Genomic DNA, 69335 nt, shown 5'->3' on the forward strand with positions numbered 1-69335 from the left:
AGCAAGGGAAAGTCCTTTCCACTTCACTTGTAGGGGCTCAGAGTCTCACTACGTGACGTAGACCCAGTTGCCAGGCAGGAATGGTGTCCAGTCCCACCAGTCAAGGTGTCACCATGAATCTCTGGAGTTTAGTAGATCCTAAAGCATACATTAGTTCATAATGGCTTAATTTGTCTCTTCTTCTAGGCTGAACCCAAATTCTCAGCAAGGCGACTGTTAGGGCCTACACCCCCGTCATTGAGGTTTTCTGACAGATTTTATTTATCTTGTTTGTCACTGCTGCAGTAAAATGTGATCCCCTTCCTGATAACATTCCTTGAAGAATTCTGAACCTGGGAATAATGTGCTTTAAGAGAACCTTCACTACTTCTCTTGAAAGGCCTTCTTTCTGAGGAATCTCAGAAAACTCTGTTTGCCAATAGTTTCCAGGAAGGTTTCCAGCTTTGGCGACTCATACAGTTCTTTTAAGTATTCCGTAATTGTAGGTGGGGCTATCACCTCCCCTAAAGGGGTAACAGCCCATCCTGTAGCTTGGAAGTTAGTCAGTTAACTGAAAGTTCCCTCCCCCCCCTTTTTTTTTTTTTCATTGTACTTTGGGGCAATTTTAAGTAACACTACCTCCTTTTCTGGGACTAAAGCCAGAATGTCTTTTTCTGCTGCCTCTTTTGCAGATTTGTCAGTGAAACGGTTTCCAGTTTCAGGGAAAGTTTGCAATGCCAAACATTTACTTTTTTTACTTGACTTAAGTCCAGAGCTCTTGTAAGAGCAATTAGTTCTGCTTTCTGAGCAGAGACAATAGATGGGAAGGAGGGTGATTCAATTACTTTGTCAGTGGTGATCACACCTTGTCATTTGTTTTCTCTCCTGAGCAAAGCTGCTTCCATCAGTGTACAATTCTCAGTCAGGATTTTCCAGAGGAACATCCTTTGGTTCCAGTTGGCTGGAGTAGGCTGTGGAACTTCACTGATCCCCTAAAAATTGTGCAAGCACTCCTAGGGCAACATTCTTCCTCTCATAGGCAAACAGTTCAAATGTTTTTGAGAGACCTGGCAGACCCAGAGCCAGGGCTCTCCTCAGGGAATGCTTTAGCCACTTGAAGGCTGCTCTTGCATAGTCTGTCCAAGTGAGGAAATTCTTATAGGCTGTTTTTAAAAGTTTCATATAATGGTCTTAGCACAAGTCTATAGTTAATAATCCAGAGTCAACACTATCCTACCATTCTCAGGAAGGCAGCTCATGAACTCTTTGTGGTTCAGGAAGGCGACAGGTGGCTTCTTTTCTTCCTTCCCAGTTTCTGGATTTTCTCATTCAAAACCAAAGATTTCTTGGGCTTTCCCTGTTCAAGGGAATGCAGAAAAAGGCATCTTTTAAATCTAAACCTGTAAACTAGTCTAGGTTATTATTTAAGGTAGTTCTCTCAGCTCCTGCATTAATCAATAATCCTTCTCATTTGCTTTCTTTGTGGATTCACATACTACTAGCAAACTGTTTAGCAAGTTTGTCTATTATTGGAACTGATCCAACTTGGCTTTCTAATTTTAAAGGACACTTTTTATACCTCACCAATATAGATCCTGGCTTAGCGGTAATTCTTGCAGGTTCTGCCCTTTTCCATTTTCCTGGAATTCCACTGGCCCACACAATAGGAACAACTGCATCTTCAACTTCAGTCGGGATGTTGCTGCTAACAGGAGTTACTTCCTGCACAAGAAAAGCTGCTGCTTCTACATATTCAGTTTCAGGAACTACGATTTCAATGTCCCCATTTTTAAATGTAATTTCTACCTCACGTTTTCCAATAAGTCTATTCCTAGCAAAGGTTTAGGGGAGTTTGGCAAACAGAGAAACTGATCAGTTACCCATTGTTTTCCCAATGTAACCCATCACACCAATAACCTTTTAAGTGCTGGTGATCATGGATCTTCTAACATGGCAGGGATATGTCTTTATGGAGAGGTAGATCTCCACAGCCCCTCACTAGTGCTGGCTGGAACAGTCTGAATGGTTAAGAGCAAAGGCAGGCTTGGGAGTGAAAGGTCTGGAAGATGGCTGAGGTTTGGGGGTCAGGATTTGGCTACAGCCCTAGAGGCTCTCCAGGCCCTGCAGTAAGGTTGGGATTTGTGGTGGTTTAAAGGGAGGGATTTTGAAAACATGTTTAAATTTTAAGTATGAATTCCAGAGTAACCCTGAAGACTTGGCAAGTCCTGTCTGTGAGGCAAAGACTTGAGCATTGCAAGTTCTTTTGGTTAAGAGCAAACACACCGATGAGATATGCCAGCAAGGCAGGCTGCTGACAGCCTGCTCTGTGCTTCATGAGCAGTTTAACAGGACCAGAATAAATACAGAAACTCAGCCCAGCAGTTGGATGTTACCAGTGCCTTGTGTGCTGCCAGAAGTGCCCTCTGTTGATGTTGGCTTCATTCCGGGTGTTGCTTTCTCTCTCCTTCTGCACCTTTGTTTAAACAGGTGCTTTTTTCTTCCCTTTATTCAATTTCCTCAGCAGTCCCTGAGCAATGCAGATTCCAACTCCGCAGAACAGGATTTTTACCAGACTACTACTTTCTCTGAAACTTTTTAAAAACAATTTGCAAATATTACAGCTTTCTTTCCAAATGTCTTATCTCTCCCTTGCCTTTACCTCTGGTGATATCGAAAAGCAGAACTGGAGCTAGTTAGGCCTGCATCTGGTACTGCTGCTTAGAGAGCGCCACGGGCTCTCGCAGAAAGGGGGAGACTCCACTTATCGCTGCCAGTGCCACCGTGTTGTTCTTATAATCTGTTTTGCAGGGCTTAGCAAAACACAGGTCTGGTAAAAGTCCCCAGAACAGAGGTTTATTGGGAAAACAACTGCTGTGGTGGTTACACACACACACACACATGAATTCAACCTTCTCCTTACTGACCCCCTGAGGGGTAGCTCTTGCATGAGCCCATTATTGCAGAGGGAGTTGACACACAACCCCTCTGTGTACACACACTCCGTGTAAAAGCTGCATGGGGTGACATTTTTCACCAATAGACATTGTTATTTCTATGCCTACTTTCTTAACATCTCTTCTGTGTCCTTCAAAATGGGTTTTTTTTTTTTTTTTTCCTGAGATTTAAACTGTAGTACCTGTGATGTCTGGCTACCAGAGAGCATTTGGAGGGAGGTGGCTGTCTTCCAAGAGAATTTAAAGACAGTGAAAATGCCACTTTTGTACACAACATATTGATTTCTCTCTGGCCTAAACTTCTCCTTCTCTGCTGAGAGCAGGAGATGTCAAACATCACACTCATTTTTTTATGCTTCACAAAATTGAGGGATTGTGGTGATTCAACCTGGAGTTTGTGTGTGTATGTGTGTGGTGTGCATGCTTCCATCTAGCTTTTTATCAGCTCCACTTGAGCACTGAGGACTGCTGGCCTCCAGGGACACAAATCCACCCTCAACTACTCATGTGCCTCTTCCCTGCCTCTGGGCCAAGTGATGAATGGTTCTGTCGACTGGGGAAGGATTTCAGTACAAGACAGCAGCCAGGCACTGTCACAAATTCCAGTGGGTGCAGAGCCCTGCTAAGAGATGCTCCCTTCCTGAGTGCCTCCTGGCCATCAGCATCTGGTCACCATGCCAGTAATAGGAGATGGAGATGGGGCTGAGTCAGATGAATCACACGCACACTGAGCCTGTGACTTTGTTTCTGCTGCTCCAACATTTATTTCATTCTGCTTCATTGTGTGGGGGTTAGACTGGATTGAGTGCTCAGAATGTAGGTTTCAAATCAGTGCTAAGTTATAACTTGTGAGGTGTTTACATGTCTGCTCTCACAAAACAGGTGCTGGACTCAGTAGGAGCCAGGACTCTCAATACCTTTGCCATTATGAGCTCCTGTGCTGTTATGAGGGTTCTCTCTGTCCCCTGAAGCTGCTGTGGATCTACTGTGAACAAACAAATGTCAGGTGGGATTGTTGAACAGGCATTGTCTGTACTTTTTGAGACATATGAAAAGAAATGAATGGCATCTTAGTGTCAGAGAATGATTTGCATTCTTGCTCCAGTTCCTGTTTGCATGTTTATCCAGATGCATTTACACAATTTTCTCAGCCATTGGCACCAGCCACTTGGAGCTGAGCAAAGCCCAGGGGAAGGGGGAAGGAGAGGGAGGATTTGTATCTGCCTACAAAGTGGTGGTGGTGGGGGGGGGAGAGTAAGAAAAAACAAGGGGAGTAAGAAAAAACCCTAGTTTCCTTGTTATGCATTAGTCTGTCCTAAAGCAAAGGAAAATATTACTAGGCCCTGCATATGTAAGAGTTCAGTTTGGTATTGAATTAGTGGAGCATTTTGGTATAAAATGGCCTTAATACTAAAATGGAAGAACTTCCTTATTTTGAGAATACATAGTTCCAATAATCAGATTTTCTTTTAATTTATGGTAAGATAAGGAAAAGTTCAGTATAATCACTAGGCTAACAGGTGTAAAATAAGCACAGGGAAAGAAGCTCCCAAACTAGATAACGTGTGTCACCTGGGGCTAGAGCCACAGCTTTCTGGTGGCTAAAGAAAACCCTGTAGGACTTAAACCAGGCAGCTTTTTACCTGCCTGTCCAATGTTCAACACTCATTTCCAGTGGTGAGTTTGTGTGTTTGAGTTGGCCCTGACCCGGACCGCAGAGGACCGTGTGATACAGCTGGGGTGAACCACAGGTGTCAGATTTTCTCCTCAAACTGGAAACACCTGTAGGGCAGAGATAAGGTGAGGACTACAGCTTTACCTGCTCCCTCTGCTTTCCTCATGGAGGACAGGAGCAGAGCACTGTGCATGTACACTGGTTTTGTACAAACCTGGTCTCCAAGATTGAACATTACCTTGGGCATTACAGCTTCAGAAAGCTTGGGGACAGCATGACCACAAGAGTTCACAGTGAGCTCCAGCTGAGTGCACATACCAGAGGTCACGGGACAATCCATCTGGAGGCAAAACAATGGCACTGGGGCTGCGACTGACACAGAGAGCAGGGGCAGTGCAGTGAACAGAAAACAGGGTTGGTTAGCAGAATAAAAGGCAATAATGCTGGTCCATGCACAGGGGCGTAGGAAGCAGTGAGGCTGGAGTCCAAAAGGACTTGGATTGGCTGGGGAACATCCTGCACGGTACAACCCTGTGCCTGCAACACTATAAACACAGGAATGAGCAGGAAGGAGGGAAACTTTGGGGCTTCTTGTCTGCTTCCTGGGAGAAAAGGCAATAACTGCAGGTGGCCTGGAGACTTCGGAAAGAGAGAAGCAGCACCCTACCTTCTTTCCTGACCAGCCCTCCAGAGGAATCCACCCCTCTGGGGGTCTCCCATAAAAATGTGGACTCCTTTCTTCCTGAGCTGCCTGCTCTACACCCTGGGGATAGTGGCACAACCGTAAGTGCTATTTAAAAATCTAGTGATGGAGAGTTGTGATACTGAGGGAGGGGCCCAGATAGCTGGGAGAGAGTGTGGGACCCTGAGAGTCACCTCCTGGAAGGGATAGACACGGAGTGGTATGCAGCACACCACGAGCTGTGTTATGAACACAGACCCTCCTGAAGGTGGGAACCTCTCCCTGGGATACTGCTGCAGTACAAGAACTAGGTGAGGACTGGTGGTGGGAACAAGAGTGAGGGACTGACACAGTCTGAGACATAATGAAGGGAAAGGTGTAGGATAAAGTGAAGCGCAAAAGAAAAGGGCTGCAGGGCTGGGGACGGTTAAGCAAGAACCAACCTGCTGTCAGGGTAGTTAATGAACTGTGTCAAAGCAAAAGGGGTGAATTCTGTTCTGTCACCTGAAAGTATTTCTCTTGTATTTATCTGAAATGAACTATATACCTTCCATCACTCCTGTGAGAGGTTCATATACTCACTTTTAATCTGTCCCCCTCACTGCAGCAAAGCAGCACCTCCTGCCCCCAGAGAGAGATGGTAAACTGTCCTGTTTCCTCAGAACAGAGTATTAGTGTCAAGTGTCAGTGAGACTGCTCCCAAGATTTGATGTCTTTTTTCCCCACTGCAGGAGGTACCTGATCATCATTCCAGCATCCCTGCCCTACCCCTCATTCCAAAGGGTGTGTTTGGACCTCCGTGGGGTGGAAAAGCCTATTCGTGTGGCCTTAACTCTTATGCATCCATCTGGCAACCTCAGTCTCTATCGCAAGGTCGTCCGGAACAACTGGATCTTTGAGTGCACCAGATTTCAGGTCGGAATCATTCTTGGCAGGGACCTCTAGCTGGCAGCTCCCAGTGCGCTCTTTTGGCTCATGATGCCTCTCACCAGAGAAATAGAAAATGAGGATGACAAGAGTAAGAGAGGGCATGGAAAGTAGTAAATGCAAAATCAGAGAGAGTGTTTAGTGGGAGCCTGCTGTCTGCTCCCTGGCTTTGTTTATCCACTTGGTACACTTCCTGTGGGGTATCTTATAATCCACCTTGGTGGTACACTGAGGAAAAGCTGCCTGGCCAGGCTCCAGAGGTCTGGGGAGGATGGAAGAGCACACAAATGGCAGCTGTGCAGCTAATTCTCTCCTCTGAGAAGGATGCACTGTCACATGATGTTTGAATCTGTGATCTAGAAAGTCAGACTTTTCATCTCAGACAGCTTCCCATCATGTCTGCTTCACTCCAAGCTTTTATTTAACAGCTTGACAATTTGCTAGGGAAGTGGGAAAGACATGGGAGGGTGCACACAATCTCAGCACAAATCTTTTAGATTTTCCAAACTCATGATCCTTGTTTTCTTTGTTTGTACTGATGAATAAGAGCAGATTTCAGTCTCTGTGACCCACACACTCTAGGAAACAGATTTCTCATCAGCATAGACATTTTCTTCCCTTGAGTTAAGTCTTCTCAATCTTGCTCCATGCAGAGCTTAACAGTGGCCCCTTGACAGGGTAAACACAATTTCTGTGCCAGAACTGACTCCCTTTTTTCTGTTGTCCAAGATCTGTCCCAACTGCTAAGCATTGTCCCCTGTGCTTCCATAGACATAGCTTTCAGTCACTGAGGGGACACCCTGTGCTGGCCTCTGGAGCAGAATGGGGAACAGGCTGGCCTTGCAGTGCAGCCAAAGCAAGAAGAGCACTGCTAAACTGGTGGCTTTCCTCTTGTGTCCCAGGTTCCCCAACCTGCAGGAAGCCAGGAGGTGGGCACAGTCCACCTGCGCATCTCCAATGACCAGTACTTCAGTGCAAATGAAGGGAAGCAAGTCCTGATCCGCAGGGCTGGGACAGGCATGTTTATTCAGATGGATAAACCCATCTATAACCCAGGACAGACAGGTGAGCATTGCAAGGAGCACCCTGACGGTGCCCCTGCCTTGGCCTGCCCAGACTTTGTTTCCAATTTCCCATGAGGGGTGTGCTGAGTGCTTTGTGCTATGTGGCCTCCATGGGGACAGAGGGGGAGTGCTGCCTTCTATAGTGATATATCCATGAACCACATTTTAGGGGCAGGAGGAGACTGGAAAGGTCAGTCTCACATGCTCTAGGAGCAGAGCTGGCTTGGAAGACGGAGTAAACCTGAACATGGTCTTCTGGGCCAGGGCCAGGTACATAGGACTGCTCTGTCTACACTACAGACAAGGAAATGTAAGGGTAATTTACATTTATTTGGATATAGGCCATGGGAAAATCCCTAAATTGTGGAGGTCACTGCTGTGCTGCTGCTGCAGGTTTCAGGGAAAAGGTGGTGAGCAGGGCTGAGCCAGGGGTTAGAGGGGCTGCAGTGGGGCTGTGTGGGGAGCTGTGATTTCAGGGTGAGAAAAACGCAGGGCAAGTCCATTTCCACATGCACTCTGTGTCCATGGTGTGGTCTAATCCATTTTCTCCCTGCAGTGAAATTCCGGATTGTGACGTTGACTGAAGATTTTGTTCCTGTTAACAGCAAGGTAAATCCTGTCTCAGTGGAGGCAAGGAAGTCTCCAGGTTCCCTCTGACGGTTCTGCCTCATTTACCAGCCCCATACTGGGGAGGCTGGGACAGTCCCACCACCCAGGGTGGCCAATGCCAACCCTCAAGCAAACCAAATTGTAACAACAATGCCTGCTTATCACTGATTCTGCTGTTGCCCTCACAGGACAGCTGCTGGCAGGTGGGAAGGTTGGTGCTGGTATTCGGGGAGTGTGCCAGTGCTCCCAGCTAGCTGAATTAGCTGCATGCACCTGCCCCCCTGCCAAAAAAGCAGGCAGGGCTCCTGGGGACATCCATGGGCTGCTGGCCACAGGCATAATTGTCAGACAAATTTGAGTGCAGACCTAGCCAGACCCAAGCTGCCAGAGCTGCCCTCCCACAGGTTTGGAAAGCTCAGTGATTTATAGTGTGTGTGGCACCTAAGGGTGGCAGGAGAGTCTGAAGCAAGCTGCAAAATTTAAAGAAAAATTAATTGATATGGGAAAGGACACACATGATCATTAAAAAAAAAAAAAAAAAGAGAGAGAGAGAAAACAGTATAATCAAATTATACAGACTTGCTGCTGGCAGCAGCTCATTCTGCCCATGTCCAGGGAGTGAGAAGATGCCAGAGACTGGCATATCTGCTGTCCAGGAAACTGCAAGGCCAGCATCTTTCTACGGAGAGCAATTATACCTGCAGCCAGCAGCTATAGATATTTCACACTCCTCTGTCCTCAAGCAATCTCAGGAGAGCCAACAGGAATTCATGCCATGACAATTAAATACTGAAGGGCACGCATGAGGAGAGTTGGATCAAATCCTTCTGGACTGAAATAAAGGAAGGGATCCTTCTGGCTTCTTTATTGCTGACTAAATTACCTCCATTTTGGGCTATTGGTGACGTCCTAGAATCACCCACTCCTTTCTTCTCCCGAAAGAAAAATCATATCTCTTCCATTAGTCAGATAATAGAGTAAGCAATACATTTCTTTCTGTGCCTGCAGTTGTTTCATGAAGATATTTGACCATAAATGATTGATGTCTATGTGCAAGTATAAGCCAATTAGCACTATAACTGTTAGTAATGCTGTGATGAAAATTCAGAAGATGTCAGGTTTAGCCAAAGCTGTTATAAGGTTTGAATGCACTATGCATTAAAGCTATAATACGTAGTTTTTAAATTAGATGAGTTGAAGACAACAAGGGTGCCGTTCACCAGCATGTTTTGTTTTAGCATTGACATTAGATTCAATCTATGAAAATAATTAACCTGAATTTATTTTTTATTGCAATGAAAACAGAGTTGCCTGTGATAACCTGTATTAAAGCTTAGAATGATGAATAATGTGACTTAAATGTCAATTACATGTTTACAGACTGGTTACTCCCCCTAGTCACTGTTCCTGCCTCCTTATGCCTTCTGCTTACAAATTATATGTTCTTCACCAGTACTGCCTCCTGGCTAGTAGATACAGTGATATAAGAACAAACAGAGAATTAATGGGCCTAGAAGGGCTGAAGTATGTCCTTCTTTGTCCCTCTCTGTTACTGCCAGCTGCAATCATCATTAATTCATATCTCCAAGCCTTACTTCCTCGGTCAGGCAGTGTAAAGGAAGATGTGAGGTGGATTCTTCTTATAGGTGTTGCAGTTTTGCTAATTTTTGAGATTTATGTTACAAAATTGAGGTCATTTAATATTTGTGAACTTGGAATGATGGTATTTCTGAGTATTCCTACTCTTCTCCTTTTAATTATAGCAAATTCTAGCTTTCACAGCTGTAGAGCATCTATCAAAGTGCATCTTAAAAATTCAGGGATCAAAAAGCAAATCTAAAGAATAGCACAGATTTTTATGGTATGTATTTTCTTCAGTATTTCAAAGCAAGTCTCCTGGTTTCAATAGGACCCAGATTCATGTATTACAGTGTTTGTCATGGTGCTTTTGATGGGTGGGTAAGATAAGTTTATACGCAAGTTGCTATGGCATGCCAGTTTCTGACATTGCTGTCTGTTTGCTTTACAGTATTCCATGGTGGAAATACAGGTGGGTGTTTCAGACTCCTCAGGTGTTATGAGGAAAGGTACTTCTGTACGGATAGAACCTAAGCTTCTGTCTTTCTGATTCAAGTTACTTTTCTTAGAGTACATTCTCTGTCCAAATACTTCCTGTTAACAAGCCTTATGTGTCCAAATGGTTCATTTCTGTCCATTTCTACATTCAGGAAAGTCTGCTACACTTAAGCTAAATCTTACAGACCTTTCATACCTTCTTTTACAATGAAAGTAGAGAGTAGAGTAGACCTGGGTGGATTGAGTTCACCTCTGTTGGTGCTTCAGTGCTCAGGTCACTTCACCACTGTCTGGGAAAAAAAAACATCAGGAACCTTTGAAAGCCTCCGAAATCTCTGAAATGCCTTTGAATCCAGTGGAATCTGGATAGCTGATGACTGCCTCTTCTCTCCTTCCCTTGCACCACAGGACCCGAACCAAAACCGCATTGGCCAGTGGCTGGATGTGAGACCAAAACAGGGCATTGCAGATCTCTCTTTCCAGTTAGCTGACAAACTCTCTCTGGGAAGTTACACCATCCGTGCCCAGTCCTCTAAGTCTAGTTCAGTCCAGTCCAGTACCTTTAAGGTGGAAGAACGTGGTAAGGAAAAGAAAGAATGGGATGGAAGAAGTTGCTTATTTGTTGCTTGCCTGCCTGTATAACAATGTAAAGCCAAATACTGTAAACTAACATGTTTTGTAAACTAACAAATATTGTAAAATAAGTCCTAGTCTGAGGGCTAAAACTGAACAGAAATCTATGGAGTATAAAATGTGCAATATCAGAAAGGAACGAAAGAGACATTGTGTTGGAGATTCCTCTAGAAGGTATCTGCTGACAACTAGGCTGGAACAGAGTGAGAATACACTGAAGACTTCTTCAAGACTGGTTTTTTGAGGCAAAAAAGGGGATTCTTTCTTTGGTTCCCCTGCTTTTAATTAATGCTTGCGTTTACCTCATTGATATGTTCCTTCATAGGACTCCTGCCTTACATGAACACACTCCTGCCTTTTTGTGATCCTGTGTCCGGGTAGTGTTATGCCTTTGATGAGGTAACTCTGAGGTTTTTGTTCCAGTGTTGCAAAAGTTTGATGTTTTCTTCGAGGGACCAGCTCAGATTTATGCTTCAGATAAAACCTTCCAGCTGCGTGTGTGTGGCAGGTAAGGAGAATGTTCAGGGGAAAGGAAAGAGTGCACCAAAACTGTGTCTCTCCTTCCATATATCTTCTAACTCTTGAATCCATCAAACAGAAGTGTCCCAAGGAGGGCCAAGCACAGCTGTTCCTTTTGAAGAATCCCAAACAGTGCAAGAGTCAAACTGTTTGGTTCTTCCTTGGGGAAGAGGTACATGAGCCACACTAGAGAGAGACCATCCAGCTGTAGGGAGACTTGTTCTGGGCAAGTGATAATCTGCTCTAGAAGTTGTGTGTGCCCAGCCTTGAAAGACCTTACGTGGGGAAAAACACTTATTTGATATGGGACAGATCTGCTAAGGTAAAGGAGCAGGAACAGGCATTTCTTTAGGGGTTTATGCTGTTCCTTCTCACTTGTATATTACTGAACTTGCTACCTTCTTAGAAGCAGCAGGTGTACTTCTCCAGTTATGTGATCATCAGCAAAAACTGAGCATCTGAGGATGAGAAGGAATGCAAGACTTCTGACAATATAAGCACAAAGGAGGAAGGGGAATTGTCTCAAAAGCACTTTGTAGACAGGTAGAGGGGGTGAACTCATTTGTATTTGGGACTGCATTGTCTGGAGATTTTTGGTGTCTCTTTTACCACTGGTCTGACATAATTTCTCATAAATTGGGACATTTACAATTAGGTCATATGAAACTGTAGTAGCAAATAGTACAGAACTCTGAATCTCCAGAATGGGTAATAAATGTCTTCTTTTTACTGATACTGTCAGGAGCATTGCTCCAAGGGAAAACCAGAGGGGAGTCAAAGCAAGGAAAGGCTGCAAAGCAGGCAGAGGGAATTTCTAAACTGACAAGGGCACACTTTGCTGTACGTTGCAAAAAACAGCAAAGCAGGTCTGATGGTGGAAACGAGAATCCAGATCATGAGATAAGCCCATAGTGAGGCAAGTCTGAGGTCACTCTGTAGCTCCCTTACTGCCACTTGCTGTTGCTCTCTGCAGGGACACTGGTTTCTGCTGCTTTCACACCTGAACTAATATCTTCACTGAATGCTGTTCTGTGCTGCATGGATAAGCTCTCTGTGTCTGCCCGCAATTCCAGGACAGCAAGCGCCCAGAAGTGGGAGAACCTCAGGGAGTGTGTGTCTGTTCCTGTCTGTGCTTTGTTCTTTGTTTCTGCATCTGTTGGATGCCAGACCATGCTACTGCACTCCCTGAATACTCAATGTGCTATATTTTAATTTATGCCTACCTGTTTGCCAGCTGCATTAAGACTTTCATCAGGAAGGGCACCTCTGTGGACCAATGTGCTCGACAGAACACAGATGTGCCTCTGCCTGGCAGCTCCTCTGGTGCTCTCCCCACAGGTACAGCTATGGGAAAGCAGTGAGAGGGACTGTGTGGGTGACTTTGTGCCAGAAGGCAAGGAGGAGGCCTCAAAATACCAGCAAGGACATCTGCAGGGAATACAGAGGTCCAGTGAGTAAAATCCTGGAAGATATATTGATAGTAAAGAAGTACCACACAGGGCTAAGTGTCAAGGGCTGAGTAAACAGAATGAACTGCTATGTAAGGAAGGTTTGCCAACCTCCATAATCATATGTAGACTAAAAAAATATGGTGTTATTCAATTAATACAATTATTGTTGCCTAGACCTGCTAAGAAGCCTTTACCCTCAGAAATTATTCTTTGTAACTTTGCTTATTAATTATAGGGTCTAGAAAAGAGGAATTTCACAGAAAGTTTTGGAGTTTCTTTTCTCTTCTGGAAAAAACTATAACTTGCCAGAAATTAGTGCAGTGTAAGAAACAACAACTAACAGAGTTTTCTGAGGTACAAAACTATACCATATTATTGTGAAGCTATCCCGGGGCTGCACAAAGATGGCAGAGGCATGGTTAATTCCATAGCCAAATCACACAGTGGCTTTCATACTTTGTTTTGCCTTTTTATTTGTTTACAGATTCCTTATTGTACATTTCCATTCCTAACAAAGTATTTCATGCCTATGCTCTTCCCTTGTACATGTACAGTTGAAAGCTTTTCATGCTTTCTGTTTTGTAATTATGACTTATTACAGTAGTTGTAATCTTCCAGCTCTGGAAATGATTTGTTACTTTGAATCTTCATTTGATTTTTCAATTCTTTTAGCTAGATCTATTAAAATACTGATGCATTTGCTCTGTGATTCATTTAGAGGAGTATTATGTTTCCTACTAAAGTTGGAAAGTTGACAACATTGTAGATTTGATAAAAGTGTAATGCATGTTTTGATTTATGCTTCTACAATATGAACTGCACATATTCATGCACATAGAATAGAAAATACAGAATTTAAAATATGAACCATATCTATCTATCACTGAATCATGGAACAGTTTGGGTTGGAAGGGACCTTTAAAGCTCATCTAGTCCAACTCCTGTGCAATGAACAGTGACATCTTCAACTGGGTCAGGTTGCTCAGAGCCTCGTCCATTCTGACCGTGAATGTTTCCAGAAATGGAGTATCCACCACCTCTCTGGACAACCTCTTCCAGTGTTTTACTGCATTATTATTTGTTGTTGTCAACAGTTATGACAGAATGACTCGTACTTTTGAGTGCTCCCATTCTCTCCAGCCCCAAATAATATCTACCACTGCCTATTGCAGACACAGAGCAATGGTTGTTTCACCTCTTCTGTGAGCACATCAGTCTTCAACCTGGCTCCCAGCGAGGAAGACAGCAAACTCTGTGCAGAAGCCTCTCTCCTGGAGACGGGCACAGGTACCCAGGCGCTCAGCAGGGAAGGCACAAGGGCAGGAGAAACCATTCTGTGGGTCTGATGGCCCCAGAGGGCACACCTGATCCTCTCCTCCTCCCTGCTGCTGGGACTGTCACAGGACACAGAATGGTGCTCTGCCAGCAGCAGGCGGACGAGGTGTGACTGACCGCGAGAGTGGTCTGTGAAGTGACAAAGAGCACTGGCAGACACCTTAACTAAAAAAGGAGCTGTCACATGAGCAGCCTCCAAAGCTTGAAGAATGCTGGTGTTGGGGTGGAAGTTTGAGATGCTCTGCTTAGAGGGGTTGGGAATAAAAAAGTGATATTAAAATAGGGTGGAGTAGTCATCTCCAATACTGATCCAGCTTCCCTTGCACTCTGCATTCCAACAGGGGTGCAGATCAACAGCTCCAGCCAAATCCTCATCTCCAGGACAGCTGCAAGGGCAGTGTTTGAGACACCCAATGAATATTACATCCCTGGAGTACCCTACAGGGGGAAGGTGATTTTCTTCCTTTGCTTTTTTGCTCCCCATCATTTGCCAAGGAATACAGCGTCTAGTAAATTTTGCTGACCCAAACTGTTTTCTGCTTCTCAGACAGAGTACTTTACCTTGCACTGTGTCACATTACCTGACAGTTTGGCTCCAGTTGCCACATTTCAGCTTCCCCGTTGAGTTTACACCCCCAGCTCCCGCTGAGAATGATGAGTGGTGCCTCAGCAGGGGTGCTGGGATGCAAGAATGCCTCAGCTGTTGGCTAGGAGATAGCTGCTCATGCTCTAGCCACACCCACCTTTTGGAGCAGACTGATTTTCATAATGCTCAGTTTAGCTTTAGAGATGAGGGAGATTTACAATTCTCCTGCCTTCTTGGGGCCAGACAGAAGTTAAGACCACCTACGAAGGAAGATCTATGCTTTTCAGAAAGAGGAAGGTTTTGGGTTATGACACTGAAAAAAATATCTAACTTTGCCTTTCTTGCCTCCCCCTGTTTTCATCAGATTAAGGTTCAGGATCACTATGGAACTGGTATGAAAAACAGAAAAGTTTATCTCGTGATAAGATTCATGAGGCGCCGGTTTATCAAAACGTACATCACAGATGGCAGTGGAATAGCATCGTTCAACCTGGACACAACTGCCTGGAACAGCTCGTCAGTCTCTTTGGAGGTAAATACCACCTCTGTATACAGCGAAGTGAGAATCCTTGAGCTCTGTCAGTGCTCCCCACTGTAGCCCCACTGCCAGCTCAGTCTTGGGCTCACCACACAGCTCTGCCTGTGTAGAGCCAGCAGGAAGGCACCGAGCCAACAGCCTTCCCCAAACCAAGCTGACGACATCCTAGTAAATTGCTGCAGCTTGACACTCTTGATTTCTATGTCTTCCATTTCAGGGAAGGTTCACACTGGAGGATCACATGCACACACCTCGAAAAACTGACTTCAGTTACACGAATGCGTATCATCACCTGCAGCCCTTCCATGTCACAACCAAGAGCTTCCTGGACATACACCCACCTACAGAAACACTGCCCTGTGGGCTGAAGCAGAATGTCCAGGTGACCTTCACACTCAGTCGGGATGACCTGGGAGAAGACACCAGCCGTATAGGTTTTGCATATTATGTGAGTAAGGGTAAAGGCTGGGGGAAAAGGCTGGACTGGTGGGACCAGACCCCAGTCAGAAGCTGAGGGTGTAATTTAGGCCACCCCTGGAGGGATGGCAGAAAACACTTGTTTTCAGAGAACTGTGTGAATGCTACACCCAGTAGGACTCAGCCTGGCAACACTATGATCTGGTGAGGCCCCAGTCACTTCCACGGATGGGAGGAGGCTTCTGCCTTTGTAGCCCATTACCCCCTTAGCCTCTGCTAAGGCTGCAGCTGGAAGTGTCTTGTGCAAAATCTGCTGTCAGAATTTTCTCCCTTTAAAACTGGATGGGGGATCACCTTTTCACTGTGGTTATCAAACAGGTGCTCAGTGAAAATGGATTTTTGTCCAGCCTGAGTCTGGTCTACTAGGGGGGAAATACCTTAGTTGTCACTTGCTAATCTCCAGTAAATCCATTACCCATCTGTTGTCCAAACTAGATAGATTAGGGCAGAATCTCATGCGTTAAAGCTTCTCCTCCCAACTGTGATGTCTGCAAATCCAATGGACCTGAAGTCTGGGATTGGATTTGACCCACAGTTCGTTTTGGAGGTTTTATTTTGCTTATGAGAGCAAGATGCACATAGGTAAGTATGGCTACACTCTGGTGGAAAACAGCAGTCTCTTCATCCCATTCATCCCATGTCCCTCTTCCTACAGGTCACTGGCAAGTCTGGAATTGTTGTCAGGGGCCAGAGGATTATCCAGGTCGGGAAACTGAACAGTAAGTCTGTGGCAGCCAGACAATGGGAAACAGTTGTTCCTAGTGGGTTTCTCTAGGTTGGACAGTGAGAGTTACCAGAGCTTCTCCCAAATTCACTCAATCTGTAGGTCTTGAGCAGTCAGCAAACAGGACAGAGGGGGGCAGAGGAAGCATTTGTGTCAGCTGGAAGAGGGCAAAAAGGGAAAGAGAGGAGAAGAAATAATGTTGGGAAGAGAGACTGGGAGGACCTAGGGAAGATGTAGTACACAGGGTCAGGAAATGGAGGGAGGGCAGACAGTGCAGCAGCAGAATTGGTTTGACATTGTGGGATTATGAAGCTGAAAAGGAAGAAGGGCAGAAGGCGGTCTCGGTAGGGCTGTGATAAAAACACTTTGCCTTTCCTTCCTCAGTGTTGAAGGGCTCCTTCTCCATCCCTTTGACCTTCACTGCTGACTTCTCCCCATCACCTTCCTTAGTGGTGTATGCCATCTTCCCCAATGGAGGGGTAACAGCTGACAGCATCCGTTTTGATGTTGCCTTGTGCTTCCAAAACCAGGTGAGGCTCACTTCTGTGTCTCGGGAGAGATGACAAACAACAGTTAGGAGACCTGAGGGAAGGAGACCCTCAGATCCTCTGAAGAGAGAGAACTGAAGAGAGAAAGGGAGTATCTTCAGCACAGTGCCCAGGGGCCAGGACAGCCTCAGCAGTGACTTGCATTCACAGCAGTGGCTGAGCAGGGGAGATTCCAGTTGGTCTCCCTCTTTCTGTCAGCCTCCCTCATCTTTCTGCCACTCCTCCTCATCTCTTTTTCATATTCCTTTCCTGATGTGCTGCTCAAGGTCAAGGTTGGATTCCCAGAAAAAGAAGCCCACACAGGGTCAACAGTGCAGCTCCAACTGCAGGCAGCCCCTGGCTCTCTGTGTGCAGTACAGGCAGTGGATGAAAACACATTCTTCATGAGACCAGAGAGTGAGCTGACAAGCCGAATGGTAAGTGTCTGTGCAACCAGCCAAAAACCATGGGAGTGATGGATGCACTGGGTAAGGCAGGCAGGGGCTCTGGCAAGGGGAACCGGAGGCTAATGAATGAGGAGGTTTTTGTGTGGAAGAGAAAGCAGGGCCTGCCTAGGAAGATGGGCAGGAACAGATGAGTATGCTAGGGAAAGGTAGAGTGAAGCATCTGGAGGTGGTATCTGCTCCTTGCCCGATTCTTCCCTACCTGTGAGTTTCCCTAGGTCTATGGTTTGTTCCCTGCTACATACCAACGGGGATACCCTGCCCAAGTAGAAGAGCATTCAGATCGCTGTGTTCAGCCCCAGTCCACATCATCTCTGCTACAATGGAAGCCACAGAATTCCTTTCAGCCTGACATCTTCAACCTCTTCCGGGTAATCACCTCGTGACTTTTCCCAAAGCTGTTGCAATCATGAGCATCTGAGATTATCTTTCTCCCCAGGCAGTCTGTGAAGGCCTTGCCTTCTCCAGATAAAACCTGTTGTCTGCCCTGACCTAGCTGTGTTGTCTCAAGAGATGTACAATCCCATTATGTGTATGCACACCTGTATTTCCCTCCACAGATGCAGAAAGCAAGATGATGACATCCCGGACTATCAAGCTCCAGATTTTTTGGGCTTGAGAATGAGGTCCTGGGCTATGTACTGTTTGTCTACAGTATTAGAAAAAAGACAGAGTGAACCCAAGCATTAGACCACAGATGCTGACATGGTTTACCTGTTAGCCTACTCTTAAGCAATGTTTTGGGCTGTTTCAGGCTGTTTCCAGGCAGATCTCTTGGTGTCTTTAAGGCAGATCTCCTCTAGGGAGAACTAGCCTATAGCACTATGGACATGAGGCCTGGGGAACAGAACCTGTTCTCTTTTATTTAGCAATAAGACACATCCTAGGAGGCTTTTTCACAGAGTAGAAACATCTCTGACAGGCCCAGGTCACAGCCCTAGGGGCTAAATGGGGGGTGTGCTCCCTGTGACACCTCTGTATGACTTCAGAGGGCAGATTTCACACAGCTATTCTCTCTATTGTGCTTGAGGGGATGGGGCAGGACACTGACACCTCTCCTGTATGTCCTTGCCACTGAAAATACATTGAGAGGAACAAGACATCCCAGTGTCCCCAGAAAAGTGGTGGTAGCTTAGTGATCTCACAAGAAAGAAGAGACTGGGGAGGCTGTGCTATGCCTCCCTCAGCACTGCGTCTGCTTGTGCCAGTGCTGCTCTGGGCTGCCTGGGCACCGAACTGTACTCATCCCAATGGTTTTCTGAGTAATTTTGAAGAGCAGTAGTCACTCTTCCCCACTCACAGACATTTTTTTGCCTTCCATGCCCTCCTTCTTTTCTTAATAGAGCATGGGACTGAAAGTCTTCTCAAACCTTGTAATCAAGAAGCCATCTCAGTGCTCTCGTCGGGCGGATAGGAAGCCAGTCATGGGTGAGCTGCACTTTCAGTCTGCCTGGGACATGGGATCACATCAGATGCAAGAGGCCTCTGATCTTTGGGCTTTTCTGGTGGTGGATATTGGCTCTTTGAAGACTAATGGGTGTTGCTGCCACAGTCTAACTGCTCAGTCCACCAGTCAGTAGGAGTGGCCAGTCCCTATAAACAGGGTTCTGAAGAATGTCACTACCTGGATGTTCCTTGACATTAAAAGATGGCACTCCTTTTCCTGGCATAGACAAACACAAGTGTGGGCCAGGATCTGTTTTCCAGTCAATTCCTAGGATGTGATGAGACCTAGCTTCTATCACCACCTGCGGCCACAGGGACAGTCATGTTCTTTCCCTATGTCTCATTTTGCATTTGATAATTAAACTAGGCTGACTCACATGCCTGGCTGTATTTAAACCATTGCTTGCAGTGGGCTGTGAGATTTATGCAGCAAGCAAACAGTACTGTTATTCACAAAATTACAGACATGGTGGTTAAAACGGCTCCCTGAAGGTCCCTAGTCACTTAAGCACTAACTCTGGGTCAGATCAGCAAGGGGCTTTGTCTAACCAAGTCTTGGGAAACTTGAAACCAGCTCACTGCAAGCTGGTTCTCCTGTTACCACTCTCTTTTCCCTTCATGTTTTCTTTCTTCTTGAAATCAGCCCATTTCCTTGTGCTTTCCTCTGTCAGACTCTTCCCACATCTCTCTTACTACTTGCTTTGCCTCTTGCCCCAGTGCTAGGCTGTCTATTATTGACAGGGTTTACCTCTCCAACTCTCATGGGACCCCTTATTCTTTCTTTCAGGGATGCCTTCTACAGAAGACCAAAGAATCACTAAGGAACAACCTCAATTTACAACACATGGAAGACTTCACTACTATTTATCTGAAACTTGGATATGGAATCTGTTCCCTGTTGGGTAAGTGATTCCTGACTTTACAAATGAACAGAAGGATAACCTCTTTGTTATTGAGTCTTGGCTGACTTGCATTTGTGCCAAGTCCAACCATAGGTGTAAAGAGAGCTCTGCATGAAATTCTGTGGCTCTTCACTGCCTTTGTAGTGTGTCAAACTAAAGGATTAGTAAACTTTGAGGTGCAGAAGCGTAGACAGATTTAGAAAACAGCAATACACTTCAAGACCAAACCACCACATATTGGGGTACACTCTACAAACTTCTCATTTTAGTACGTGCACTAGTTAAATTCGTAGCCCCTGTTGCCACAGTGGTTAGGTTAACACTGATGAATCGGCATGCAGAGGGACGTGGTGATGCTTCTCCAGAACATGGGTGAGAGTGCAGAACTGGAATGGCTGGGCAGTATCTTACTCAGGAGAAGGGCACAAAGCCATTACTGATGGCATTTAAGTAGGGTTTATGGCTATAGGGAAGAAATTGCTGAGAGCTGTCTTGCTGTGAGTCAGTGAAAGGCCACAAGCACTCTCCACTGCAGCAGGGTGGAATGAATTTCTTCATGCAAGTGCTCTTTTCCTCTCAGCTTCAATGGAAGCAGGAATGTTTCCGTCACAGCACCTGCTGCTGCCACAGAGTGGAAAGTCAAGATGTTCTGCTTGGCTGGGAGGGGATTTGGCCTTGCCCCGACCACAAGCCTCAGAACAGTTCAGCCCTTCTTTGTGGACATCACGTTGCCGTATTCTGTCATCCGTGGAGAGACCTTCCTGATGAAAGCTACTGTCTTCAGCTACCTGCAACAGTGCATACAGGTGTGTGCCTGTGTGGGACAGACCTACCGTGCCCTCTGGTTTTAGAGCACATTGTGCCAAGCCATCTCACCTGAGCTGCCCAGTCACTTGCCTGCATCTGTTATTCCCTCAGATCCATGTGGCCCTAGATAAATCCTCAGACTTCCAGGTGGAGCCATGTCGGACTTGCAGGGACAAGGAGTGTCTGTGTGCAGAGGAGTCCAAGACCTTCATGTGGAACGTGACAGCAGTCCAGCTGGGTATGACAACAGAAAGGGAGTGGTGATGGGGAACCCTAAAACTGAAGTGAAAGGGAGTCCAGCAGATCCTTGCCTCCTCTGCTTGTCCTTAATGGTTCAAACATGCAATCCATCGGGTCTGATTTCTCCCTTTCTGCTTAGACAGACCCATCAGAGAGGGCAGAACTGAAAACACAGCATGGAGAGCTTTTGAAGAGAGCTTTACTCCATATGCAATGGGAAGGGCAGACAGGGTTCCAAGGGGCTGCTGGACCTTCTGTTGTTACAGTCATGTTGCAGTGTGTAATGAAGTCACTGCTGGTGAGGCATCACCGAGCTCCTCATGCTCAGGGTATCTGAACAAGCTCTTGGTTGGTACTGGTTGGCTCACCTTTACTGACCAAAACACTCGAAGCATCTCAGGCCACTGTCAGTTAAAGCAAGTTGACTCCATTTGGCCACAGGTATAAGAAAAGGGCTTTGTTGAATTTATTTGCTAGGGACTCTGAATATCACAGTGAGGACAGAGGTACTGGACACCACGTCACGGTGTGGGGGCAGGACACCCTTGCCAGCTACCATGAGGCGGAGGTACACACTGATCAAACACTTGCTGGTCCAGGTCAGTATGAGAATAGGGTCACTTATGTCTCTGAGTATCACTGCCCCTGGAGAAAGGCAAACTGAGATGAGCTAAAAGGTTTTTTCTCCTCAACTTTTGGCCACCAATAGCATACCAAAGCTGTGGCTTAGTTCACTTTACTTCTCCCAAGGACCTAGCCAAATCTATTCCTTTCTTGTGATTACTCTTTCTTGAGCTGCATTCACATGTCTGTGTTTCTCCCTGTACCTTTTCCTGCTGTACATGAGCTTTTGTATGTGCTCACTGACCAGAGAGCCCCATCCCTCGGGCTTACTCTTGATCTCTTGAGCAGTGAAGCAGGAAGCCTCAGTGCAGACCTGCCAAAAGTGAGGAGGATGGGGTCTCTGACAGCTGGAGACTAAACACTGAATTCAGACCTGAACTTGCTCTGAAATGTCACTGTTGTTGGGAATTTTATGTGCATTCTTGTTTCTCCTGTCCCATGTTCATATTTCTGCCTTGGCAGCCAGAAGGTGTGTTAGTGGAGAAGTCTTACAGCTCCCTTCTGTGCCCAAGACGAGGTATGTGCCCGAGATGAGGTATGTGGACAGCCTGAACGGGTTCTGCAGCCTGATATAATTAGACCTGAGAGTAGAACTAAAGTGTAGGAGATCTGATTAAAGAATGTTCTCAGATGATTTTTCACAAAGGAAATTTCACTTGCCCCACAGACAGGAAAGAGCATGAGATACTATTTCCACGTGTGCTGTCCTACTGAATTTGCCACCAAGTATAGTATCACGCTCTGTAGTCTTTTTCCCCACACTGTAGCCCCCGGATGTTCCTGGGGCTTAACAGTCACCAGTGACGGCTGCTCCAGCCCTCCCACCCTGTCTGTGCAGCATTGCAAGTCTCTCCAGAATGTTCCTCTGTTGAGTGATGTCCAACTGTGATTCTTGTGAAGCTTGTGAAGCATAGTGAATTGAGCTGTGAAGCTCAGTGAGCCCTCAGCCCAACCAGCAGCTCTCACATCTGTCCTAATCTGAAAAGTTTCCAGGCGGTGGAGCTTGGTGCAATGACCAGGACAGACTGTAGGAAGCAGTCTGTGTGAGCAGGATGTAGGCAGTGTCCCATTTACCTGTGCCAGTCTTGCCCCTCCAGTTTGATGCTTTTGGCCTTGTTTTTTCATGCTACACCTTTTATCCTACTGTTACCAGGAAACATGGCTGAAGAACCTGTGTCCCTTCGCCTCCCTGACAATGTAGTAAAGGGATCTGCCAGGGCTTTCATTTCCATCTCAGGTAAGTAACTTCTACTGTGGGCTCACATACTGCTGTTACCAAAGAGCAAGGCTTAAATTGGTAGTGGTGTCAGAGGATCCATTTGACATGATACTGTTCAAAGGAGAGGATGCTGTGTTTCTATTCCCTGCAAACACCAGGCTTTCAGATTTTTGGATTAGCACTTAGGCTTTCATGGGAAGAGGAATCTGTAGAGGGGAATAATCCTTCTTTTTCTAGCTAGGACTTTGGAGCAGAGACTCCAGGCCATTAATTTTACTGGGACTTCATGACCTTGGCTGTTTCTGTGTAGATACAAACAACAAAGCTCAAAACCATCTTGCCTCCCTGTTAAGTTTCACTGCTGCAGCAGAAGCTCCTGGAAAGAAGAAATTTTTCTCAGCATTACTAAGTTGCAAAAGAACACTTTGGATAGGCTACTGGGACCAGATTTACCTATCATTTAATCCATCTCTTTGCACTAGGCTCATTTACCTGCAGGCTAGAATTGGTATGAAGCCAGGCCTGGCATAAGTAGCCATGAATACTGTGCAACAAAACCCCAAAGGAGGAAACAATACAAGGTTTTTCTGAGTGGCTGGAGGACATATGGACACCTTCACACCATCTGACTAGCACCCCTGCTGTCTTCCTCACATTGTGATGCTTCACATATGGCCAGGTAGAACAGGCCTGGCTAAAGACCAGCAGCACTTCAACCTTTCCCTGAGTGCTGTTATATTTATCTGTCTGTATGATACAGACTGTGCAGCTGCACCTCTGCTCATTGCCCTTTACAGATAGTACTTGTTATGGTTCGAGCTCTTCATACTGCAAAAGCTGATAAGGGAAAGTTCCTCAGGGACTCCATAGTGTGGTCACCCTGCATCACAATGCCAGAGTGGAAAGAGGCAAAATAGTCACCAGTCTCCATCTTGCACTCTGTTGTTTACTCCTCTTTCCTCTCTTCTCCAGTGTTTTCCTCCTGTGCTGAGATAATGCACTATTATACACTGCTTGGCTGAAGAAGCACCTCAAATCATACTTATACTTTCTTTGTTTCTTACACCCTTGTATAGGTGACCTCATGGGAACGGCACTGCAGAACCTGGACAACCTGGTGCAGATGCCCCATGGCTGTGGGGAGCAGAACATGGTGCTGTTTGCCCCCATTGTCTATGTGCTGCAGTACCTGGAGAAGACCAGGCAGCTGACCCCTGAGATCAGAGAGAGGGCAACAGGATTCCTGCGCAATGGCAAGTACAAGAGACACACCTTGCTCCTCTGCCTTCCCCTGTGTCCAACATACCAATAGCTCTTGCCCTTGCACTCACTCTGTGTTACTGTGCCATATTAATCACTGTTCCCATCTCCCCAGGGTATCAGACACAGCTTCTTTATAGGCACAGAGATGGATCCTATAGTTTCTTTGGGCAGAAGGATGGGGAAGGAAACACTTGGTAAGCACTGCAAACATCCCTCACTTCTGATTTTTCCTGTTTGGGTCAGAGCAACTCATGTGACTGAGAAAGCCGATAGGATGTATGCTCCTTCTTTTGGATGGAGTCAGCAGGAACTCTCTGGTGGGGAGAGAGACAGAGGAACTTGACTCACCTGAAAAAGCAGTCAGGCAGGGCTGCAGAGTTTCTGGGAAAGTGGAACAACAAAGATGTGGTCCCAGGGGATGGGAGGTCCTTTTTTTGTCTCTATGGCCCTGCTGTTGCCCCACAGACAACACCAGGTACCACTGCTGGTGAGCTGGCAGCCTAGAAGGGTACATTTGACTGGAAAAAGATCAGGTAAGAGCAATAAAAAATCCCCTCCTTGGGGATGGTGTTGTTTGGGAGAGTTGAAAGAGCTGCCTTGGCACAGCTTGTGCCCATGGTATCTAGGCTGGGACCAATGGAGAAATGGAAGAATAAAATGGGGATTTCAAGATTTTATGTAGTTATTTGGGGGGAGATGAAGTCCAACAGGTAAAAGTAGAAGGAATAGGAAGTTTTTCCACCTGTGAAATGACTGGGTAAAACAATAAGTAGTGCATAAGTAGTATATTTGTGGAGCCAGGGGTAGGGAGAGGAGCCACTTGGGTGGATCCTGTGGACCATTTCCACTTTTAGGTTACCTTTCTTTATGAAAATTTCCCTTTTTTGGCACCCCAGTATGTCAGTGTTAACTTCAGGGAAAAGCATCAGGAGGTCTCTGACTTTCTCTTTGCCTTTTTTATGTTTTACTCTTTTTCTCACAACTCATCCTCTTCCTAGGTTGACAGCTTTTGTAGTCAAGAGTTTTGGTCAAGCCAGAAAATACATCTATGTAGATGACAAGAACATCCAGGATGCCCTACGCTGGCTAGAGCAAAACCAACTCCCCAGTGGCTGCTTTGCCAGCAAAGGGAGATTTTTTCACTCGTCCCTAAAGGTAAATGAGGGCCAAGTCAGGTAGCACTGCTGGGGAATGGCTGGACAGATGTTGTGACAGCAAAAGATTGTGGGATCCCAAAAGATTCTAGAAAGTCAATCTGCAACTTGTGCACCAGCCTCAAAGAGAGAAGGGTATGGGGTGGGAAACATGAGAGGGATGCTTTTCCTTCTGGAGAGTCACTACCTGTGCTCTCCTAACACCAGTGGAGAGAGTGAAAGGTGCATTTCCTTCACAGGACAGCATGGATGATGAAATCTCCCTGGGGGCATATGTGGCTGCAGCACTGCTGGAGATGGGTCAGCCCCTGAAGGTGAGGATGCCCAGGCTCCCTCCTGCCCTCCTGTGCACTCCCACACCTGAGTGCTGCTATGGGGATACACCAGCTTGTAATGCTGCCATTGTCCAGGCCAGGAACTGGGAGGGAGCTTCTGGGAGTGAGCCAGTGTTTAGTCCAATGGTGGCTCCTCATTTCTCAAAAGAGTCAGTGCTGTAAAACTGACATGGTGCAACAGTGTTTGGTTGCTGTGGCTCCCAATGCACAGTGGGGCTGCACTGCCTGTTTTCTGAAGAGAGTAACTTAATGGGTTTCTCTGGGGCTACATCAGGAAGACATAGTGTGGCTTCCTGGAATGAGTTCCCCAGCCCTCTGTTTTACCTCGTCAGAGTTTGGCGTGTGTCTCCTCCCAACACAGGGCAAGCTGATGCAGACTATCCTCCGCTGCCTACAGCAGGTGGTTCACAACATCACCAACATCTACACAGAAGCCATGCTGGCCTATGCCTTTGCTCTGGCTGGGGACTATGAGACAACCCAGGAGCTGCTGTACAAACTGGAGGAACAGGCCATCAGATCAGGTGCTGACTACTGGGATCTGGACCAAAGTATGCCCAGCTAGAGCAGTTAAAAATTACATATGTATTTATACATATTCCTTGTTTCTGTGCAGTAATTGAATTGAGTGACTGAAAATACAATAATTTATTTCACAAGCTGTGAGGATGACTTAGCAGAAATAGTTTCCTCAGCCTGGAGGATTTCAAGATCCCTATGAGGGAGGAGATAGGAATCTAAGACCAAATGAAACCCTGGAGAACAAACTGAAGAAAGTGATCCTGGCCTGAGTACAGGGAATGAGCTGAAAGAGCTCTGAAGGCACTCTGGGGTTTGTTTCCTGTGAGCCCCCAAATTATGTCCTCCTCAAATAGCCTTCATGGTCCTTTTCCTTCTGCAGGAGGACAAATCCACTGGAGCCCCAAGCCAAGCTCTCCAGCTTCCATAGACTTCTGGCCTGGTACTCAGTCAGTGGACATAGAGTTGACAGCCTACATTCTCCTGGCATACCTTTCTAAGCCACGGGTGCACACAGGTGACATGACAACTGCAGCTGGTATTGTGGCATGGCTGACTGAGCAGCAAAATGCGTACGGGGGTTTTGCCTCCACCCAGGTAACAAGTGGCTTGATATACTTTTGTACCCAAGGCTGGCAGGGCAAGTCGCCTCGAGGTCTTTCTGTTCTAAGTCAGTTTCACTAGAGCTGATGCTTTCAAAGGGGTGACTGTCTCTCCCTTTCTAGGACACAGTTGTTGCCTTGCAAGCCTTAGCAAAATACGCAGCAAGGACGTTCAGCACATCAGGCCAGGCAACTGTGAGGGTGAAATCCCAGCGGGCCTTTGGGAGGGCTTTCCAAGTCAACCGCCAGAGGCGGCTGCTGGTGCAGCAGGCAGCACTGACAGAGATCCCAGGGCAGTTCCTGGTGCAGGTCCACGGCAGCAGCTGCGTCTTTGCTCAGGTGAGGTGGTGGGATGAATGTGGAGAGATGAGGGAGGAGAACTCTGCCTCTTTTCTCCTGCATGAGATCATGCCAGGTCTGTCTTTTCTGCTCTTGGCCCTTGCCCTGCAGACAGTCCTGAGGTACCACGAGCCTCCTCCACGTGCTGCTGTGATCTTCACTCTGCGTGTCAGCACAGAGCTGAACAACTGTAGCCAGGCCAATCCGCGCGTCCTCACTGTCCGCATCCTTGCCAGGTGACCCCAAGGGTTGTTTCCTCCTCTAGCAAGACATGCTGTGCTTGGGGACAACAGCCAGGGCTCCAGTGGAAGGACCCGGCACTTGGGGGGAACAGGACAGAGGGTGAATTGGACAGGTGGGAGGCATGGGGAAGGAAGGTTCTCGCCAGCTCCTGTGAGAGGGAGCAGTGGCTGCCGTGTTCCCAATCCCAGATGGGCTACCTGGCTCAGGGTCCTGCACACAGAGGACGGTGGTGGAGGGAAGGGGGGCTGGGAGGGCACTATTCTCACAGAATCAGACTCTGCTTTTCCTGCTCCAGCTACATCGGAAGCAGAGTCACATCCAACATGGTGATCATAGAGGTCTCTCTGCTGTCTGGATTCACCCTGGCTTCCAGATCCAGAATGCTGGTAAGGACTTAGGAATAAAAAAAAACCCAGCTGTGATAAATGGATCCTGCCTGCTTACTCCTGTTGGGAACTGTTCATTTCAGGCCATGAGGTAACGAAATTTGCAGGGGACCTTTGCTGTTATAATTGAACCAAAACATATTGTTTTCATACAGGCTCCAAAAGGGAGATAAGATGTGGTTCAGATTGTTCCTTTGATACTGCTCTGACTTTGGCCAGCAACAAAATGTACTGCTGGGTGTGCTAATACCAGGATTTCTTTCTCAGAAATTCTAAGACAAGATTCCTTAGAGGTACTCCAGCTCTACCCAAAAAGATTTTTTTTTTTTTCCAATTAGGGCATAAAACTGAAAGATTAATTATTTGCACAGCCCCCATGCAGGTCTTTAAGAGCAGTCTCACACTCAGTGAGATGAGATAACCTGAATCCCTACTGGTGCCTGCCCCTGTTTGCTGACCAACACATCAGTTATATGTACTATCCATGCAGCTTTTTGTCCCCAGGTGGGAGATTCCTTTAACTGAGCAGGGACAGCATATTCATAACTGTGATACTCACAAGGGATGTCCAGGAGACATAGGAAAGATAAATCCACTAAAGAAAGCCCGTGGGTGTGAGAAAGAGTTCCACAGGGAGTCCAGTTCTACACCACCCCTTCAGTACAACAGGTCAGGAGGCCCTAAGGAAAGTGCTCACAGATTTCCTTGCATTATTGTTTCCTATCCCAGCTGGAGCACAGAACCATTATTAAGAAAATAGAAGTGGAAGCTAATGTGGTCTACATTTATCTGGAGAAGGTAAGTGGGGAAAAAAGTGTTTATTTTGGCACAGGGAGAGCAAGACACCAAGGACAAGGAGTTGTGTGAGAAGCCAAGGGCTGGTCTAGCAAGGAAAGAGCACTGGTAGAACTGTGGGCAGAGGGAGCTTACCCAAATTCATTGTCATGGGGTTGGCATTTGCCATTCATCACACAATACTTCATTTTTCAAATCCAGAATCTCTATAGGGATCAGAGAGGTGTTGTGCAGGAAAACACTCAAGCTAGGGAAAATGAAGATGCAATGACTTCTTTGTCCTCTTCCTTGCTAATTTCCTTCTATCTCCACTAGCTCAACGACGAATCTCAGACTTTCATTCTGCAACTGGAACAAGCAATTCAGATGAAGAACTTGAAACCAGCTAGCATCAAAATCTATGATTACTACCAGCCAGGTGGGTTACTGATTTTACTCTGGGGCTGGGAGCTGGGCTTCTAGTTCTCTGGCTGGCAAAAGACATGCAGTCTTCTCTGTGTACATCTATGTGTAATCAAATTCGTTTTCTTTTGCAGAGGAGCGAGCCTTGGCTGACTACCGTGCTGTCTGTAGTTGAGGTAGGAAGCAAGTTCCTGTGTGACAAACAGTGGCACCAGGAAATGGTTGGTCTTGGTTGGGAGAGAGGGAATGTAAGCAAAGACAGGAAGGAGAATAGTAATCAGTGTGGAGCATATATCCATCTGGGAAGAGGAACTGTCTGTGCCTAGGTGCATGGAGCTAGGATGGGGGCTATTTTGCAGCCAGGGAGGCAGCTGGAAGACTCCAGTGGAAGGTGGAGAAAGGGACAGTGTCTCACAAAGTAAGAGTGAGGAAGGAAGGGCTGAGCACCACATGGCTGATAATGCAGGTCTATAGCAGGTTGTGCTAACAAGGGCCCTCAGACCCAGACATGGCTCCATTCCGTCTACCCCACACTGCATTCATTGCATGGTAGGAAAGAGGGATTCAGGGAGCCAAAAGAGCAAGTTGAAGCTGGGAAGATATATTTTTTCTTGGGGGGTGACATACCCAGAGGCTTGAAGGAAGATTGCTAGTTAGCAGTAGCCTGAAGCCAAGATAGCTCTGGAGAATTCCCTTGAGGAAGGACAAGACAGAATCTTGACATGGTACATGCTGCTTCCTGACACCATCCCATAGAGAGAGTGCTGCCTAGGGACATGCCTTGAGAGCCACTCCCATTACTAGCTAAGGCAAGGCACCTTCTACAGCCTGATGATAGCCATGGAGGGACTGGACCATGCCATTCTTGTTAGTCTTACGTTTTGTCCCCACAATCGCATTTGGTACCTCAGAAAGGGGTGCAGGAGCTTCCTCGTGCTTCCCACTGTTTCTCCTAATGCTTCCTGCAGCAGGACTCTGGCAGCTTTGGAGTACAAGATACAACTGAACGTGATGTGATAGCTGTTTCTCTTGTGCCCCTCCTGTGAGCTCCTTGTGCCATCAGTTCTTCTTTGGCCCTTCCTGCAAGTTCCTTGTGCCATCAGTTCTCTGAGGCAGTGGTGCATGCTCTACCTCCTCCTGTGCAAGTCTGCATCTGGAAGGGCAGAGTTTTGCACATGTACATGTACACACACACACACACACACACAGAGCAGAGGTGGAGAAGTTACTTTTCCCAGGTACTCTTGAGTGTAATTTTTCTGCTTTGGGAGAAAAACAGCAAACCTGAATAATCACTCAATTAGACAGTTCTAGTCTCCTACTTTTAATAAGATGGCAAGCACAGTCTAAGCCTTTCAGAAACTAACTGCTCAGCCAGAATTTTCTTCATTCTCCATGTGGTGGCAGTTGGCAGGGGTGATAGGACTGATGGACAGAGACTGCAGTGGATGTGTCTGTCCCTGTTCCTGTGAAGACAACAAAGGTCAGAAAAACCCAAAACTGTGTTCCTGAAGTAATAAATCTGGGACTTTAATAATTGACTTTAACTAGGAAACTAGAAACTCAGCAGTTTTTTTGCATCTCATGACCAAACAGTACTGTCAGGCCAATGAAGACAGGGCTCTCTTCACCCAAAGGGTAGTTTGGGCACTGGAACAGGCTCCCCAGGGAAGTGGTCACAGCAACAAGCCTGCCAGAGTTCAAGATGCGTTTGGACAATGCTCTCAGGCACATGGTGTGATTCTTGGGGCTACCCTGTACAGCACCAGGAGTTGGACTCAGTGATCCTTGTGAGTTCCTTCCAACTCAGGATACTGTATGATTCTAAGATTCCCTCTCACTCTATCCATACAAAGCCTATGGCAGAATCTCTACCAAGAGTGTGAGACTTGTGACAGGCATCCCAAGACAGGGCTGTGTGCCTCCCTATAGGTGATTCATGAAGCAGGTAGCTTTCTCCATCTTGTGGGCTGTGGGCATGAAAGCACACAGGTGCAAAGTTTAGAGCAAGGGCAGGCACTAGTCAAGTTCAAGCTTTGCCTTTGCCCAGTCTGGAAAGAGGACAGGGAAGTGTCCATTCTCTAGTGTGGATCAGAAGCCAGGTTGAGACAGAGAAAGGCTTTGCACTGAAATGGAATGAGGCTCTGCTGTAAATGTGAACATGGCATGTTGTGTGCACAGGGCTGGAGGAATGGGAAACTGCAGGGAAAGTGCCAGGAAAAGGAATTGTGATGACTTAAAGTATATGTGATGCAAAATGCAAGAACTGTTAATAGTATTTGCGACAGGCAGCCCGTGTTTTCTGTAACATACCTCCCACTCTGTCAGGAGTGGGAACATCAAATCTTCTACTTCACTTTTCTCTTTCCCTCAGTTCAACCACTGGGATACAGAAACTCAAAATTTGCACTGCCAGTCACTTCCTACCCTGCACCCGCAGTCTGGCAAATTTCTTGACCAAGGGCCTTTGCCTGTGTCTCCCTCCCTTCCCATATTCTTCAGGACCATGCCTGTGATAACAAAAGAGGTGTTGGGCCCTCACCTCATTTGCACGGGGCACTGTAGCTCATCACTGCAGTTTCTTCTGGAAGACAAGGAAAAAAGGGTTTGTGAGACACATTTGCCAAAAACTTACTAAAGCAACCCAGCACTGGGTTCCTAGGAGAGGTGTTCCCTCAGCTTACAGGCTATGACTCCCTACTGCTGTGACACATGAAACCACTGGTAAGTGCCCACAACTTTGTGCAGCTAGTCCAGGTTCACCCAAGTCATGGGGCTTGCGATCTTTTGAGGCTGTAAGTTCCAAAGAGCTCCCCTGCAGTTATGAATTCCTCACTTTCTGAAGGAATACCAATCCCTGACAGATTTCTAGCTTTTCTTCCCAGTAGAGACCCCACAGATTAGAGGACAAGTCAGTTTTGGTGTCATTCTTCTAAGGGGGCTCTTATTCTTCTGAGTCATCCCCTCACTATGGTCCCTCTGCCTTTGCTGCCTACCACAAAATGAGTGTTCAAAAGCATGAATCTTTGCTCCACACTTGTTGGGAGAGCTAGACCCTGAGTGGTTCTACAGCTGACTTCAGGCTTGAAAGTTCTGGGGCCAGAGAAAGAAGTATCTACTATTTTGAAAACCAACAGGGTAATTTCATCCCTAGAGAGCTTCTAAGGGACGGCCAGATAACCATGTCAGGGTTGGTATTATCTTCGACTTGACAAATTCAGAAAATTTCTTTCCAGTGGTACATTTGGGAGGTTTCTGTAGTACAGCATCTGAACTCACCTGGCATGTAGTAATCGTAGACCTTGACATTAGCTGGCTTACGATCCTTCACTTGCAAGTCCTGCTCCACTAGGAAGGTGTAGGTTTGAGGCTGTCTAGTCAGCTAAGACCAAGAAATGCAAGGATTAAAGCAGAACCAAAGTTCTTTAAGACAGTCCCTTCCACCTGTTTGCACTCAGGCTCCATGTTAACCTCACCACTGTAACAGGTCTGTTCTACTTTCTGGTCCATCTCTGAAACATCTTTAACTTCCCGTTCTGTGACTAACTCTTTTTTTCAGTCACCAAATTTAACTCAGCTTGTGAGAAAGATCGAACTTATGGAGTCAGTATGCATTAGGCACCTGAATATCCCACTAGTGTTCCCAATGAATCCCGCCTTCCCACCCATGTGTGCTCTGAGCTCCTTCATGCATCTTTCCTCAGTGTCTACTTCCTTATACACAGTCCCATAAGATCAGCTCTTATTTTCCAGTTTCACACAACCCTTATTATTAAGCAAATACAAGGTGTGGATGAACACCTGCTGGATGGTAGTAGTTACACGACCTGCTGTTGATCGCGTTGCACCTTGTGCTACCTGGCAGCCTGAGCTGAAATATTTCTCTGTACTGCCTTTCTGCTCTCTGCAGTAGATGAAATGAAAGCAGCATCTCTGTAAGCCTAATGCATCCACATGGAAATATCCTGCTTCCTATGAGGCCAGCTTAGTTCAGTTTACTGACAGAAACTGGGAATGAAGAATCACAGAAATGTAGAAGCACTCCTTGGAGACTCTGAAGTATTAAATACATGCCAGGTCTAGTTTCTGGTGCTGTTCAGGTATGCACATAGCTAGAGAAAGGCTGGAGTGGTTGTTAATCTGTTGATTAATGAGGCTGTGGAGTGAGAACTGCTGTTCACACAACCATCTGGTTTAATTTTGAGTGATCTTGGCAAAATCCATGAGCAATCTTGCACGTTCCCTACTGCATCCAGGCTGCTTATGAGCTTTCTAAGAATTCAGGCTTGCTTGGATTTACTAGATGGATCCTACTACTACTCCCAAATCCTGATCAGACATTGTATATGGACTTTCAACAGCCTCTGAACAGTGCCAACAGATGTAGGCTTAACATCAGAATTAGCCTCATTTCTCTCAAGTGGACCTGTAAGTGGCTCTACAGCTGAACTGCTGCAGACTGACACAACATACTTCTTCAGATCAGCAAATGTGGCTGGTATGCAGGAAAAACAGCTCTGGATACTTAAAATACTAATGAAACCAATATACGAGAGGAAGCTAAAAACTATCTGTTAGTCCACAGCCCTTTTAATGATGGTGTTAGCCCAAATTACACTCACTTCCTCTAAGTAGAGAACGACTCGGTCAGCTTCGCTTTCAACTTTCTTCACTGAAGGCATTTTCTTTAGCTGAAAACAGGGGAATAATGTCAGGAAAGATTTAACAAAAAGCAGAAATGATTCAAGGATATTTGTCCTTGTGAGACTATGAGCAAAAGATTCATATGGCCAAGGAAGCCCTTGAAGTAGGGGAAGGCAAGGTGCAGCCTGGAAGAGACTTTGAATGTAGGGATTCCTCAGGAAGAAAATAACCACGTTTCTCTGCCCACAGGACTGATCATAGTTCTGCATACAATCCTGCATGATGGACATCCATCACTGTTCCCATCCCAGCTGGACACAAATTCGCAGTCTCACCTCTTCCAGTGAACCTGCCACGGGGCTGTATCCAGACAGCAGCTCCACTTGGATCAGGACCATGTTGGTGGACACACGGTTCCCTGTGTAGCTGCAGCAGGAACCCAGGGGACAGCACTAATGTTACTTTCTGAGCCATGATCTCTAGAGACTCCAGCCCAGCTTTCGTACTCAGGTAGAGGAATCTGCCTTTCTTTCCAGCGTCTCTCCTATAAGCATACCTGTCTCTGTACTGTAATAAATCTTTGTGCTTCCCCTGATCTCTCTTTTAATTGTGCTGACCCAAGGAGAATAAGTTCCTTGGAAGCCTTCTGGTGTTACCTTCTTTAAGCATGGCAGGGAATACCTGTTCTCTTGGCAGTTCTGTCCAAAGTCAGGCAGGAATATAGCAGAGGAGAGTGGTGTGACAGTTGGACGGGAGCGGAGGAGGGAAGACCTAGGAATATGTCTCAGTCCCACAGGACCTTCTTCACATCACTAGTGTTTTGAGACCTAATCCTAGAAGGGAATGAGACCCACAGACCTTGGGAGAACTTGTGGTGACTAGCATGGTAACATGGCAGGACTATAGCCCAAGCCATTCCTCCTGGGGCCTTGTACTCTTCTCCCAGCTGAGGAGAGCGCAGCTAAATGAGCGAGGACGTCTTAGCACTTGGACCTCATGAGTGATGGGGAGCTCTGCCATCAAGAGGCTGGTGTGGTGCCAGAAGCCTCTTAGCACAGGGGAGGAAAGGGGCAACTGAGTGTCTCCTACCGAGCACGAATGGTGACAGGGAACTGGGTGGCATTGGGTGTGGTGCACTCTGTCTGCACGGACAGGGCAAAGGTGACGTCACTCCTCGGTGGAGGGATGTGGTACCGTAGAACGGCCTGCCAGGATGGAAAAAAGAAAGATGGCTCAGAATAGCAGTGTTTTTTGCTGGAGAATATCCATGTCTAGACTTGGCTGTTTTTCTCTGTCTTGCACTGGTGTAAGAGAAAACTATGCGGCAAGAAGCAGAGGTTCTGCTAGTAGTGCACTGCTCCTGGTGGACTTCTTGGGGGAGAGGGTGGAGATAATTCAGGTTTCATTTGGGGAGTTGCTCTTCCCTTCCTATTGGGTCACAGCTACTCCCACCAGCCTTGAAGCCCAGATTCTTGCAACTAACTGCAGCAGTTTATTTTCAGTGTTGGCTAAGTAGCAAGGTAAGACATCTGGTGGCTTTCAAGGCTTTTCCCCAGACTTTTTCCTCCTGGCTGGACTTACCTGCAGGAAGAGACACCCATGGCCTTGAACATGCACAGTATAATCTTGGGGGATGGCTGGCAGCTCCACTGTCTGCAGCAGGAGGCGATTGCTATTGTCTACTCGGATGTTTTGGTTGAACTCCTTAGAAGTGAGAGAAACCTGGAGATCAGGGCCATCCTTGCTGAAGATTTTGGCTGCGTACAGGGCTAGGGCTTCCAGAGCAACCACTGTATCCTGAGAAAAGAGATGAACACTGGGAAAATTAGGATTCCTGCTTCCTATGCACGCCCAGTTCTTAGCCTTCCCCTCACTCATATTGCATCTACAGCACAATAAGGGTTGAGCTTTTAGCATGGGATTATCTCAGAGGAATACAAATATACACCTCTTCCCAACTCCCAGGAGTCCTAAATCCATATACCCTTTTTTTATTTATTCTTTTCTTTTTTACTATGTGCTGTTAGAACCCATTGCTCTCAAAAACCAGCATCATCTCTGATGATAATCAAAGGGATTACCTGGGTTGAAGCAAAGCCTCCATATGGGTTTTGCTGCTTGGTGAGCCAAGACACAATCTGGGATGCCTTTTTGCTTTCATCTGATGACAAACTTGACTTTGTAAGGTGAGCCTTGAGGATAGTAGATGTCAATTCCACATCAACAGATGGAGCTCGATACCAATATAGGGAATCTTCTTCCTGTTTGGATTGTTGACTCCAGAATATCTGGTCATCTAGAGGTAGAGTGGGAACACTTATGGAGTGCGTAGCTGTATCTAATAACCTTGGAGTCCTACTCAGCTCTTGTATTCAGGTACTGAGTGAACATGTACACTGGACAAGATATTGGTGCATATCTCCCTGTTAGCCCACACACACACTGCTTTTCCCAGTAAAAGCCTTGCCCTCCAGGCTCTGCAACATCCATGAAACTACCCTGGTTTGGATGACTGGGAGGCCAGGACTGTGAGACCATCCATTGAGACAATCTGCCTCACAGTGTGGATATAACCTGTGACAGCTTGGCCAACAGAGTCTATCCAAGCCTCGGACTCCCCACAAAGCTCTGGCAGTGCCCCCCACTCCTGCCATCCAATCCCTTGGTTGTTCAACCCAGGTGTCTCCTCACAATTCTGCCAGCGTCCTCCTTCCTGTCCCACAGTCTTTGGTACCTGATATTATGGCAGCCTTATCCAATCTTTTGAGGATTTTCTGCCTGAGGGCCTTATCACCTGCTACTGCAAAGGCATTTGCAGCAAGTGCCAGGCTGTAGAGGTCGGAACTGCCAGTATCAGCATTGACCAAGTCCTTTATACAGTTCAAAGCTTTCCACACAACTGGGTCCTAGGATAGAATTGAAAGCACACTCATTACTGGCAGGGTGTTTGGGAAGGGAATGCAGCTTTGATGTGTGCAGAGGAGGGTGGAACCAGGGACAGGATTCATGGGGAGAAAACTGGTAACATACCCCCACTTGCACAAAGGCAGAGCACCCATGCACTGCCTGCAGGCACAGCCCATCCCTGCTGCCCATACTCACAGAGCGTGGCATCCCGGAGTGTAGGAGAGCTGTGACGATCACAGAGCTCAGCCCCAGTCCTTCCTCCACTGCACCCTGCAGACACCACAAAACAGAGAAGAGGAGGGCTGCTGGGAGAAGGGAGAGGGAAAAGTTTTCCCATACCTTCTGCTCCCTTAACAAAAGCCAGCACAAGCAAAAGTGTTGGTCTTATTCCTTCTGCTAAGGAAGTGCAGGGCTGGTATCTACCTTCTGTTGGACACATTCCCCTTTCCCCTCCCCTGCATAAAATCTGCAGTAGCAGATTTCAGTGTCAGGGAAATGTGATGTTCCCACAACCCCTCTGCAAGGTGGCATGTGTTAGCTTTTGAGATGGAGGTAGAGTGGGGCACTGGTTCAGTTCCCATGTGCATGTCATCTAATGCAAATCTCCATCTTTCGTAACTTGAAAACCATGACTAAGGAACCCTGCATGTCACCCAAGGGTGACCTTGGGCACATCACAGATTTCCTCCTGCAGTAGAGTTTGTTTGTTCTTGTCGCCAAACTGGGCCAGAAAGTGAAGGAGCTTTGAGGTATCTAATGAACCTTCAGGACATGACATACCATCAGGCCATTGTTGAAGAGTTTCCCCACACTCTTGAAGCAGCCAGATGGAGTCTGACTTTTAATCAGGGCACTGGCAGCATCCTTTATATTTTGTTCATCTATGTGGATGAAGTCCCGGGCTTGGCTAAAGGTCTTCAGGACAAGGGCAGTAAGCCTAGAGCCAAGGAACAAAGAAGAAAACAGAACTGAACCAGTCACTGATGCCCATCTCCAGTAGGAGACAGGAGTCTCTGTGTCTTCTACTATGTCACCCCTGTAGAAATACCAGCAGTCAGGAGTCTCTGTGCAGTTGGAGAACTGCAAACAACGCACATGAGTTAGATGATCTTGAAGCTCGAGCTCAGATCCATTTGCAGCCAGAGAGAAAAAATTCAGTTCATCAGAGGGAAGCACAGTTCAGTGCTTCCCTCAGAGTCAATTCCAACAGGGTGCAGGGTTGCCTCCAAGAGCTGACATTTAGTGAGCTCACTCAGACCCATTTCAAATCTTGTTTGGGCACAAATAACTTTGAAAAACCTGAAAAGAAGATGCCTTTGCAGCCAAGTTTTCAGAATCAACCTCATTTGAGGTGGTCAAGCACAAACAATACTTCAAGTTAATTTATTGGCACAATTCCTTTCCAAAACGTCTCAGCAACTTATCTTCAAAACTCCACACCTTCAGACTTCCTCAGTTTCCCCAGACCAAAATGCAAGCCAGCTTGAGCCTGATCAGGTCAAGCTGTTGTTCCTCAGTTATGTTTGGATACTTCTGCTTACCAAGTGTTTCCTGGCTCACTTCCTTCTCCAAAGGCACTGTATGAGCCGTCTGTGTGCTTGTACAGGAGTTGCCGCTGATATCCTGCAGGAAGAGGCTCGGGATAGTGAAGATTCTCTGCATATGTCCCATTCTCAGGGTGACAACCTGCCCCACCAATCCTGCTGATCATTATAGAGAGCATTATCTCTGAGGAATTGAGAGAGGGGAGCTGTGGACCACTTGTTCTGCTGAGACACAGCAGCCTGATTTACACTGCTGCAACTACCACGGTGTCAGGCAAGTGATGGTGCACAAATCCTGTTCAGCACCAAGCCTCTGCTGAGATTTCTACTGCAAAACTAACGTAGTGGACATCACCAGCTTAATGAGCAGAAATCCACTCACCACTTTCCAGATAGCCAATTGCCTTCTGTTTGATTTCTGGAGTCAGTTGTCCTGTTTCCTCAAGGTATTGTGTGATGTAGACATTTGGGGCAAAATGAACCATGTTCTGCTCACCACAGCCACTGGACATCTGGAGGAGCTCATCTATGTTGTCCAGTGCTGTCCCCAAAATGTCACCTGTAAGATAGAATCACAGTTTTGAGAGCTATACATATTCTTGCATGTAAAACAATTCTGGTCTCACTGATTCTCCAGATGATAACTTCCTAAGACTGGTCTCAGTTCAACTCTGCTCACGTGATGTTAATGTCTATAGACTGTAAAAACAGTGATATGGTACCTGTCTATCTTTCCCCTGACTTGGTGAAATTATCTGTCCATCCAGTGCCACTTACGTAAGAGAGATGAGATACTTCTCTGGAAGACAGCATCACACCTTGCTGCACTTCTTTCCTGTTATTACTCTGTTTGCTAAAGCAGACACAGTGGCACCAGAAGAGAACTGTCATGCAGGGAAAAATATTACTTTCCAAGACACCCCTAAAACTCACCTAAGAAAGAGATGTGGGCTCTCTCTGACCCAAGGACAATGTTCTCTGGCATCGTGAAAGTGATTGTCTCTGATGCTGAAGTTCCTGCAAATGGCAAAAATATTAGGACAACAATGGGCTCAAAGGAGATAGCAGAGTCACAAGCATCCCCTAGGAGATGGTGTAAACAAGGTTGGGATCACCTCAAGAGCTGGTGAAATTAGCATCCAGAAGAGAGGATGACACAGAGATCAGGCCTCTCACTGATAAGGGACTGTGATGTGGTTAGACTGTGGTTTGGTGCTGCCAGAAGTTTTTAGTACTGGATAGGGTTGAATGGCTATGCCTACCCATAAAAGCTTTCTGCTCCCTACAGATACACCTCCAGATAGTCCTAGAGTTGTTCACACACCACACTGCTTCTGTCTGATCTCCTTGTTTTGTGCACATGTATAGCCCCAGTGGTAAGATGGTCTCTGGAGTCCCTGCACCTACCTTCAGGGCATAGGTGTGAGGTGTGGGTCTTTTCCTCCAGCTGCCCCTCTGCCTGGTGAAGAAAAGGCTGGTCAGCTTAGAAAGGAGAACAGTAAAATGAGACAGCAGCTGCGCATCACCCCACCTTCCTTGCCCTCTTTTCCATCCTCATGGGCCATGGCAAAGGGCCTCACACAAACAGCAGGGACATGTGTGCCAACAGTGAAGTGTTACTGAGAAGCAGATTTCTAAGCTGCTACATGACCTTTGACTCCACTGCCCTGGCAAACAGTTTTGACATTTCTGTTCCATCTAGTGGAGGAGCTCATGCTCCAATCCAACCTATCCTTAGAATCACTCCTTGACCACCCTTCCTGAGAAATGTGCCTACCTACCCAGCTGACTCTTCCTTCCCAGAGCCACCCACCAGGCTGTTTTGAGCCTGACCCACTTCCAACCTCGCCAGAACTCTGAAGCGCACTCTGACCTTCACCAGCAGGTGTTTAACCACTGTGTCCTTCCCTCCAGACTCTGGCACAACAGCTGTACTCTCAGTGCAAACATCGTCCTGCTCCATCACCTCAGCAGTGACAGTGAAATTCACCTTCCCTAAAAAACAAAACACCAAGGCCAGCTGGCACATGTGCTAACTAAAGCCTGGGCTTTAGTTAGCTCAGCCTAAGGCTGCTCACTCATGCTTCCCATAGTAGGCCACTCTCCCTTCCAGCCCAGCTCTAGTTTCCTCAAGTAGCTCTGCCACTGCCTCCCACTCCTGCCACTCCCTTGTCCCCTTACCTAATTTTGTGGCCTTCACATCCCAGAAAAATGTTTTTGCCGATTCAGGACACAGACAAGTAGTGAACCTGACATTTGCATGCACAAATTCAAAATCCCTGGAGTCCATTAGGCTAAGCTGAAGCTAGAGGTGAAACAGAAAGGGGTTCAGGTTACAGAGCTGTTGCTGTGTTTTTCCTTTCAGCTCCTTGTTCCAAATGACAGTCAATCCTGGAACCTAAGGATGAGTATGATGACGGCCCTGTTGCAACATATGTGGAACACCAACAGTGTTCCATGGATATTGCAGTCATGTAGGGTTCATCTTTTAGGGAGGGATAAACTGGACAGAGATGCCTCTGTGTGGAGCTTTTATTGAATATCTTCTTTGGTGTCTTTTGGCCAGTGCCTGAGGAGGCAGCTCCTTGTCTGTGTCTCTGTCAGTGAAGTAGTTACCACACATCCCTCTGCCCAAAAAACATCCCAGAGTGAGCCACTCACCGCCATGCACTGCTTCAAGTAGCTGAAGACTTTGACTTTCAGGGGAAATGACTCTCCACGGAAGACAGAATATGGCAAAGTGGGTTCCACGAAGAAGGGCTTGAAGCTCCGCAGGCTGGTGGTCTCTGAGATTCCCAACCCATGGCTCTCTGAGGTGCAGAAGGTCATGGCTCTCCAGTCTGTGATACTGTCAGGTACTGTGACAGCTAGCTCAGCAGCCCCTAAGTCACTGAGGAGAAAACAGAGTGGAAGGGGTTGTTCCCACCCCTGGAAAGATATCCCTTGCTAAGACAAATGCAGAAATTCAGACTATGAAATGGAAGTGGGTGTGAAGGTCTGGGGACTGCTTGGAAGTAGGACAGAGATGTGGGAAGGATGGTAAATAGGTGGGCAAGGAATGACTGAGAGGAAAATGCAACTCAAAATTTGCTTCTGAGCAGTGTTGCACCTGAAATTCTTATTTTATGTGGGCACACAGGGCTCCCAGGGGTCCATGTTATACACCCAGTCTGTGCCACGGAGTATTGTGTGACACTTCCACAACACTACCACCCAACCACAGCTCAGCAGTCATCATTGTGAGCATCACTCACAGATCTGCATACACAAAACAGAAAATGGTTCCTGCCCTGAAAGATCATAATCCAGCCAAATGGGACAGAGAGGCAGAGATCCATTTTTACAGGTAGAGAACATGAGCACGTGGGAAAAATAAAAAAGATGAGGTGTGTGTGAATAAGGGGAGAACAAGATATTTTTCCCCTATATTCTTCCATTTGGGACCAAATCTGCAGTACTGTGTCCTATTTTTGTCCTCCAGTATAAGAAAGACATTGACGTAATTGAATGCATCCAATGGAGGACTACCAAGATGGTCAGAGGGCTAGGACATTTGATGTACGAGGAATGGCTGAAGGAGCTGGGGTTCTTAAACTTTGGAGGGAAGGGCTAAGGGGAGAGATTTCAGCTTTCTAAAGCTACCTATTGGGAAGGTGTAGAGACAATGGAACCCATCTCTTCTGAGGTGCATTTTGATAGGGTAAAAGCTAACAGACACAAATTGGAACATGGAAAATTCTGACCTAAGATAAGGAAAAAAAAAAACCAAAAAACATGAGTATGGTCAAACACTGAAATAGGTGCGCAGACAGTTTGTGGAATCTCCGTCCTTGGAGATACAGAGTACTTGACTATAACTTGATCTAACTGGACCTGCCTTGTGTAGGATGTTGAGCTACAGACTTTTGTAGGCCTCTTCCATCCTATAGGAGTGTGTGATGTTAAATTCCTAGCAGCATTTGGAAAATCTCATCAGAGTCAGGAACCGAACCAAAACTCCACTGTCCTTTATCCATTTCTTCACACCTCCCTTTTCTTTCTTGTGCACAGAAGGCAATAATGCCGTGGCTCTGCTCCTGCCCGTTATCTCTACTGTGGCTGGTAGAAAGTCTAGATCCATTTGGGGTCTCAGTCCGTAGTTACTCACTTGATGGGAACCAGAGTCCAGATGAACGTCTCCGGAAACCAGGTACGTACTGGCCCTGACTCACTACCCGGCTCAGTGTGCTCTGACTCAGCATGTTCAGCAGCATCATCTGCATCTGGGTCCAAGCTGTTCAAGATTGCTAGATCATCATAAGCTATTGGGAATACAAGCATTCGTTCAAAAGGCAAAGCAACTGTGAAATCAGGATAGAGTTCAGCTGGGAAAAGCTCAGTTGTCCATTCCTCCTACACCCACCCCAATCCCACTTGTTCTCATCAAAATGCCCTCTACCTACTTCACTATTTTCTTCCACAAGACAACCCGGGAGACCAAGTGGATTCCATTATGTGTGTGCTCCTCCAGGAGGCATTCCACCTGATCACAGTTTTGCTCTCAGATCCTGCAGACAAGCCTAGATACTGCCCAATGCCAATCCTGGCTGATTCCCTGATTTCCAGCAAGACCTTTCCTAGTCCTAAGAGATTTTCCTTCCTGAGACAGCTGCCCCATTTCCACCCTTGAACCACGTTGTCTTCCCGCCCAACAGCAGAAACTTCCAAGCAGATTCTTCTCTTGCAGCCACCCCTTCGCCCCTCCAGTGCACTGGATACACATCCATGCCAGGACTTTTCCCCTCTTCCTTTGTTGCACATCTCCTGTGCAACCTCCCACTCATCTCTGGAAGGCATCTCCAGTTCCTAAGAACCCTGCATGTCCTGCTGCCCATGTGCAGCCTGTATGTTACCCGTGATTTCCAAAGAAACAGGAAAAATCGAGATGTACACATGTAGTTGTAGTCGTAGTTGAAAGCGGTCTGGGTGCGGCACTCAACTGGAGATTTGATTTTAAGACTGGTTAAAAATGTTAGTCCTGAATTCTGGAGGAAAGAAAGGGAAGACAAGAAGGTGTATTTATGTGGAGGGAATGGTATGTCTGAGGGTCTGTCTCTGCCCCGGCTTCCCAGCATATCAGCCACCCTGTGTCGCTGCACCCTCAGCCTGACTTGTGAGTTTGTACAGGGAGAGGATTCAGAACTGCCCTGCTCCCAAAGCCCAGTCCTGGCCAGTCATGCTCAAGGATTATGGGAGTGAAACACTTGCATGTGTATGCCTGCATATGAAGTCATTATTTTGGCACCAAAATTTCCTGCCCGCCCTAGCCCAGACTTGTTCTTATCCTTCACCTGCTATTCTTTTCCACTATTCTTTCCCTTCTTTCCCCAATTCCCCCTTTTCTTTCAGGTGATTTCCAACCTCCAATTTTCTCTGACACAGGCTGACACTCCTGTCTCCTTTCAACCCCTAGAAAGTCTAGTAGTCTCAGCCTTGGGACTAATGGGGAGCTGGATTGTAGGAATTTACCTGACCAATGGGAATTTATCAAGCTGGAAGCAGAGAGTGTCAGAGATCTCCTAGTTCAGAAGCCTGGCAAATTTAGAACCTGAATTTGCCACCATTTATTGGAAAGACAATCTGTGAAGCTGCCCAGTGCTGCCCAGGGATACAAAAGGGCTCAGCTCTGAAATCTCAGGGTTTATGGAAATCAGATTTACCTTTAGAAGTTCATAAACATCTGGCTGGGACACAGCATAGGAGTGTCTGTTGTACATGAATGGTGACATTGTTCCTGGTGGAAGGGTGGTCTGAGGAGAACCAATGGTTCCTGTGCTACTGTAGATATTACAGTAGTCACTGTAGAAGTCTGTGAGGGTGCTGGGGTGCTCCTGAGAGAAGCTGAACATATTATATACCTGCAGATAGAGAATGAAAACAGTACAGTAAGAGGTGGGAAGATTTTAATTTCTATCCAGAGATTTTCTGTGACCTCAGAGGCAGAGCTCGAATCCTGCCTGCCACAAAAACCCCGAGGGTTTTTGGTCTTCATGGAGAGCGTCCACAGATTTTAGATGCACAGCATCCGAGATGACCAGGAACCTCTCTGGGATAAGTCTGCATAGCTGTGGCCACTTCTAGCTCATTAATTGTACCTGTGAACTCAACGCATGCAGTGAGAACACCTTCCCCATGGAAGTCATTAGACAGCTTCTTGTGTGACTGAAGGTCCATCTTGGATCCACCAAGACAGTGTCAAGAGGCAATTCAAGTGTCCTTAGACCCAGGCATAAAGGAGAAATGGGGCCCTTCCACTGCCAAGGCATCACTTAAAGTCCAGTTTGTGAACGGAAAGACTGTCTGGTTTATGAGAGCTGGAACAAAGATATGTAGCCTATCACACCTTTGGCACTTTTTTCAACATAACTCTTTTTTCCAGAGCACTTTGTTGTGAATTGGTTGTCAGGATATGGATGTCCCTTGTCTTCTGCGTGCCACTGTGACAAAGCACCTAAAGTGTTACAAAAAGTGACTTTGGGCTGTACTTCGGGATGACAGTGGGTTATTCTACTAGATCCTTCTGTAGATACTGGAAGTTTTGACTGGTATTTGATGTGGGCCTTCATTTTTTCTCATTAAGCCCTGGCCTGTCCCCATTCAAATACTTGTTGGTATATTTACTGTGCCTTACTAACCAGTTCCTGCTACCAGATAATCCAAAGGTATCTCTCCAATATTAGCAAGGCTCAGCACTAAAGTGACTCACACTATCCCTTGATAGCTCAGCCTCTGGCCTCAGGAGAAGGACACTTTGGTCTACAGCACGGATACTACATAGGGAGCCTGGTGCAGCTTGCAAATGGAGACGGACAGATGATCCTGGAAGAGCCACTGTGTCTGAGAAGCCAAGCTTCACCTGAAACAGCAGAAGAAAAGAGGGACTAAAGACACTGACAAAGAAAAGGGAAGACTGGCTACTGGATTCTGCGGGACATCTATTGCAAATTTGCAGTTAATTAGCTTCCCTTCAACCTACCTGCCCCTTTACGTGTTGTGCGCTACTTACGTGGTTCCTGAAGCAGTTGGAGACTTTGAGACTGAAGGTGTCAGCTGCCACTTGTCCCTCAGGGAAGGCAGTGTAAACAAAGAGAGTAGCCATGGGTGAAATGAGGTCAATGGGCAAAGGGACATTGAAAGACCCACTATACTGACCTGAAGGAAGAAGGAAAAACTGGAAAGTATAGGAAAAAGCAAGGCACTCTGCAATCCAAGGATTACAGCAGCAACACACTCTTTTTCTGTAATACTTCTGTACAGTTTCTTGGAAAAAAACTTATTCTGCCTTGCTTCTGGGGAGACCGCTGCTAGACAGCCATAGCCACATATATGTATGTGCCATTTTATAGCAGCGACCTTATATCACAAGGGATCTTGGCAAAAGTGAACACCTTTCCAGATGAGTCCAGAAAAAAGATTCCATAAGTTTCTTCTGATAATCTCCTCTTTGGCAGATAAACTCTGACAATTTCATCATTTGATCAGGGGGGAAAAAAAAAAAAAAAAAAAAAAGGAAATTAAAAGACTGAAAAGAGACCACATATTTGACATTTCTTCTAGATTTTTTTGTGCCAGCTCCTATGGTTTTCTGGTGGTCTCCGATCTCTTTTCTCTCCATCTCCATTTAGGCTGAAAGGACTTTCCTGTTGGAGCCTTAGTCTGTTCCTGGTATTTAGATGCTCTTACCTAACGAAGGATCAAGAAGTACTGTTGTTTGGCCATGATGCACAAGGGATCCTCTGGCCAAAACCTGTAGGGTAATGAACAGAACAAGGGATCGAGAGTGCCTCTGCTCTATGGCCTCGGGCCAGCAAAGGGCCCCGCGGTGACACAGACCCGTCTCAAAGCTGGCCCCATTGCCGGAGCTGCCCCGCACTCACCAGGTGGTAGAAGTGTGCTTTGGCAGCCCCGTCTCCCAGCTCTGCAGCCAGTATGTGATAGTGCACAGTGACCTGCTGCACATCCCCGCAGGGCAGCATTGACTGCACTGGCTGGATCCTCACAGAGCTGCGGCTGGAAGAGTAGAAGGCCTTCAGTGTGAGGGATGCAGTGCCATAAGACACCCTCATGTTTTGACTGCTTAAGTCCTCCGGCTGGGCCTTGGCCTGTGGCACAGAAAGAGTGTCTGAAAATTTCTTGCGTCTCTCCCCATGCCAAGACCAAGACTGGTTGGACACCTTACCCCAGGGGTAAGGTGTCTCTTTCTACCTAATCCAAGTTCAATAAGCCTCTTTCTGTGTAGCTTGGCATTGCTCGCTCTACCACACTCTGCAATAACTAGTGTCTAAATGGGCAGGGAGATGTGATACCACTACAGCTTTGTCTGAAGTCTGAACTTCTGCAATGCTGCTGCTACCCTGGGAGCAAGCCAGATTGCTGGATTATTAGTAGAGTGGTTTATTAGTGCCTGGATCAAACCACTGAACCCTTCACTTCTGTCTGGTGCTTGTGGGTAAATTATCAGCATGGATCTGCGCTGATAATGTATTTCACTCTACAGCACTGTTCCACTCACACACTGTATTTCTTTCAGCACTTTCCCTGATCTATAGGGTAGAGATGGCAGGGGACAACTGAAGATCAACAGCCTTGCTCAACTTTGACCTATGACCTATCTGTACTGAGACTATAATATTAACATCTTGTGGACTTACAGAAAGGTCAAGATCCATCATCTAAGATACCTCTGATAAGATTAGAGACAGGGCTTGCCTTAAATTGCTTTGACCTCAAAGTTAGACAGGACAGGTATTAGAAACCTAGCCCTGCAACCAGACGAGGGAGCCTTCCTTGTTTATGGGAAAGCAGAGGCAAATTTTTCTCTGTCAATTCCCTGTTGGTGACATCCCTAATCTAGCTCCTTATATTCTGGTTACCTGCTTAGCTCCAGATTGGTTTGCAGCAACTGTTTCCTAACTAGCCTTCCTTCTTTTCCCCCTTAAGTTTTCTGGCTTTTATATCCTAGGTTTTTCCAAACTTTTATGCTATGAGGAAACATAACACAAACTTGTCACTGACACTTCTCCATATGTAGCTTTAGATTGTTCTTCCCTTTTTTCCTACCTTCCTGTTCCATACTGTATTGAAGTTCTTTCTTTGTTCTCTGTCCCTGCCCAGTTCCACTACATCCTTTCCACCTCAGACAGAGGTGCTGTGTAGGTGGAACTCAGTCACAACTTCATGGAGTCTTTGTCCACTTGTAGGGACTGCTCAGGGACTGCTGAAGCTCAAGGGGCCAGAAATGTGGCTCTGCTATGAACAGTTCCTCTTGCCCTAGATCTTTTATTTCACTGCTCCATGCTTCTATCTCCCTGGCTAGGCCAAGAGAATGACACAAACTATAGGTCTGAGGGATGGATTGCTTACTGCTAATCAAATCTAATGTAATTATTGGGCCTAACCTGTAGTACAACTTTACTGCTCTTGTCCCATGCTGACGTTTCTAAGATGAAAGAGGCCATCCCGGTGTCATCTGTGAAGTAGGTCTTGGTCTGCTTCCCACTACCATAGGACACTGTAAGAATCACCTTCTTGTTCTTCAGGTGCATCCCACTGGCACTTTTGAGTTCCAGCTGTAATGATGCAGAAACCGTCAGTTCCCCTCTCTGCAAAGGGACTCTCAATGTCAACTTTAACTTCCCCAACCCCTCTCCCCCAATTTATGCAGCAGCTCTCTCATCTGGCAAAGCCACAGATCCTGTGGCCACACCGCTGCATAACCTCTTGGTAGATATGTCAAAGGGAGACTGGGACAGAGGATTTTGCTAGCAGCTTTGGGCAGCTCAGAACAAGGGGACCCCCTGATACTTTTGTGTCTGTCACCCGCTTAGGCCCAGATGCTGGGCTTTCCTTATTTCTTTCCTTTTCACTTACATTTCCATAGTAGGGAACTCCTTGCTGATAGTAGTAGCTTGTCTCCCAGAACTGGAGACTTGAGATATCAAAAGTGACCTTGCAGCTTTCAGTGGTGTTGAGCTCCACTCCTAGGAAGGACAGGAGGTACATGCAGGTGAATATCATGTGTCTGACCTGCCAGAATGACAGCAGTCTACCAGGAAGTCTCTGTCAGACAGTTCTCAAATGTTCTTTTCCCCTTTGTTAATGAGTCCTGCTCCTAGCTGTCCTCTTCCATTCTCTTTCCCTTCTCACAGCAGTCACCAGAAGGCAACATTTTTCCTTGCCTTCACCATGTTAGTTTGCAGTCTGCTTTTGGCAGGGGACTGCAAAACATTTTCTTGCAAGGATGGCTTTGTAATATTTTGTGAGAGGGGGAACTTTACAGGAAACCTTATTTCCCTATCTGGAACGTGGAGGTCAATCTAATGAGGGGCTAATAACAGTACACAGTCAGGGCCTTGGTTAGCCCTAGTTGCTTTAAATCCTCATACCAACAGACTGTCCTTAAGTATGGTTTCAAAAGAAGAGAATCTGGCCTGGCCCAACCTCCACACACATTTATAATGTGATGAGAAGACAAGAAAAAGCATCTCTTGCCCATCTCTGTCAAACCAAGGTGACTGCCAGAGCTGGATTGCCCACAGCAGCTTGTGGAGGAGCAACCACACTGGTAAAGCCCATCCTGAAACAGTGGGAACTCACACATCCTATGTGAGTCAGACCTGGGTGTTATGACACAAAAAAAACACTCATGTTGTCATGGTGCTCCCAGGGGAGACACAGCTCTCTGAACATTTTACCTCAAGGGAGCCAGTGCAGAAAGCTCCAGTGGTATGATGGGAAGACACAAGGATCCGTAAGGGTTCTTACAGAAAAAACCCCAAAGACAAGCATGTTGTATGAGAGTAAAGTAAAAGATTTTCCACAAAGTGTAGAATTAGTTTTTGATACCTGTTCCACTCTCTTTCAGAAAAGCCGTAGCTTCCAGGTTGAAATCATACTTGTCACCATGCTTCCGGTGGTAATTCTTAATATTCACTTCAGTGGCAAAGCAGCCATCCTTGTTTGTCTGGGAATATGAAATTGTATTTGTTAACCAATCATGAATGCACTAATCCCTTCTGCAGTGCAGACCAAACCCAAAGCCTAGAAGTCTAAAACTGCATGACTAAGACACTTGAGTTAAGGGAGCAATTCCCATACTGGCACGAAACCCTTTTTGTGGAGCAGTCACTCATAGGAGATACTGTTTCACATACTCTCATCTTTACACGCTCACTCACACACCAGTAGCAAACATGAGTTGTCATTCCTTCCTGACAACACAATTTCTTCTGTTAGGGCAGGATTTATCTTTAAGATAGGCATTTCTTAAAAATATATAAACAAATATAGGTACCTTCATTCAACCATAGACATGAATGAGTAAAGTTTGTGATGAAGTGCAATTGCTTGCTTACATGCAAGTGGTAATTTCTGAGTCTCCAAAGCACTTGTTTCTGGAAACAGCACATAGGTGTTTACACTAGATTAAAAGGTGGTGCTAAAAATGCATCCAGTGGAAGTGAAATTATGTGAACAGTGTTTGAATTCTTTATTGACCCGTTGCAATACCTGTTTTGTAGGAAAATCTGCAAGTTAGCTTGCCTACAGATGCTTCCTCCTTGGAGTGCATCTAAGTGCAGTCAGAGAAATCACTGAGAAGGGCTAAGATTGCTACACTGTGGAGTTAAAGGCATAACAGTCATTTATTCCCAAGCAAAGGGCACGCTGCTTCAGTAGCCGATGTCTACCCCACTCCTTCCTTTAGTATTCCCTCTCTTTGCCCTTGTTCCTCTCTTTTGCAGGAGGAATATCCTATATGCTCACCTCGCCGGTGTAATCCTTACAAATACTGCGTTTGGCTTTGGAAGACTTCCGATTATAGCGCATGTGTTTACGGCACACCACAGCCTTTATGCTACCCTGGACTGGTTTCCCGTAAGTGTACCTGGCAAACAGAGCACAGAGGACTTACATATAGAAACACTGGCTCAAGAGTGAATAACACCAGCTTTAGCCTGTGATTTGCAGCTTTACAGACCAGAAACCTGTAGTATCTTCACGGTTCATGAGCTCAGCAGAGACCAGGAAGTAAAAATTACCTCAGTAGACTGAGACAGAAGGCAGTGGTGGGTGACTTCTCTCCAAGTCTACTCTAGTCCCACCAGGCAGGGCTAATGGGCATTGTGTTGTCCATAAGCTGAGTCAGTATTCCTACAACACTGTCACTAATAAATACAGCAGAGTGACTGTACTGTAGGGCACATGCTACACTGAGGGAATCCACTACCACACTTTCAAAGTCACAGAGAAAGAAGTAAGGAGAGAGAATATGGAGGACAGAGTGAGTCCAGGAGAATTACTTAGTGAAGGATACCAGGGTACCAGACTTTGGGGTGGGGGTAGGGTTGTCAGAGACCATTATGAGTTCACTTATTGATGGCTGTGCAGTTCTCAAACGAGAAAGAATGCATCTTCTACCACGATAAGTCAGCTCACATTCCACAGACGTGGAGACGGAATGTTTCCTCCAAAATTGTAACCACCTGAGGCATCTGGATGGAGACACTGAACTTGGGCAGCACTGTGCGGAAGCAAGAGAAATATAATTCAGTGAGAACAGAGAGAGTTCATTTGTTCCAATCCTTCCTAAGTGGTTGTTTACAGAAAAGAAATCTCTCCTTTCATTCCCTGGCAGCCAGCACAGGGCCTGGTAGGAATGCACCAGCAGCCCTGCCAGGATAATGTGATGGGAGTCCACAGCCTTAGTCTCCTCCCAGAGCGCAGCTGTGGGACACTGCCTCCATCCATCCTCAGGACATGGGGGAGGAGAAAGCCAGGGGACCTGAATGAAAGTGATTGCACTTACTGGCAGGCAGTTACACATATCAGGTGATAGCACAACTGGCACAGCTATTCACAGCTGCATGGCCTGTTCAGTTCTAGGTGAGAGAGTGGGACTGGAGGCAATACACATTTCTCTGCTGCCATCAGCTTCCTGAGACTCTTACCATACTCCTCTACCCTGAAGGTATGTGTACGGTGAGGCATTTTGATGGTGTACTCTCCAACAGGTACTTCTGCAGCCAGAGGGAAGGACAGATCCACAATACCTCCCGCAGGTGTAACATTCTGCCACTGTGCAATTCGGTTGCCTTTGGGGTCCTGCACAGGTAGTAGTAGAGAGTAGTTACTTGATGGTGCAAAAAGACTCTTTTGCAGGGAGTTCAAGCTACCAGAGTGTGGTCTGACCACCTCTCAATTGTCCTGAGAGCCCAGGTCTATGACAAAGCTACAGTGCTCAGGCAAGTCCATGCTTGATGAGGAAAGGACTTTTCCCCCTGTCTAACTGACAAAGTTAATGGCACTGCCATCTCGTTGACTGCTGGAAAACTGTGGTTTACTGCCTATGGATCTAACTAAGAAATAGAGGTGGTTTTTCTTAGAGACTTCTGTGGTGATCTGAGCTGGCGTAGCTCCCAGGTCACTGTGGAGACACATGCTGCCTAAGACATGAGCTACTGGGGAGTGATTTCTGGGGAGTCTGATGTCTTAAATACAATCCCCAAGGAATTCTGGGTAAATGAGTCCAGGACTTCATGCAGGGGACCGTTGAAGTCCGGTCCTGAAGGAACAGTGTCTCCCACTGCTGGTTCTTGTGAGGGCAAGATGCAGAACTCTGAGTGCAGTCTCACTGCCCAGCCAGTAAAGACAGTGATGACTTCATGGGTACTTCATATGGAACAAGTGGGAACTGCTGTTTGAAAAGGTGAAGCTGGATCAGAGTGCTATGTCTGTATACAGTGGCATAAAGTATCCCACCAGTATCTCAGAAACCACATGTTTATTCATTGCTTGCTGGGTATTGCATGCAAATGTGTATTAGCTACTGCCAATTGCTGATTGGAACTGTGACCTCTCAGCATGGGTATCACAAACTTTCAGGTGTCTTTCCTCAACTCAGGTGACTGCACTAAACTAACTGATTTTAAGAACAATAGCCTGAAAGCTGCTTTAGGAAGTTTTTCTAGCTAGGCAGTCACAAAAGTAACCAGTCAATCTTATGTTTTCTGTATGTCTCCTTAAAGAAACGTCAGGATTTTCACAAGTCTTCAGTTCATAGACTAGAGGGACTAGAAGTCCCGTGACTACTCTAGAAAGGTTTGCTGGAATGGCTTTCAATGGCACCCATCATTTATGCAGGGACCCCTGTGTGAATGGTGTCATGACACTGCACTGACAAACTTCTGTGGACACTGAAGGAGGGAAGGGCAAGAAGTCAAGGACTGTTCCCATTCATTCTGAGGTAACTAACTTTATGCAACCATATTTTCCCACCATCATCTCCAAACCTGTGCCTTCCCCAAGATGAGAGGAGTTCACCATTTTCAATAAAGTAGGTGCTTTACCTTCAGTTCCACCAGACGCTGCTGTGGGGAGGAAACAACAGTTACTGGTTGGACGCTTCCAGGTGAATTACCATCTACATCCCTAGTATTTTTTACTCCCCAGCCATCTCTCAGTCTTCCACAAGCAATTCCCAGGGACTACCCATAACCCAACATCATGAGCAGCTCCTGCATTGCAGGTTGTACTCAACACTGTTTGTAAGCACCAAAAACAACACTGAGACTGGCTGTCCACAGTTGTATCACCTAGCTGGGCCAAGTACTAATCCAGAGGTCGTGGAGGCTGCCCACAGCATTTTCAGATTTTCCTCTTGACTTACCATTTCACTGCTGGCAATAAAGTTCTGATCCAAGGTTACAATCCGCAACTTGACTACAAGGCAAAAGAAAAACAGGACTGGCTGAAATGAAATCAAGTTTCTTAATAATAAATAACAAGAATGGATGGCTAAGAAAGATGTGCCCATGTGCTTCAGTGAGAGGATGTGGGCAACAGCTACAGTCATCTACTCCTGGGCTTATGTCCAAAGCTCTGCTAGGAGCTGGCAGGCTGCTAGGAAAAAAAGTGTTAGAAGATGCGGTGTGGGGTTTTCTGGGAAGAATGGCTGTGCTGGTGAGAAACAGCATTTTTCTAGACAGTGGACCTGTGGTGGGCCTCTAAGCCTTGCCTGCAGCAAAGCTCATCCTACTGGAAATGGTGAGAGGCAGGGGGCAAACAGCTGTACCCTGCCTTGATCTGCTGTGCTAGGGCAGTGGTGGGGCCTGTAGTACTGTGATCCTCATCTGAGGAAGTCTGTGGGAAAGAGAGGGATTTAGGGGCCTGACGGACTTTCGTGGCTTTCACTGGAGCGATCATAACCAATATAACACATTGGCATCTGAACCTTTTCTCACGCATCAGTGAACACACACACTCCCTATTCACACTGGCATGCTGTCTGTGTATGGCTAGTACTGGAGAAAACATATGCCACACTAACATAGGAGAGAAGTATTCTAAAATCCCTCAAAGCCAAGAAAGGAGGTGAAGCCTGTGACCCACTTCCCCTGAGGAGCAGGCCCTGTTCCAAGCACTAGAAGGTAACCCATATTTTGCGTCCTAAGGACTGTTCTTTCTCTCACAAGACACGGCATTCTGTCCATACCAATCTGTCCAGGTTTGTACACAGGTTTGTCCGTCTGGATAAAAGTCTTCTTGTCTGCGTGCTTGATAAGGACTTTTTGCTTCTTCTGAAACTCTGAGTTGGCTTCCAGGACTGTGATAACAACAAAAGCCACTTCATCAGGATTTCCAACAGGAGGAGGGACCTGCAGGTATAGTTATAACCATCATTCAGGGTGGACCCCATTCACTGATCCCAAGGTTTCTGGAATAAAGATTATGATATTACTTTTGTATAGCTCCAGTTCTTCTCGCCCTGAAAGACCCCACAGAACATTTCAAAATGTTTTTTAGGAGAGTAAAGTATTAGTAGAGCTACACAGCAGGAAGGACACTTACTGGCAGACCTGTACAGCTGAAGCAGAAGGTTCACTGGCCAATTAAGATATCATCATGGGAATACACAATTTGTCTTTCTGTCCAGCAGGAGCAGAACTCGCGCAATCTCTACCCTCCTGACAACCCTTAAAAATATATTACTCACCTGGAACTTTGTGCAGTGAAAGAAGGTGAGCTGAGAGATGGACTGAGTGATCAGTGTCTCATTCCCAGCTCTGCTTTGCAAGGTTACTGACACGTGGATCGGGACTTCTTGCTTTCTGCTGAGCTGGAGACACACTGTCTCTGAGAAGGGGTAGTAGAGCTGCGATGGTATTGCCACGGCATAGTTTCTATTAAAAAAAGAAAGAAAGAAAAAAAAAAAAGGCAGGTAAAACTGATTTTCTAAGAGGACAGGTCTTGACCACAAGATTTAGGTACTTAGGAAGCACTTCTGGTTTCTTCATTCTGCTGTCACAGTGCCATTGAGACACCATCATAGGTACTGCACACATTAATACTGAGTCTGCACTATATGCTACATGCCCATAAAAAGATAAAGTGAAACTGAAAAGAAGGTGAAGGGAGCTCCCCATGTCACCCAAGGGACCAGCAGCAGAGCTTGGCTACCATGAAAATACCAAGAAGCTGTTCATACTGTTTGTTTGTTTTCATCTTTCATCGCACTGCAGCAACTTGAACGAAGGAGAAGCCAACACTCAAGCAGGTTTCAAAAATCTTATCACTGACTCCTCCCACATACTGACTCTGGACAGGTTCAGCCAGCAGCATGTTTTGCAGCAAAAGGACGGCAGGGCCTGGAAAGATCAGAGGAGCAGGAGGCAGGGAGATGACCTAATGGAAGTTCTGAGCTGGAGCTCAGCACCCTGGCAAGAGGGAGTCAAAGTCCTGCTGGCCAGAAGCCTTGAGTGCTTTCATACTTGAGTGCTGCCAAGCTGCCTTGAACAGCTTGTCTGCTGCTAATATTTGGGGATCTGGTAACATATGCTAACAACATTTTGATTTTCCTAATTAAGCTGACTCATGGCACCTCCCCCTGCCACTTGGGCCAAAGGATGTTATGAACACTAAAGACTCACTACTTGAACTTCCCATACTTCCCTAGCTCCTAATGACCCTTTACTCTGGAACATTTTTTTACACCCCTTTGACAATTCATCCCTTGCCCTTGCCTTCTGAGCTATAGAAGTACAAGACAGCATCTCAGAGGCTGTCATTAGGGGATTCCAAGATCCTGGCTGGATTCCATTCTTATGAATCTACAAAAATATACAGGTGAGACAGTGGAGATACTATTGAAACAAGCGGTATTTCCATAAAGCAAAACTTCATGCTGAAGGTAGCAAAGGCAAACAGGTAGCAGTAACTAAAGCACATAATTTGTGTGGAAGCTGTGTCAGCCTATGGAACACGTCCTAGAGGAAAATGCTATACTCCTGCTGGAAATGTTTTGTAAAACTAGACTTGTGCATGCCACACCACACAGAGCAGGAGGGAACACAGCTACAACCCAGTGACTTATTTTTCACTGTAATATCTACTGTTCAAGCACAGTCAGGCTTCTGTTTGCACCTGAGCCGGGGTTGTAAAAGCAAAAGGCCTTCCAAAAGCAAGCACAAGTTCACAAGCCAGGATATCACAGCAGTACCTGCTGGAACAGAAGCTACATTCCTGACAGAGTATATGAAAAGGAGCGGTGCTGAGAATTATCCTTGACAGAGGTCTGAGAAAAGGCCTGGTGTGAGCAGATGGGTTGCCGAGCCTGAATGAACACACTGCTTTACAAAGGGCATCCCTGAAGTATTAAATGGTGATCTATGACTCTTGGGAGAAAAGCTTAGCCCAGAAGGAAACATATTCTGGAACAGAGTAGGAGGCATGAGATATTGGCATAAACAATTGCAGAAAGCTGGCAGAGTTGCTCTGCCTGAGTCTTTGCAGAAATACATGCTCTACATGAAAGGCAGAGAGCCAAGTGTTAAGGGGAGCGTGGGGAAGAGGACACACAAAAACAAAGTGAAACCCTTGGAACCTGAGAAATGATACCTCTCTGGAAAAACATTCCTCACCTTAAGACTTCTGTCCTGTTTCTGTCATACTGCCACCCCCCCCCACCCCCTCCCAGGACCCCCCACAGACCAGAGTGTGTATTCAAAGCAGCTGAGGTTCTTACAGCATTGCAGGCATTCCAGCCGCCATAGGCAGGAGAAGGATGCTGCCCCACAGGAAAGCGATGCTCCACATAGCTGACTGCAAGTCAAATTCTTCCTAGGAAAGCTTAGCCTCTCCTCAGCACCTCCTTCACTCCTGCTTCCGCTGTATTCCTTTTTCCTTCTCCCCCTCATCCAGAGCTGAAGGAGTATGCAGCTTCCGCCCTGACAGGGTTCCTGTTTCTCTCTTGGCTTCAAAACCAAGAAGATGGAAATCATGCTACGCGTGGCTGGGGCCAGGATGTGGGCGGGTGAAAGGGGTGGAGACAATGCTTGTTGCCTACAAATCAGAGTAATTTGCTTAGAGACTTTGTAAGGCTTGTTGATATTTCTGTGGGAGTTGTCTTGTCTGCCTTATGCAGCACAGCTGATGGCAGCAGGAATACTTAGTTACTGTATTTGGTACTGGGACTTCATTGGAAACATCCGGGGACAAATTAATTCTTTGTGATGTCAGTGGATTTTGCTTCATGGTTGTTCTTCTGCCAAACTTTTTTAATGTATTATTTGCTTCTTACTGAAATTTCACTCCTGACCTGCAGCCTCCAGCCAGCCCAGCCCAGGGCTGCACACACAGCTCTGTCAGTGCCCCCATTCTTCCCCAGAAGAAGGAAAGAACTTCAGCATGTTATTATCTTTTTGTTGTCTACTTGTTCCCATTTAACTTCAGAGATGGCCAGTTTAATGACTGTTCAGAGATGCAGAGCCATGTGGAGTGTTTCTTAAATCGGACGGAACTCAGATTTTTTTTTTTTTTTGTCCTGCTAGTTTAGACTTCAACTCAAACCCCTGCTAATTTCAGATAATCAAATATGCTCCCAGATCAGTGACATACAGTGCTTTAAACCTGAAGTTTATCTGCAGTGTCAGTGCTAGGTTAAAGGCTGGTGTGTCCCCGTTACATCGGACTGTGCACTAAGAGGGTGGGTGCTAAGCACATGCATGGAGACTGTGCCAAAGTAAATCCAGGGGATTGCTTTAGCTGGGAGCTGGGCAGGGCTTGATGGCAAATTCACTCTATACTGTGCACCTTTGGTTATGCTCTGCTAAAACATAAACGGGACCATGGCAGAATGAGGACACCCACCTTCAAATGAGGTTGTAACTTGAGGGCAAATACACCCAAAAGAAGAGTCTGGAGGAGACAGGTGGAGGTATAAGTGTAGAATCACTTTACTGCTCAAGGAAACTGCCTGAAAACTGGACAACCAGCGTGGGGGCATGTATAGTAGAGATTTGATAAAATATGTGTGGACCTAAAGTGTCATGCCTAATTTGGAAAGACCTTACAGTGGATCTATGTGAGATGTTGGCAGTAGGTGGCAGGAACCACCTTGGAAAAGGGTTCATACCCAGGAAGATCAGACACAGCTGGGATGGATGGGTGGACAGAAATGATGGCAGTGAACAGAATGGAGGTGATTTGAAAAGTTTTTACTCCAAACCTTGAGTAATTATTGGACGAGAAGAAGATCCCTAATGATGACCAGAGAGTAGTGAGGATGCATTTTAGAAGTTGAGGATGCTTTCTACAAGCTGAAGATAGTAGCTGGTATGCAAATTTGGCTCTACAGCCAGGATCCAGACCAGCCATAGATAAGATGAATTTTTCTCCTAGGTCCCCTTCAGCCTGAGTTAGAGGTCATATATCCCCATATATATCCCTCAGTGCCCTGGCACCCATGGCCTGGAACACCATCTGAATGTAGATGTGGGTGGAGAACTGTGCTGTGTGACCTTCACTCTACTGGTGGTGGGAGCAAGTAAATATTAGCTAATGTCATCAGCCTGGAAGAGATACTATCTCTGTATATCAACTGCCCTACTCTTTGGACTTAGCAGCATCTGAGGGGGGTATTTAGGATTGCCCCAACCTATCAGCACAGGCAGTTCTCGCCTTCAGTGCGGATCTTGTCAGCTGTCTGTCCCAGCCCAAGCAATGGGAACACCACTGCTCCTCTTAGTCCTGACCCTGCTCCCAGTTGCAGCTGCAGCAAGCCTGGAACCGTGAGATATCTCCTTTTGATTTTGGGGGCTTGGTGGAAGGGACTGTCATTAAAGGGTGGTGCTGAGGTGCTGCACTGTTCAGCATCCCAGAGCTGAATGGTGGGGGCCTTGTTCTCAGAGAGGCTGGGCAGAAGCGGGTCCTGCAGAGTCCTGCTGGAGCAGTGAGCGTCCAGCACCATTCCAGGTGCAGCCCCTGGTGTTGGCTTGTGCAGGCACCGCACTGCACGCACCACAAAGCTACAGAAGCCACAGAAACTTTGCCTCTGTTCATCCTGTGCTGGCAGGGGTGAAATTTGGTGTAAGGACTGAAGCTTAATGCCTCAGCCACTGAGTCTTCGGCTTCGTTCCTCACACAGCCTTGCTCTGTGTACCTGCAATTGGGGTAGTTGGGGCTTGGTTGTTGGCAAGGTGATGGCAGAAAGATATCAGGTGCTTTCTAATTCCACACTGGGCATACTCTTCCTTTCTGGTTTGGAAGTGGAGCTGTGCTAAATTTCCTTCACTGCAGTCCTCCAGACATTTCTCACCCTTGGTCTACCTCTTCATGAAAGTAGCAGAGATTGATTCTGGCCTGTCCACTTCAGCCTCTGAATTGTTTTTAACCATGTGCTGCTCTCTTCTAGTCATTATATGGTGGTGTTCCCTGCTGTCATTCACCATTCCCAAGAGGAGAAGCTCTATATTCACTTCAGCTCCCTAACTGAGACCGTCCACCTGGCTGTCACCTTGCAGGCAACAACCCAGAATCACACACTGGTGCAACAAGATGTGGAGAAGCCAGGCACCTTTCAGTGCATCACCTTCCAGGTGAGTGTACATGTGGCTACTTGATTTGACCGATGCTTTCACCCTCACTTCAGACAACAGGACAGCACTTCTCTGGGTACACTGTCCTTTTTCTACCCATAGGTTGCAAGCAGATTAAGTATATTTCACTACCAGTGTCAGGCAAAATACAGCAGTGTCCTGAAGTCTAGGAAAGTAGGGAATCTTTGCTGTGTAGAAAAAAATCTGTACTTTCAATGTGTATCATCCCATTTCATCACACTTAAAGCCTGGTGGTAAACATTTGGTTTCAGTTCACTCAGTATTTTGTCCCTAAAGATGAGTGTATATCATAGTGAAAGTCAATGCATTGGGATTAGGTTCTTTTCATCCTCATTTCCTCAGGAGCTTGCCCCTCCAGCTCCAAGAGGACTGTTCTGCTTTAAAGCTGCATCTGTATTGCCAGATGTAGTTGCAGTCTGCACAGACATTGAGCTTGCTTTAATTTAGCTGTGATGGTGCTGAACCCACAATGAACTGAATTTCACCTAGTGCAGTCTGGATATTTCTTGAGTGGCTTGAGTTCCTGTCGTTGCAACTGTGCTGCTGTAGTTAGCTTAACTAGACACAGTGACTACAGAACCTTCAGTTACATTTCTGGAGAGCCATGGAGATGGTGCTGAGGCTCTACAAACTGCTCCTCTCTTCCTCAGCACTATACAAAATCACTGTGCCTATGCCCTGCTTGTTCTTCAGATTCAGCAGAACTCAAGGAGGGGCTGTAGTCACTTTTAGGTTTTGCATCAACACGACAGTGATTAACTAAGAGTTTGGTGCCAGCCCATAGGGGAGAGCAACTCCCGGTTCTGGAAAGCCAAGCAAGTCTGCCGCTGGCTAAAAAAAAAAAAAAAAAACAACCAAAAACCTTTCTGCTGGTGAACTCAGTCTTTCTGATACTGAGATGTCCTGTGTTGTTCTGATCAGTATTTCATCTCCCATTACTGCAGATCTGACTTCCCTATGGTTTTATTTGTTTCCATAAAACTCTCACATACATGTGAAGTGGCAGAATGACATGCCAGTTGGTTAACTCTTAGGTTCCTGAACAAGAGGCAGATAGCAACTGCTTCTTCTCCCTGTAATGAAAAATGGGTTACAGACAAAGTCATACAGTGGAATTTGAACTCTGAAGTTTCAGGGATTTTTTAACAATGAGATCATGTCTCATATCTAGGATAAGATGCAAAGTCTCTGATGAATTTGTTTTCCATTTCCTTGTGCCAATCAATCTAGGTGCCAGAGTTCAAGTTTGTACCCACGGAAAGAAATGATTACACATCACAGGTAAGATCCCTCTTTTGGCTGCCTCTCCTCTTAGAAGGCTTCAGCCTCTCTTGTGTCTGAGCCATGATAATGCTTCTGATGCAGGGTGGGAAAGGTAGTAAAGAGAAAAAAGAAATGTGGAAAGAGGCAAACATGACAAGGAGAGAGACAGAGAAAAGAGAATGAGGAAGCGGGGGAGCACAGAGAAGACTATTTCTTGGGAAAGGAGAGAGATAAATCAAAGGAGGGGAAGGGAGGAGGGGGAAGTTGGAGATTTTGGTAGGACAGGTGCCTCTGTTTCTCCTTCAAGCTCTTTGTAGTCTCAGGTAGTTGGTTTTTTTTTTTTTTTTTTAACCTGACAGCCAGAGGAGGTGGCTTTTCTGCATGTCCTGATCCACAGCGGGGACAGTGTACTCTTTGAGGGTCAGAAGAAAGTTCTGGTCAGGCCCCAGAAGAATGTAATTCTGATAGAGACAGACAAGAACTTATACAAACCTGGACAAACAGGTAAGGCAAGAAGGTGGCATGTGGAAATGGGGATGGACGTGTCAAGGTAGCAGCCACATCTGGAGGGAAGATGTCACCAAGTGCAGCAAGTTAAGCTTGTTGGAGATGGAAGAAAGCAGATTTCTATTATCACGTGTTTCCAGGAACAGTTTGAGTCAGGATGTTCCCCTCCAAGATGTGCTACACCAATTCCCAGCCTGCTGCTCCTGGGTATTGTTTTAGCAAAATATCTCTAGTGAGACCTGAAAGGAAAGCCAGGCTCTCCAGGACACTGGACAACCTCTTGTTTTTTAAAGACTGTTGTTAATATTTGAGTAAAGTCTAGAGCAACAGTTCCAAGCTGTGGAATTACAGAGAGTTACACCACAGTCTTCACAATATGCACGGACTGCAGACAGACCCCACTGCAGACAACCCCACTGTTTACCTCAACATTGTAATCTTTCCAGGTGAAGGCAGTGAGTTTCTACAGCCTGCAGCTGCATATAAACCTCCCAGACAAAGCCCTCTGGGGTGGGTTGTTTAGGAAAAGATCTAGATACTTCTGAGGTAAACAGAGAGACATGAATACTGGAGCACAGAAAAGGAGAAGCAGATTTGTGCAAGGACATGTTGCAGCCAGAATGCTTTAATATGCTTTTCTTTATATCTACAGTGAAATTTCGAATTGTGAACCTTGATGAGGACCTTAAGGTCATTGAAAATGAGGTGAGTATCACCTTGTGCTTTTCTAGAAATAGGAGCTTCAGCATGAGACATATTGAGAGGCTCATGAAAGAGACATCTCCCTTCATGCCTGTTAAACCATAAGAACAAATTATCTTTGGAGGAAACCACTCATCCACTGATCCCTTGGAGAAAGACTGCAGTGTACACTGGTACAAAGGGAGGAGAAGACCTAGTGTGGGGTCTGGATGGGGCAGAATTTTCTGATCAAGGGCCCACGTCAGGCAGAGTTATTTATACTGGTTCGCAAGGATGGTGTTTTGCACTGTACAAAACTGAGTTTGTGTTTCTTTTGTTTTTACAGTATTCCCAGATATGGCTTCAGGTAAGAGACAAAGAACTGATGAAAGGGAGATGTCTGTCTTTCTACGGTGCCCTTTCACTCCTGGACAGACTTATGCTGCAAATGTAACTTCATAAGGTTATGGTTATGGTTGAGGTTCAGCTGAATGCTTTTGTACCTGGTCAGCCTGGGTTCTGTGTTCAAATCAGTTCCTCTGTAAAGCATGTAGCTGAGATAGAGGCAGGGCAGTAATGAACATTTGCTCAACAAGGATGAGCACTCAACGATGACTTCTCGTTTCCATGGTGTTATGATGTTACCACTTCCCAGTAGCTTTACAGTTCTTGGCAATCTTTGCAATTCATATGTTCATTAAAATGATACTGGAGGGAAGTGAAGGAGTCTCTCTTAGTTATCTGGAATCCATTCTACTGTGTCAAGGGTAAGCCCTTGTAGTGCCTTCTTGTGCCTGGGTACGGCTTCCAGCATGACTTGGTAGCTCTGCATGTCCTTTCCCAAATAGGATCCTGAACACAACCGTATTGCTGAGTGGCTGAATGTAAAGCCAAGTCATGGCATTGTGGATCTGTCCTTTCCCCTGGCATCCGAAGCATCCCTTGGGAAGTATACCATCTCAGTGCAACAAGACATGGCTCGGAAAACCTTCAGTGTTGAAGAATATGGTGAGACTCGGGCAATAGAAGTGAGGGAAAAGCAGTGTGGGCAGCTGAGCAGAGAGCAGGGTGATGCAGCTGTGTTCATTAGACCTTTCACCCTGGGAGGGCAACAGACTGGGGACAAGGATGGGTCTGTGTGGCACATCTCATTTTGGGCTGGAGGCTCTGCAGCTGCATAGGGTAAAAAGGAGAGGCCGTGGGCTGACAACTAGTTCTACCTATGTCTGGGCCCTGTGATGAGCACATTTTGCTGCTCATTGTCACCCTTTTCTAGGCTAGGTTTACTACCCACACCAGTTAGCTGCTGTAATAGGAAGTGCAACCATATCTTGGTCCCATTCAGTTGCAGTGGTAAGGACAAAACCCTGTGCCACGTAAAATGCTTGTGCTTGACTGAGCTGGAGTAGAAAGCTGTCCCATGTACAATTGTAGCAGCAAATACCAGGTTGTGTGGCTGAAGGGGGTAACTCTTATTGAAGCATGGTGATGAATAACTGGGGACATTGCTGTTTTTCCCCTCATATGGACCAGAGCTGTAACAGAACTTAAAGTCAGTGTCCATACTCAATATTGGGTTTTTTTCTATATTTTTATTTTCCTCTCTTCAATATAGTGCTGAAAAAATTTGAAATAAAGATTGAGCACCCTCCATTTATCACTACAGCAGATGAGGAATTTCATCTGCAGATCTGTGGCAAGTGAGTACATGATACCACAAAGCTCTCCAGGCTCCACTTCCCCTGATGAGCATGGGAGATGCCCTGGGTTAATATTTCTGATGAAGCAGACAGTCTTCAGGTGAATGTTTTTCCCCTTTGACACAGGTATACCTATGGGAAGCCCGTTCAAGGGAGCATAGATTTAATCCTTATGACATTCTCCCAGGCCATGGAAGACAATATACCAGATTCTACTGATATGAGGAAACAAAACAGCTGGGTAGGTGAACAAATATCAGAGTGGAAAGTGTAACATGCTGGAAATGTGTGTCTGTCCCCTTAAACTGCCTCGATGCACCTCTGATGGCCACCAACCTATTTAGTCTGGTGTCTTCCTATTTGCTTGACATTGATTCCGCTTCCTGTGACTGTTGCTTGAATTATTGCTCTAGCTCATACCTGACTTGGTGCTTCAGGAGAAGGTGTAAACTATGCGAAAAACTAAACTTAAGCTTGTTAGTGGTCTGGTCTATGGACTGTGTCCATTTCTGGTTATGGTTTCTGCTCACCTGTATTCCTTAGTATGTTTGTGGTTAGGCTCCATACTTGGTTTTTGCTGTGGGTTTCAGATGCAGCTCTTCTGCCTTGAAAGACACAAGAAAATATTTCTAAATATCAGACCAGCCAGCAACAAGCCAGAATATAAAAGTATAACTGGATGTCTGCATCTTTTAAAATGCACTCCAGCTGGAATGCTGTACAGTCTTAGCTGTGCAAAACACCAACTGAATGCCAGCTCCACATGGCATGCAAGAGGCCCTGAAAGGTTCTGTGAAGCACTTAAGAAGCACGACTAGAAACATAGGCTGTACCCAATCTCTGCCTTAATTCTTGGCAAAGATCTTGCAATATTTAACTGGCAGGATGTCCTTGTTTAATATGCCATATCACAGAGATGGTCATGAATGGAAAGCCACACTGTCAGGCTTTATTCATTAGGGCCAGATAGTTTCAGGGAGACCTTTAGATCACGTAATGACACAGGCTCTTTCAGCTGTGGAATTTGGGCTGAATCCAATCCCCTGATTAACCCTTGTGTGATTTGCCTGAAGTACTTTTTTCTACTACTTTTTTGACGACTGTTTAATCCAAACAGTTGTTGATTTTCTTTTCTGGCTGAGGTATCCATGATGGGTTTCTGCAGTTAAGCTTTGTGAGCTGCCATCTGTTCCAAAAATATTTAGAAATACTTATTTGGGATTGCCTGCCATCTATGGAACTGTTCATCTTCCTCCACACCATGCTCTTTCTCTCTGTTCTTCTCTCTCTCTGCAGACAAACAAGAATGGCTGTGCTACTTTTACAGTGAAGACAGAAGCTTTGGAAATAAATGAAGCTGACAGCTTCATAATTGCAGTAGGAAAAATGGTGGAAAATGGAACAGGTAATGGAGAATATGTCAAGTATTCTCTTCCTCACAAGCAACTTCTTTGGTTTTGGCCTCCCTGTGGCAGTGAAATTCCTTTTGAAAAAAATAACTTGAAGGTTCCCAAATCTTCTGTCATGGTAATGGTGTCTATTCGAGTATCTCTTCCATCTGTTATTACCAGGTTTCGTAATCTTCTTTGCCATTCATTTCTCTTAGCATGTATGAAACTTTTTAGTAATTGCCTGGGACAAGGTGTTCCCCAGCCAGTCCCACAGTGCTGGACTGTTTATAACTAAACAGTCCCCTAGTTTCCCTTTATCTTCAATAAACATAAATTAATACTTATAAATAAATACTTAGAGGATATGATGCATGTCATGAGGCAGAGAACCAAAAAAGGTTGAGGGAATCATATTCTAGAAGAATGTATTCTCTCCTAAATTTAGAGGTTGTAGATGTTGTAGGTAGTGTTGAAGTGCATTTTTGTCTTCTGCTTCCCCAAGAGCACTACTTAGGATTTAACAGATTTTTCATCTCTCCATACAGAGGCACATTCTGCAGAATCAGTTCTAATTCCTGTTGCAACAATAATGAAATCTATAGAGTTTATCAACCTCCATCCGTTCTACAAACGTGGTTTACCATACACAGGGAAGGTAATACAAACAGATCCCTTCTCTATTTAGAGTGCATCATAGATATAACCTTTTGTAGGTAAAAATCAACAATCCCCAGGAAAGTAAATGCTGCTCTGCTGGCATCCAACAGCTAGGAGTCAAGCCTCCTCTAGAAGCAATTTCTTCTCCCTATCCCAATCTACTATATTCCCTGGACTGGAATTTTGGGGCCAGCTGCAGTTTCTGGAGGTTTCCCCGGGAGTAGCTCCTGAAACTAGTGTGTGTGTGTTTGGGAGTGGTGTCAACAGGCACATACCTTTCCCTTCGGACAAATGCTCATAGTAACTTCACAGAATTCTCTAAACCTTGCATATCAGTTCCCTGGCATTCATTTCTGACCCGAGTATCCTGGGCAATGCTAGGGTGATACTGCCGTCCTGGGGCTAGAAAAACCTTCAGGTGGGCCACTACTGCTGACCCCAGCATGAAGGACAAGGAACAGCAAGTTAAGTTGCTGGAGACAAGAGTCCTTCTGATCATCAAGTATCCCGTAGCACTGTCCAAGAAGCAGCTCAGGATCTGAGAAATTAGTCTTGGATTCCCCAGTATAGGTGTCTCATTTGCCTGTATTACCATGTATTTTTGTGCTGGTTTTGGCTGGGGTAGGATTAATTGTCTTCACAGTGGCTAGTATGGGGCTAGTTTTGGATCTGTGCTGAACACAGGGTTGATAATTTAGAGATGTTTTTGCTATTGTTGAGCAGGCCTTACACAGAGCCAAAGCCTTTTCTGATTTTTGGTCTATCACGCTGGCAAGGAAGTTAGAGGTGCATGGGAGGCTGGGAGGAGACACAGCTGGGAGAGGTGACCCAAACTGACCAAAGGGATATTCCAGACCATATGACATACATATAAACTGGGAGGAAGAAGGAGGAAAGGGGAATTCTTGGAGTGGTGGTGTTTGTCCTCCCAAGTAACCATTATGAGCGATGGGGCCCTGCTCTCCTGGACATGGCTGAACACCTGCCTGCTGCTGGGAAGCACTGAATGAATTCTTTGTTTTTCTTTTGCTTGTGTGCACAGCTTTTGCTTTCTCTATTAAACTGTCTTTATCTCAACTCACAAGTTTTTGAGCTTTTACCCTTTCAGTTCTCTCTCCCTGATCATGCTGTTGGGGGAGAGAGTGAGCAGCTGCGTGGGGCTTGGCTGCCGGCTGAGGTTAAATTGTGACAATTTCCAGTACTGAAGAGCTGCAAATTATTAGTTTTGTGTGTTTATTGGACTTCTCTTTGGATCCTTCCAATATGTCTGAAAGCTAGAAGGGCTGAGGAAGCCCAGTGATAGAAGCAATTAATATTAAGCACTGGCAGTGCCTCAGAGTGTGGCACAACAGGGTATTAACTTCCTCCCCTTCTCTACAGATGTTCTGCTCCAGTGGCAAGTCTCCCCTCAGAAATGAAACCGTCTACCTAAAAGTTGATGTCAACGATGAGGAGACACACCTGTCACTCCTCACAGATGACAAAGGGGAAGCTCACTTCTCACTGGATACTACCAGCTGGAACAGCACGCTGGTTGCGCTGACGGTGAGCATCAGCCACTGAAAATCTTTTGTGGGGTTTAAGTCTGGGGTGGGATGTGTCCCCATGAAAAGATAAAGGAGAAAAAATCAGATTGTGGTCAAATCTACTAGACTGAATTTTTGCTAAGACTTCTTAAGAGAAAGTCTTGGACTTTAAAATGATACTTAAACAAAATATCATTCTAAGAATAGAGATGTGTGGTCTGCCATCAGCTCAGCTGATAACAGTGTTCCAGCAGGGGTACAAATTCCCTTGCATCACTTGATAATAATTGCCATCTCATGCCTTTGTGCTTGGAAGGGTACCTACAACCTTAAAAGTCGTGATAACCAAGATTCTTCTGAAAGCTACACAGAAGTTGAGGATAGCTTACACTGGCTGAAACCTTTCTACTCTGAGAGCAACAGTTTCCTTGAGATCAAGGCCAAGAATGATGTGATGCCCTGTGATCAAGAGCAGGAAGTGCAAGTGGATTATATACTTGACCGGAATAAACTCAGATCTGAAGAAGACCACATTGATTTCTACTATTTGGTGAGCACAGAAGACAGCTGATTCTCGGGGCAAGATTGTGCTTACTGATATTTTTCCCTTTTCACACAGCACAGAGATACTCAAATGAAAGGTTAAGGTACTCCAAGATCAGTGTAAGTCAGTTTGTGAGTTCTGTTCTGGCCAAACCTCCACCTGCTTTCCAGTTCCTGAACTTGTTCCATGCCCCCCGCTTCTTTGCTTTGTTATCAGTGCCTTGACCTAAGCTTGGGTGATAGATGCCTACCATCCAACCTGCTTTCTCTTAAGTTCACATGGGTTGCAGTGGAGGACCATCCTGGTTTCTGCCTAGCAGGTATGACCCAGACATCCATCAGTGTCTGGAGCAATCTGTCTGTGAACTAAGAGGCAATCTCTGAGGCAGCCAACATGCCCTGGCCCATGTATTTACAGGAAAAGGCTGGAAAGACCCTTGTGCAGGGCCTTGATGCAGACCCGAAGTATGTAATAATGTTGTGATGAAGTCTACTTCCAAGAAGCTGAGTCCAAAGCAAGAGTGTGCCTACAGCCTAGCTGAGAGGTTATGAGTATCTTGGTTACTGAGCTGGACTAATTCATACGATCAAAAAGTGCTGTATCCTAGTATTACAAACGTCAGAGTTCACTGGGTCTTAAGAGCAGCAGCTCTTAGCTTCAAAAATACCTCTGGCTTAACAAGCAGCCATGCCTTTTCATTGCCTAACCTATTTCTCTCAAGTCTTACACAGCTATACCATCACTATCTCTGCTTCAGAGCTCTTGAAGTCATGACCTGTGAGAGCAACCTCTGTGGCAACATCTGTCAGACGTCATTCTCTCTTCTCAGGTTCTTTTCACACTCTCCTCGTGTTCTCAGAATTCAGACTCTTGAGTGGTGCTTCTCTTTGCTCTTCAGGTGATAGCAAAAGGCAAGATCCTTTTCAGCAGAGAGAAGAAGGTGCCAATTACCCAGCATGAGAGTGAGTAAAAGCATGTGAAGCGCCTCATAACACACCCCAGAAAACTGACCGCTCTCTAGTGACTATATCTGCAGGTGCTATTCTTATCCACAGGTGGGAAATATTGAACTGAGTTCTTAGTGGTAGTTCACATCATTAAACCAACACAATCTCCTCACAGTTCAGTGTCTTTCTAGCAACTGTCCTCCTCCTGTGTAATTGATCTAATATCCAATTTTATGACTTTGCTGCTAGTTTGTACCTTGAGAGAAGATGTGAGTCAAATAAATGGCTGGTATTCTGGCTTTATTGTTAATCTGTGACAGTGTCTGTGTGGGGTGTTGTTATCTCCGCTTTTGATTCTTAATGTGTATCCTACCCCAATGAGCTGATTGAACTGGATGTTTTCCCTCTCTTCCTTGCTGCTGTCTTGTGCAGATTTGCAGGGCTCCTTCTCATTGCCTCTGACTATTGGCAATGACTTCCTCCCTGACATCAAGCTCCTGGTGTATGCAGTCTTCTCGGATGGAGAGGTGGTGGCTGATGTGGAGCAGTTTGAACTAGAAAAGTGCTTTAGACACAAGGTGAGTAGAAATCTCATAAGGAGTATGACAGCATCTTTGGTGTGCTGTGGTCTGCTGTGGCTCCTGGTCCTGTTTTATCCTAACCCAAATGGTGTAAAGTGGATGTACACAAAAACAGATGCCCAGTATTTTTGTCTGGGAAACAAAACAGTCAACCTCCTTCTTCCCTGAATTCCTAGTCCTGCTTTCCACAACACTGACTGGCAAGCTTTGCTCCAGGAGTAAACCAGGCCCTATTGAACTCTATTTTCTTCTCCCATTCCTTATTACTGACTTGGGAACACAGTGTCTCCCATGTTCTCCCTAACACAGAAGAGAAGCCTGTCTGCTTAGCTCTCGGTGGTGGTTTTGGATCAGAGTGTGGTGGATGCATGGTGGTAGAGGAATTCTGGCTAGAGCTGTGTGCACTGCAGCCTGTTTAACCTTTCCAATGGATTTCTAGGTGGGCCTCTCTTAGCATCTTATCCCCCTTCCTTACCTTATTCCCTATCTTTCCCTCTGTTACCCAGACACATAAAAGTCACAGAGTCCTACTCGACAGTGCTAAGTCCCCAGACCCTATCTTCCTTTGCAGGTTTCACTGGAATTCTCACACAAGGAGGAAGTCCCTGGATCAGAAGTTGGACTGAACATCAAGGCTGCTCCAGGGTCCTTGTGCTCTGTCCGAGCTGTTGACAAAAGCGTTCTCCTGAAGAATAACAATACCCTAACAGCAGACAGCGTGAGTGCAGCCAGCCATTACCAATCCCCTAATGTCTTCTGTCTCCATGCAAGGGCAGGAGGAAGCCCATAGTATGTCTCAGGACATAGCTGCAGTGCTAGGTGGCTGCCCTGCCATTCCCCCTCTTTTGGCCTCTTTTGAGCAGTTATGTGATGATCATGTTCCTCATGCATCATCCCTGCACTCTGGGTCTCTCCCTGAAGAGTGATGGATTCTACATGGCACTGCAGGGGTAGGCAGGGAAAACAACTTCAAAGAGATGCTGGTGCTTTCCACTTGTCTCTCTGCTCTTTTGTCTT

The 69335-nt window shown here is 46.1% G+C and overlaps 3 protein-coding genes across 7 annotated transcripts in view; 2 read left to right on the forward strand and 1 right to left on the reverse strand.

Annotated features, from left to right (window-relative positions):
- Positions 1 to 4882: 4882 nt before the first annotated feature.
- A2ML1 (alpha-2-macroglobulin like 1) lies at positions 4883 to 33573 on the forward strand. The gene is made up of 37 exons (XM_027906075.1): positions 4883 to 4901; positions 5292 to 5391; positions 6022 to 6205; positions 7120 to 7282; positions 7838 to 7890; positions 9920 to 9940; positions 10375 to 10546; positions 11023 to 11107; positions 12457 to 12568; positions 13742 to 13856; positions 14246 to 14355; positions 14855 to 15022; positions 15246 to 15476; positions 16161 to 16224; positions 16614 to 16759; positions 17044 to 17193; positions 17439 to 17591; positions 18564 to 18648; positions 19454 to 19568; positions 20149 to 20374; positions 20487 to 20613; positions 21093 to 21214; positions 21702 to 21756; positions 22393 to 22476; positions 23535 to 23711; positions 23834 to 23915; positions 24720 to 24876; positions 25115 to 25189; positions 25572 to 25734; positions 26112 to 26326; positions 26455 to 26670; positions 26782 to 26906; positions 27209 to 27299; positions 28029 to 28097; positions 28410 to 28512; positions 28631 to 28672; positions 33390 to 33573. Exons 1-36 carry the CDS (start codon positions 4883 to 4885, stop codon positions 28669 to 28671), a joined length of 4374 nt encoding a protein of 1457 aa, XP_027761876.1. The 3' UTR covers position 28672; positions 33390 to 33573.
- On the reverse strand, positions 29808 to 55908 carry LOC114069353 (alpha-2-macroglobulin-like protein 1). 2 transcript variants are annotated; one of them, XM_027906080.1, is made up of 36 exons: positions 55650 to 55908; positions 53622 to 53808; positions 53121 to 53283; positions 52296 to 52348; positions 51976 to 51996; positions 50578 to 50731; positions 50066 to 50150; positions 49394 to 49514; positions 48476 to 48593; positions 47501 to 47610; positions 47029 to 47199; positions 45508 to 45732; positions 45314 to 45377; positions 44637 to 44782; positions 44337 to 44486; positions 43291 to 43488; positions 42522 to 42615; positions 41739 to 41892; positions 40253 to 40481; positions 39773 to 39896; positions 39465 to 39586; positions 38999 to 39050; positions 38525 to 38608; positions 37974 to 38150; positions 37589 to 37670; positions 36828 to 36984; positions 36243 to 36317; positions 35875 to 36046; positions 35222 to 35436; positions 34722 to 34937; positions 34230 to 34345; positions 33476 to 33566; positions 33119 to 33187; positions 31776 to 31878; positions 31039 to 31080; positions 29808 to 29962 (listed from the first exon to the last, which is right to left on the reverse strand). In XM_027906080.1, exons 1-35 carry the CDS (start codon positions 55718 to 55720, stop codon positions 31040 to 31042), a joined length of 4410 nt encoding a protein of 1469 aa, XP_027761881.1. In that variant the 5' UTR covers positions 55721 to 55908; the 3' UTR covers positions 29808 to 29962; position 31039. The 2 variants fall into 2 exon arrangements, with proteins under 2 accessions (XP_027761881.1, XP_027761882.1); XM_027906081.1 differs by lacking the exons at positions 29808 to 29962; positions 31039 to 31080; positions 31776 to 31878; positions 33476 to 33566.
- Positions 55909 to 57503: 1595 nt separating this feature from the next.
- The window catches only part of LOC114069355 (alpha-2-macroglobulin-like protein 1), a 28822-nt gene continuing 16990 nt past the window's right edge, over positions 57504 to 69335 (forward strand). For 2 of the 4 annotated variants that reach the window (XM_027906082.1, XM_027906084.1), the window contains exons 1-16: positions 57504 to 57693; positions 58317 to 58500; positions 59752 to 59802; positions 60144 to 60288; positions 60944 to 60996; positions 61319 to 61339; positions 61821 to 61980; positions 62588 to 62672; positions 62799 to 62913; positions 63969 to 64077; positions 64609 to 64718; positions 66101 to 66265; positions 66563 to 66796; positions 67689 to 67752; positions 68170 to 68315; positions 68890 to 69036. In XM_027906082.1, the coding sequence (XP_027761883.1) occupies positions 57626 to 57693; positions 58317 to 58500; positions 59752 to 59802; positions 60144 to 60288; positions 60944 to 60996; positions 61319 to 61339; positions 61821 to 61980; positions 62588 to 62672; positions 62799 to 62913; positions 63969 to 64077; positions 64609 to 64718; positions 66101 to 66265; positions 66563 to 66796; positions 67689 to 67752; positions 68170 to 68315; positions 68890 to 69036 (1857 nt within the window). In that variant the 5' untranslated portion in view covers positions 57504 to 57625. Of the gene's footprint in view, positions 57694 to 58316; positions 58501 to 59751; positions 59803 to 60139; positions 60289 to 60943; positions 60997 to 61318; positions 61340 to 61820; positions 61981 to 62587; positions 62673 to 62798; positions 62914 to 63968; positions 64078 to 64608; positions 64719 to 66100; positions 66266 to 66562; positions 66797 to 67688; positions 67753 to 68169; positions 68316 to 68889; positions 69037 to 69335 lie in introns of all 4 variants that reach the window. The other 2 variants (XM_027906083.1, XM_027906085.1) reach the window with 2 other exon arrangements.

The sequence above is a fragment of the Empidonax traillii genome, unplaced genomic scaffold (assembly GCF_003031625.1).
Source record: "Empidonax traillii isolate 1590-97213 ecotype Southwest subspecies unplaced genomic scaffold, ASM303162v1 scaffold1246:size530596, whole genome shotgun sequence".
Lineage (NCBI taxonomy): Eukaryota > Metazoa > Chordata > Aves > Passeriformes > Tyrannidae > Empidonax > Empidonax traillii.

Coding starts and splice junctions, on each gene's coding strand:
- A2ML1 (XM_027906075.1), top strand. Junction 5,392..6,021: donor CTGGGGATAGTGGCACAACC/GTAAGTGCTATT, acceptor TCCCCACTGCAG/GAGGTACCTGATCATCATTC. Junction 22,477..23,534: donor GGCTTTCATTTCCATCTCAG/GTAAGTAACTTC, acceptor ACCCTTGTATAG/GTGACCTCATGGGAACGGCA.
- LOC114069353 (XM_027906080.1), bottom strand. CDS start 55,720: ATGTGGAGCATCGCTTTCCTGTGGGGCAGCATCCTTCTCCTGCCTATG. Junction 51,997..52,295: donor TTATTGCCAGCAGTGAAATG/GTAAGTCAAGAG, acceptor TCCTCCCCACAG/CAGCGTCTGGTGGAACTGAA. Junction 47,200..47,500: donor GAGTTCCCTACTATGGAAAT/GTAAGTGAAAAG, acceptor GCATCATTACAG/CTGGAACTCAAAAGTGCCAG.